At 36.0% G+C, this 71,710-nt stretch overlaps 1 long non-coding RNA gene across 5 annotated transcripts; it reads right to left on the bottom strand.

The window, feature by feature from the left end:
* Positions 1-8,708: 8,708 nt before the first annotated feature.
* On the bottom strand, positions 8,709-48,840 carry LOC116782885. Of its 5 annotated transcripts, none has more exons than XR_004355395.1 (8): positions 48,602-48,643; positions 44,485-44,624; positions 19,232-19,296; positions 17,036-17,155; positions 12,739-12,894; positions 10,104-10,282; positions 9,374-9,455; positions 8,709-8,818 (listed from the first exon to the last, which is right to left on the bottom strand). It is a non-coding gene; the product is annotated as an uncharacterized LOC116782885 (long non-coding RNA). The 5 variants fall into 5 exon arrangements; XR_004355394.1 differs by having other exon boundaries at positions 19,171-19,296; XR_004355396.1 differs by lacking the exon at positions 44,485-44,624 and having other exon boundaries at positions 48,602-48,840.
* Positions 48,841-71,710: the final 22,870 nt, after the last annotated feature.

Genomic DNA, 71,710 nt, shown 5'->3' on the forward strand with positions numbered 1-71,710 from the left:
CAGATCTCCTACAAGGAGGAAATGTTTCTCATACCAAGGTCAATAATATTGATATTTCAAGCCTACTGAGCAGGTATATTGTCAGTTACTGTGAATCAGCTTCTGTTCTCAGTACACCCCTGTTCCCTCTTAAGGATTGTTCTTGTGACAGAAAGCAGTGGTATGGCTTGCCATATTAAAAGTTTGTGAAATCACAAATTAGACTAATTTGCTATCATGTTTTACCTATTATGGTACTATCAACCAAGAAAAGCATTGCTAATTTCATGATGCCAAGGCTTACAAGTAATGCTAACCAATCATGGCTTCTGTATGTTTTTAATCCAAGGACAGATCATATTTGATAAACAAAAAATTGGGGAATGGAACATTAATTAGCTCAACACTGATATATTGAACATTAATTCTAACTGCATGATTCAACTGGGTAGCTTACTGATGCGTTGTCTAGAAAGTGTAATTATATTAGAAGGAAAGAACTGAATGAGAGCTACTTTAACTAAATATCATCCATACCTTCAAATCTCCTAAAACATACATAAATCCAACATAGCACCATTAAGTTAATGAGCAAGAGTCTGAACAATAACCGAAAGGAAGCAAGTAGAGATGTGAATCCAGATGACAACCAGAAATGTCAGCTAAATCCTTATGTTTTGCATAGAAGTATGTAACTTGTGTGTCCTACCCCAGATTCACAGTATCTAACATCAGGTATATAACACAGCATTTAAAATACAAATTACCTATTCACCCACTATGTACTGATGTAAATTCTGAAGGATAAAGAAGGAAGCTGGGTTTTCTCTTTTGTATGTGTTTTGTTTCTCTGCTGTCACTTTCCTCTTCTTTCTTTTAATTTGGGTTAATAACACTCCAACTCAGCTAATGAGAGTATTCTCTGACAAACTGCTGAGAACTGCTGAGAGGAGAAGCAGCTAAAAACAATGTTTTACACAGCTTGATCCTTCTACAAGTTTGCTCGGTCTTTGCTAGGCTGATAGGAGAGAGACTGTGTGTATGTGTGTGTGTGTGTGTGTGTGCATGTGTGCATCTGTGGGTCTATGTACTTCTCTAATAAAAAGTTAAATGGTCATCACCACCATGAAGTACTACAGTTTAGGTTTCGTGCACCTTTTCTTTCTTTATCATCTTTTCTTGTTTTTTTTTTCTTTCTGGTCTGCAATTAACAATAACAATGATGGCTCGAAGTTGTCTTGCCTGCCTTCTTTTTCCCTTTTTTTCAAAATAGTATTTTTGGGCATTTAATATATTTTAAAATAAAAAGAGGCAATGTATCATACTTTATATCTAAAGATTATGTAGAGTATATAGTTGAAGGAAAAAAGCTATACTGTTAATATTTAAGCCATATTTAACATTCAGTGTTGTTACCTTATGCTTTCTTTCTCTTCTTTTTTATAGTTCTAATAGCAGTTTTTGAAGTCATCATCATCATCATGGCTAGGATTCACAACAAAGATTTGGGAAGGGCTCTACCCACGTTTGTTACAAGCGCGCTGGTGGCTAAAAAGGCCAATACGAGACAGGCACGTCTGGTTGCAAAAGGCACAGCAGAAAGGCTCCTTAGGTGGTATATTCTGCAAGGTATGAATCTTTCTGCATTGTCTTTTCTCCTTGATAGTGATCCTGCGTGCTTTCTCAAAAGCATCCAGCACGCATAGTATGTCTCCAGATCTCCCGACTGGAGGCAGAGTAGACCAGTTGTGTTGATCAATATGGCCAGGCTGAGATGTTGTTTCAGGGGAGTCCTTGTGTCTTCTCTTCGGGGCTCCTCTCTTGCGGCAGCCAGTGGCAAGTTCACCATAAAGCAAGATCTTAGGGAGGCGGTGGTCCTTCATCTTTGAGACGAGCCCTGCCCAGCGCAGCTGTGTTCTCAGTAACATGGCCTCAATACTTGTGACTGCTGCTTGTTCTAGAACAGATGTATTGGTCACATAATCTGATCAGTGGATGTTTAGGATTGTATGGAGGCAGCGTTGTTGGAAGCGTCTAGGAGACGCAGGTGGTGGCGGGTAGATGACCCATATTCAGATCCATATAGAGAGTAGACAGCACTGTGGCTCCGTAAACACTGATCTTTGCACTTTTCTTCAGGTGTTTATTTCGCCAAACTCTTTATGAAACTTTCCAAAGGCACTGTATGCCTTTGCTAACCTGTTGTCTATCTCCCGTCAATCTTACCATCCAAGGAGATGAGGCTACCTAGGTAAATAAACTGCTGGACTGATTTGAGCTCTGATTTACCAATGGTGTATGGGCATGATGGAAGATTTGCCTGAGATGCTGGTTGATAGAAACCAGGTGAAGCAGTAGCACATAGCTATGTCAAAACCATGAATATATACAAAGGTAATTTTGTTGCAGTAACATAACATGACATAAGTACACGTTGAGGTTCTGTTTTTCAGATACTCTATTAATCTGGTACAAAGCTGTTGTGTTTGTCTGGTTGGTTTTTTTGTGTGTTTTTTTTTTTTTTTTAATGTAGATAATCAGGGTATGACAAATGAACTTTACGCTTTTGTAGATAGAAAGATTCTCTGAAGTTTCTTCCTCAACCCACCATCTGTAAAAGAAGATAGTGCTGTTATTTACCTTGCATAAAAGTAGTTACATTGTTATCTGGTGTTCTTAACTGCAAAGTACAGAAAAATGTCTATAAGCAAACATAGTTTCTAAATATATTTTATTGAAAAAAGCAAAGTCAAATACAGGTATACGCTTAGTCTGGTCAATAATCCAGTCTGTTTTTTCTTCTGTATTATGCTTGTAAGGATTAACTTTTACAAAACTGCATATATTTTTAAAGCACTGTCAGTAAACTGCAAAAGAAATAGTCAATATATACAATGCTACTAAGTGTTGCTGTTGCCAAAAATCGTTACATAATATCAGGACTTTATATTTCAAGATCTCTTCAGTAACTGATACTGAGGAGATGAAGGATTACTGGGCTTTTGTTTCATTATCATTTGCTGTTGGAAAAATTTGATCTTAGTAAATTTTTTCTAGTAATAATACCACAGAATTGCTCTAGCACAATCTCACTTTTTGTATTTTAAAGCTAAATATTTACCTGTTTGAATTAGCTTTTTTTTTGTTTGTTTTATTTGGTTCTTTTATTTTAGTTTTGTTTGTCTGTTTGCCTTTCTTCTTTCTTCAATTTATCTTTGAATGAGGAGCTACTACTCCTTGAATTGCGTATCTTACATCAAGAAATTACTCCACTCTCTAGCAAGCTTTTTTCATCTACTAACTCAATGCGATGGCCTTTCTGTACTGAGAGACTGCAGGGAAAATTACATTTAAACATCCCAACACACTGTATGTTATTTTCCAACTTTTCTGAACTGTTAAATTACAAAACTATCCTATCCCCACCATAATATTAAAAATTTGGATTCCATACACATTAGTAAAAATAAAAAAATCTATGTCCTAGAAACTTAAAAATGTTACCTTTGTTTTGTTTTGTTTTGTTTTCTTCCCTGAAAGATTCTATAAAGGTAGGACCAGTGAAACTGCAACGGAAATAGAAAATAAGTCTGATACCCATGTTGTCTCTTCCTCTTTGCTTTCTTCATTTTTCACCATTTCAATATCAATTTAGATATGTAACAAGGCCCTGATGACAGGGAGAGTCTGAAATTATGCCCATCCTTTAAAAGCAGGTAGAATGACCGGGACTTGTAGGCTGATCAGTTTTATCTCAGTTCCTGGATATATAATAAACATGCGCCTGGAATCTATTTCAAGTTCATAAAGAGGATAGTCAGAATATCAGTTCATTGTCCAAGGCAAATCATCCTTGAATGTATGATTGGCCATCATCAGTGCAATGACTGGCTATGTGAACAAGGGGATGGTGGGTGTTTCTTGATATCAGAATGTTTCTGACCCTTTATCCCGCAGTATGAAAAATGAATAGGTGGATGGAGATAAATTTTAAATTACTTGGACATCTGGGCTGAAAACAGGTTGAAAAATGGCTGGACTCCCCAGCCATCGGTGATAGGCTCCACATTGTACACTATCTTCATCAGTGACCTGGATGATGACAAAGAGTATACCTTCAGCTGACTCAGAAATAGCATTATATCAGAGAGAATGGCTGACAAAATAAATGGCAGACCTTGTCAGTTGTCAAGAGTGCGTTGTAAGCTTCTTGAGAAAACTCACTAGTTTCAGTAAGGAGAAACACAGCCTTGATACAGTTTAAGGAACTAGTACCTGAATGGGACCTGGAGGCACAGTGGACAACAAGCTGAGTATAAGCCAACAGATCACTCGTTGCAAATAGGATGAACTGCTTACAGTGCAAGTACATTCTATGGTGCTTCAATAGGAATATGGCTAGCAGACAGGTGGAAGGCTCTTCTGCTCAGGAGGGCTGAAAGATGAGGCCTGAAAAACTGGAGAGTCCAGCAGAGAGATATCAAAATGATCAGACCCAAACCATAAGGTTCAGGATGAGAAACTGAGCACACTAGACTTTTTTGTTCAGGGGAAGAGGAGGCTGAGAGATCTCTTAGCATCAGAGTCAATTGCTTGAAAGTTAGTTCCAAAGATGGTAGAACTAAGCTTTTTTTCAGTACTGCCAGGTTATATAACAGTGGAAAATGACCACAAATCAGATACTGGGAGAAACTGATATTAGAAAAATTTGGTTTTAGGACCATACTCTAAGACTCAAAGGAAAAATAAAAAAAAAAATAATTTCTGAGTATCACTCTTTGACATAAACACCTATATTTTCCGTATAGAAACTTAAGGGAGTGCATGGACTTTGCCATTCTTAATCTTGATGGGAGAGCTTCCAAGTACCCTTTTCTTTTCAGAAAGGAGGTCTGATTCTCCAGGCCTGTCATTTGTGCCTGTGCAAAGTTGATACGTTTCTATAATAGCAAAAGCATTCCTTTTACATTTAGTCTGGATAGACAGATATAATGATACAATCGGTCAAGGCAGTTGTGGCTCAGGGCTTTAAAAAGAACTCAGTACTCAATGTACCATGCAAGACTCAGTCAACCATGGATAGAGCACGTAATATATCTCTGGTTTAGGTTGAATTCAAGGTCTGTATTTATAAACCAGCAGTTGTTTTCATTGTAACTACCTTCAAATTCCAAAATATTTAGTCAAAACTAACATAAAAAACTACAAAGGGCTAGGTTCTTACAGTCAAAGAGATATTGAAGTGAAGAAGAGGTGATGTGTGGTGCCTGCATGTCCCATTTACTCTGCATTAAAGACTGTAGTATTTAGTGACCTTAATAGCAATAAAATCCTTGACTTAGGTATGGTTAATATTTCACTATGTGATTTTAAGTGGTAGCCTCCGTAATCTTCTGCATTTTAAGAAACATCTGCACAAATTGCTATGTTTCTATGGATCATAAGTTTATGTGTTCCTTTGCTAAAGACTCTCTGAGGCATGATTCCACTAGTAGGTGGTATACTTGAACAAGAAACTTGAATGTCACATTTGAACACAAGATAAGGTCAAACTTAAATTATACTTTTTTAGTACTTTTTTTCTCTACCTTTGTAGACTGTGTATATCATAGCTGGGATCACTGGAGCCCCTGTTAGAATCCAGTAAAATGGGAGCATTTTTATTTTCTTTTTTTTCTTCTGGTTAAAAAGAGCACACAATGTGGCAGTAAATCTGCAGTATATGAGAAAACTGTGGTTTAAACATGCCTCAAAATGGCTTTTTTGTAGTCTCTTTGCTAACTCATGCTTTCTTCTTTCCAAGACCCCCCACAACCAGTGTTATCCCATGCAGGAATGTCCTGGGAAGATGTCCTAAGGTGTTCTCATTGGACTTTGTTAACCCCTTCCTGCGATTGGGTGTTCCTGTAAGCCCCTTGAGAGTAACCTAAGTGGTTACTCTGTGAGTCCTCTAAGCCTATAAATGTAACCCCCCCAACAATAACACTCTCTTGCCTCCTCTCCATGCCGGTGTGCTGCCTCTGTGCCTGCCATGGGGGTCACATGGGTGGAGAGAGGGGAGAGCACCTCTCCCCTCCAGGCTCAGGACCTGAAGAAACCCCTGGTACTGGAGTCCCCCCCCCATCCACTTAAGCCATCAGAAATGGTTCCTCAGATGGAAATGGAACTAGAACTGGGCCGCCCCACACCATGGGGGGGGGAGGGGGGAAGGAATCCAGACACAACTCCTTGTTAAGGAAAGGATTTTATCCAGAGTTACTAATGAGAACATGTGAATTTCTTGCAAGCAAACCCGCAAGAGTCAACAGGAGCAGGAATCATCACTATCAGGGTTGAAAAAAACTGTCAATCATCTGATTAATGGCATCTTATGTGCATGAAATATTTCTACTTGTAGCAAGATCTGGTCTCTGTAAGTAGCAAAGCTGTGTCTAAACTGAGCTTGTCAATCACAGAGCCTGAGTCTCTCAACTGTCCAGCCACACTATTTATTTCATTTTTGTAATCTGTAATACAATACTACAAAACAGAAATGAGAGAGTATTAATATGTGCTTAGGTGTTAATTTTAAAAAGAGTTAGGGTGAGTGAGCCAAGAGGAATGAGATCCTGGGATTCTTTGAGAGTTCTTAGGAGTCCTCAGCCTCCTTTGACACCAGAATTTACTGGAGAATGTGATCCACAACCTTCTTCACAGGGCTATGATTGATACCTTCTTCTAACACTGATTTCTGTTGCCGTGGGATTTAGGTGCTGAAAAAATCTCCAGAGCAGTTAATTAGGGGTGAGATAAGAAAGGGTTTATTTGCCAAGGCTAAGATGTTACAAGACGCGTGCCCCCGTGCCCGAGAGGTTACATTTATAATACCATCCATCCAATCCCAGATGTGTCCACCCTGTGGCCTTTACTCTGGACCGCCCTGGGGTCCCCCCCTGAAATGGGTCTGGGATGCATTTCGGGGACCACCTACTTCATCACCTTCACCATCATCAGAGCACAAAGGGTAATAGTTACCTAATTCTTGAATTCATTTTGTTTGTTCAGGCCCTGATATGCTGTTCTGCCAACAATCTAGGCCTTGCCTTGACAAAAGACTAAACATTCTGCTAGATTCAGGGGTAGGACTGATATAGGGAGCATAGAATGGGGTAAGAGGGTTAAGGAATGTGTAAACTAAGGGTGCTAGAGGGAAAGGGAAAGGGACAAGGGACAAGGGATGCTGCTTTTAGAGTCTATCTATAAAATTTACAAGTCTTACCAATATCAGAAAAATAAAAAACCATTAGGGGCTTAAGGCATCATTTCACAGCTCAATGGCAGCCCAAAGACCCCACCTTCAGTGTGGGAAGATTTTCCTTGTTCAGATATATTACTTTAGGGAGACTCTTACACACATGAAAAGCTGTCATAAATTTTCCCTCTTTTACTGCTTCTCATAAGGATTCTTGTCTCACATAAAGCAGATTATGTGACAACAGGAAAGCAGCTGTCACTTGCTCCCAGATGATGCTGAGCTCTCTACCACCTGATCTCCTGTGAGCTTGGACCTATATCTTACCTTTTTGCCGTAACATTGCATGCTGAAAATGCCCAGACGTGTTGTGTTTGCCCATCTTACTCAACTTACTTCACTCTTACTTAGCTGATGAGCATTCAGGTCCGGGAGGAATGTGAAAAACTACATCTTACGGAGACAAGTATTATAATTGAACTTATTATTTTGATTTAGCTTTTTCTCCCATCTGCATTATTTCATATTCATATAGGATATGACCAGATAATAAAAATGTCACATTGTACCAGGGTCCTATACAGTATCAGAATATTACAAATAGTAACCCTCACAGTGAACCTGCAGCTTAATTCAGTCTTTAGTTTCTGGAGGGTCAAGTGCGAAAGTAGCAGGGAAATGCTGTAAGAAACGGTATTTTCTCACAAAGTAGAACTTCCACAGACTAGTACTTAAAAAACGGAGTATTCAGTCTGAAAGACTGTGAGGTTTCACTAGTGTTGTTTAGGAATAAGACAAATAAGCTGTTTTATAATATTTACCTAAGTAATATTCCCCTAATAATACAAAGTACTTATTTTGGGCCAGATTCTATAATGAACTTCAATTTTTTTTCATGCTATTGTAATACAATTTGCATTTGCTAAACCAGACCAATATTTGTCCCATTCTAGGAAGTGACAGACAGAGGAAAATGCCATCCTTTCACTTTTCTAGTACAGGCAACTATGGTGCATGATGAATGCTTACTTCCCTGTATCAATCAATCCTTGCAAACCAATTTGTTTACATTCTGAAGTGAGCTGCATTTACAAGGAGGGATCAGTTCTAAGAGGATTATGTCAAAACAAGATGTAGTCTAGTAACAAACAACTTTGGAGGAGCAGCTCAGGATAACAAGTAACTGAGCAGTCTACTGTATCACTGGTTTTTGAGTACCACCCTCTTTCTCTCTCATTTCTACTTAACAATTTGATAAAATTAATTGTAGTAGCCTACACTTTAAACAATTGTATATGAAATTCTTTGCTGAAGAGATTTTTTTTCACAACACAAGAGTTTACAGATTTTAAGCACTTTTACTTTTTGGCAGTAAATATATTTGCATTTACGATTATTGTGCAAATTTTTCAAACACATTAAACAACTAAACCTATGCAAGGAGACCATATGATATTTTATAATAAGAAATTACACTATTCAAATAAAGTATAACTACTATATTCATGACAGAATAACAGATTATGTCCACTTATTAAGCCTACCATCATTTCCATCGTGCAGTCAGTGGGAATGTTTCTACTGACTGCTAAAGAAATTGGATCAGTCCTGTAATGAATAAAGAACACAGATATCTGAGAAAACATGATTACATGTTTTCTGACATATTTTATAGTTTCATTTCTTTTAAAAATAAATTTTAAACCAGCAAACATTATAAAAGAAAAAACTATGGCTTAGCCAGTGGTCTGTATGTAGAACCAAAAACCTGGATTCATAAAAGGTTTTACCATATGTAAATTTTGAAGATCTGGTTTTATGTGATCCACTCTGATATTCGGTATGCAGCACTCATGTCAGACATTTAAAAGAATATTTTATTTTTGGGAGGTATAAAATTGCCTGTAGAAAGCTCATTACATAACCATAACCTAAATTTTGTTAGGAAATTCACCTTTATATTTTATCTTAATTATAGTAATTATAAAATATAATGATTTCTCATGAAAGCCCTTTATTTTCTTATTGTTTAGCCTATTCTACTTCTATATTTAAGTTTCCTCTCTAGATCTACCAGTTAATGTTTTTTTCTGAATATTGATCTGAACTTCTGAATTGTTAGTCTCACATATTTTGACAATAGTTTTGAAAAGCCTTTCTTACCTTTCCGATTAGAATTTTTATCTTCATATACTTGATAATGCACTCCTCGGTTGTTTATTTGTAAAGCTTAATAAGACACCATCTAAGATAAAAATGAGACTAATAAATACAATTAAGCCAAGAAAAACTACTTTTCAAAATTTAGCCAAGATCTATATTAAAGTAATATAGTAGTAGTTCAAAGCAATACTAAATTTTATAAGCTAACAATATAAAAATATCTGGTCTTCTAATTTGCATTATAAAAATATCAGGATGCAATGATTAACGATTAAATTCAGCTGATGAACTGTAAAGATTTGCACCTGAGATAGACAACACAGAATCATTTGAAGAAACAGGTATCTTTAGAACACCCAAATACAAAGTAAAATGCCTCAAATTTCAGATAAGTGCTTAATTCTGTGCCTCAAATTTCACATAAGTGCTTAATTATATGCACATTGTGTATATAATCTAATCACCTGCTAATACATAAACATTTGCATGATCGATATCTAAAATCAAAATGAAATTATTAGCACATAATTATCTGATTATATATGTTACAGAAAACAAAGAACAAGATGGTTGCTTATGAATGCAAAAAAACCCTTCAAATTTTAGTTTATTTTTCTGTAATGATTGTGGTATTAATGTCTTAGCTTTTTAACTCTCTTATTAATCATGGAACATAATAATTCTCTATACATCTCTGCCCAGTGGAATATTTTTTTGTGGGGGCTGACACCTCCTATGACAGCCCTGGAGGGTAATATACATGTTCCTGTCCAGCTGTTCTGGCTCCCTGGAAAACTGATAAGTAGAAGGATGACTGCAGATGATGATGCATGCTAAGACCTTCCTCTACTGATGGGCTTGCTGCTTCAACTGTCCACTTGGCAAGTTTTTTAAACTACCATCAATTAACTGAAAACAAGTAAGGGTTGAGTTATTTAGAAAAAAGGAAAACACAGTGTCACTCCTTTGAGAGCAATCAACTGATGTGTGCTCCCTTTTTCATATCACCACCATTTTTCACAGCAGCCTGTGCACGGTATAGCCAGTTTCTCTAAGGACCAGCTTAGAAATGTCATAAAACTTGGGATTTATTTCTAGTTAAATTAAGAAAATGCAACTGAAAGTCATTTTTGTGTATCAGTGACTTATTTCACCATGTTTATAATTAAGATATCAACTCTTCACAAAAAAAAAAAAAATCCCTCTAAAGGTTTCATCAGAGTAATATTCCATTCCAGAGAGAAATCAGCAATTAGATTCTCAGAAATAAGATGAGAATTCATGTTAATTAGCATTAAACAAAAATTAGGCCTGACTTTAAGGAGAAATCCGTCAACTCTGAGGCAGAAGTGCACTATAATATCAGCAGAAATGGCAACTTCAGCCAGACACTATCTCTGCCCTTAAGTATTATGGCCTATGTACCCCTGTAAGGACGCTGCTATCACCACCAGAGATCACCAGACATTTGTGCTGCATCTCCAGTGATTTTTGCAAGACACCATGAAAATAAAGACAATACCATCATTTGTCAGAAAGCCCAGGACTAAATTAAGTGTTTTTTCTATATGAGGGATGTTATGAGGACATTATGATACAGGAAAGTAGTTCATGAAGTTTCATCTAGTGAGCTGAATTGTGGACAATTTCAAAATTCGAGGCATAAAGTTCAAGGTAACTTTCAGTACTTTGAAAGTAAAAGAAACTACCTCAGTGAACTCAGATTGTACACACTTGGGAAAAGAATCCAGAAAATTTAGCAGCATATTAGCATCCTGGCTTATTAAGCATTTTTCATTTTGCTAGTCCACGAATGATTGAGATTCAATGAATTCAGTCAGTGTCTGAATCATCAGTTTAACCACCAAAAGCTGATGAAGATCTTGATCTTGATGAGAGAACCGATGTATCAATTCTTAGTTTCTCTGGAAACAGAAGCTCTAAAAGTGACCTCCTTTAGCAGTGAGGTAGTTGGCTGTGCTGTCACTAAACCAGTCACAGATATGACAACATATTTTATTGATGCAAAGGAGGAGAAATTAATGAGTCAAATACATCTGTGTTAAAAACCCTGTGCTGCCTTAATAGTTAACAGAATAAATGAGATGGTATATTTCCAGGACATGATTAATCTTGCCTAAATGTAGATGTTTAAAATATTTCAGATTAATTTTGCTTGATAAGTGTCCATTTCTCCCTTCTTAATCTGGAATAAAATTACGAAGACTAATTTGTGTACAGCACTGGTGCCTAAGGATACGTAATTGATCTCTAATATGATGAATAATTTATTTAATAATTTTTTTATAAAAATCTTACAATTTCAAATTGTTTTGTTTCTGTCCCCTTAAAATAACAATAGAGCACATTAATCACACTCATTGTTTTTTTGTTTACTTGACTTGGAACGTGATCATGTAGCATTTCAACAAAATAATGAATCCAGAACAGATTTAAAACGGGCATTCCTGCTAAACATTTACAGAAGGTTTGATTATTTTGTTGTGTTTAAACCTATTTTCTGCCTTAAACGCCTCAACAAAAATTTTAATTAAAAATTCATTAATAGTCTCAAAAAACATTCTTATAAATCCATACTTGATTTTATTGGACTAAAGTCTATTTACTGTAACAAATTTCATGCTATTCAACTCCCACGGTATAGTTGCCTATGTGTAGTTACACATGTTCCTGTATCCTGGACTTAGATTATATGAGGTTCCATTTTCATTTAGAGCTGGATGACATCAAAATATCTCCAGCATAAGAGCTCCAACATTGAACTTCAGTTTTGCCCTACATCATAAAAAGCTATGTCTTTTGTTTCCACATTCCCAATTGAGAAATTTGAGCATCGACAGATCTCAATGCATTTTAACATATTAATTTTAAATGGTCTTGTTTAGTACTAAAGGGTACTGGAAAACGTCTAGAGTTTCTTGCAGAAGTTTGGTTAATATTCTTTGAATTAATATCACATATCAGGCATTTGCATTCTAGATATTTCTAAGCTTAGTATATGGTCTCTTTAAAATCAGTGGTAAGAAATAAATACTTCAGCTGACAGCATTACATGCATTTAAACTTCTACTTAAGATGATATGAATCATACCTTAGACTTTCCTGTTTATCTCCACTGACTGTAGAAGGAATATATGTAAATATATGTAAATGGTGTGACAGAGATGTTTACACTGTTGACATTTGCATTCAACCAGGTAGACCAGAATCACTTTGTCTCTCTGGACTTGACGAGATTCTGTTCTGCACTTTTTTTCATGGTATGCCATACTTCTATGAGAATGCACTCAGGTTATTCAGAGGGAAAGGAGATCAAGGAATCTTAGGACGTATAGTAAACATACCTTATCACTAGAAATTTAGAAAGCTTCCTTCGTGATACTTTTTTCACTCCTTTCCAGTGAACAGTAATTTCAAATGAAGGATGAAAAGGATCATCCCAAGGACACAACTCTGATTAATCTCCCAGGAACCAGTTGGGTGAAAAGTTTTTCCCAGTCCTGTGTAAAAAACTGCAAGTTTTAATCCACAGCATTAAAAATACTATGGTAAAGCACTGTAATTGGGAGACAGCAGCTGTAAACTTTCCTGCTCCAGAAAGTTTGATCAGTCAGTTGTCACTTTCTGTTCTTTGCAAACAACTGGAATTCTTTCTCCTAAGGCTTATATACTCATAGAACTGATCTTAAACCCTGAATAAATTAAAAAGTACTGTAAATGCAATACTAAATATCACAGTTTTAATGTATTAATTTTTATGTAGATTCCCTGGAGATACTCTACACACAATTAAGGAATTATGCAGAGAACCTTTTGCTTCCATCTTTTATATCCCCAGGCCTATTTTTCTGTACATGGTGAAATTTCTTTTAATATTTTTATTACACACAAGCATAACACACATTATATTGCAGAAACATTTTACTTTAAACTCAGATGAATGAATAACAAACATCTCCCTCATGGTGTTTCTAGATCTCCCAGCAAATCAGGGGAGGATAGAGTTCAAGCGTGACTGCCAGTACATCTAATTCTTACCACGCAGATGAGCATTCTGATGCTATAATGTCTGTGTGATCATTTGCAAATTATCTTTGTAAGTTTAAAAGTTCCAAATACCAACTTTAAATCATTAGCTTAAAGCAGGCAAGTCGACCAATAAATAAACAAACAAATCCTAGGGCATATCTTCTTCTTTGAAGTACATAATTTATCCGTACATAATGTCATGCTGGTTTTAGACATAAAACTATAATCTTCAATAGCACATTACTAAGAAGTTAAACCATCCCTCTCTCAAGAAGTCAAACTAAGGTCTGTGGCACTGTAAGACTTCAGCTAGAAAATTCTAACATTAATTTTTCATGTGATTTTTTTTAAACAATAATTTGGTGTAATCTAATTGGTGTGTTTTGAAAATCTGCTAAATGAGTTTTCATATTTTTGTTATCTGTAGTTCTGATGCAGCAGAGTAACTGAGGATATCTAAGTTAGAAGAAACATAGCTTTCCGTCTCCAAAACAGTTTGCAAAGTTCATTGCTCCAGAGAGAGAAGTGAGGACCCTCGCTGCATGATATTCTATTTGACAGGAGGTCAAGGGATTCTTTGAAGAGACTGTCACAAAGCTGAGTTAACCTTCCAGATAAGCTGCAGAACACTGGTTTGAAGATTTCACCAAAACTGAGGAATTTTGCAAAGCATTTTGCTTTGAGAAAATTAAGTTCTTTGGTTTGGGTTTTTTTTTTCCTGGTGCTGTAAACATCATAATGAAACTTCTAAACAATCCTAAGATGATTAGGTGGTATTTTAAGACAGTCTGGGCACACCAGTAGTATGAAAACTTTCCCCTGATCTAACTAATTTACTAGCACAGTTCCCATTCCCCGTTAGGCATGTAGAAAACACCTCTAGCTAATTATACTTCTCCTTTATACATGTATTTGGTAAATAACCAGTGAACACATAGATGCAACTAGAGACTCATGATTAGGTGAATAGATTCCAAACAGTTAATTGTTAAACTCCTGTTAAATATACAGCACAGGTGAAGAGATGGAAGTAACACAGAAAACTTGGTTTATAAAAAGAATAATAAATTTTTTATCAGTATTTTGTAAATTGTCATCTGGATATGGATTCTTTTTTTCTTTGGGTAACCCTGAATGTTGAAAACAAGGGTGCTATAACTGAGAACTTACATATGATCTTCACTGAAAGTATAATGTGGCCTCCTTTATTTATTTTTTTTCTGGCTAAGTCCAGACACTTTTATTCATTCAATTTTATATTAGAATACACTGGAAGGGGCTCGTTTAGTTTTTTGTTCGTTTTTGCTTTTGTTTTCCCTGTAAAGTTCTCCTGTTTAAGAGGACTTGTACCATAAGCATTTTTAGTCATGAGCATACCTAAGGTGTATTCGGTTATAACTGACTTACATTTTGCTTTGGATCTCTTAACATTTTCATTCAAATCTCAATGTAGAATATTAAAATCAAAGTGGTCTGGGAAAATTGTACACAGAGAGGAAATAGCTTCTTTTGTGTAGAAAACAAATAGTGTACTAACTTTCACTATAATATGTTCCATGTTTTTTTATACATATACTTTGGTACATATGTTTATTTTTTAAAAAATGCAATCTACCACCTTGAAAGAAAGTTTTACTGTAACTACTGCATCAAGTGATTTTTCACATATATATAGCAATTATTTTAGAGTTTTGGGTTTTTTCTCTGATGACAAGAACATTTATTTGATATCTTAGTGTTTCAGTGAACTCAAAGATACAGAACCTTTAAAAATAAATTTTGCAAAATCTGTCTTTGCATGCAATGTATTTTAAACTCATGCAATATTTAGAGTTTTTTTTGCTTTGAGTTTCTTTATTTTTCCCTTTCTATGCAGGCACATATAACTTCATTATTTTCTACAGCAATTTCTTCATTTCTCCCTGTACATTAAGACATTTCACAGTAGTTATATGAAATTATACTACAACCAAACTAACTTTACAGGTCTTTGGAATAATTTGATTTGTTTGGGTTTTTTTCCTTTCTTGAGAGATTTGCATTTAACCCAACAGCTTATGACACATGACAAAATGAAGCCTTGAAGACCTTCTGAGATGTGAAAAAATTGTTTGTAATTCTGTGGGTATATCGTTGAGTCATGTGCATCCATCAGTGCACCATAATGCTTGTAATTCCATAATAGAACATATCATGTACTTTGGGTTCACTTGCTCTTTCATGGAGCTAAGTGCTGCACCCTTTGGTTTTTTATCTATTATTTTGCATCCTTCCTTTTTCTTTCCCTTTCCATTTTTCTTTCCTCTTCTCTTATTTGAAATCCTGACCTATGTAAATTTTTTAATTCCTCCAGAGACTACTATTAAATATTTTCCTACATCATAAAGTATCATGAACAGTTCTCTGCAAAGTAATTTTCTTGAATTTTACCATTTCAAACACCCTTGAAAAGGCTTCAGTGTTCCCCATTTTTATGGCATTTAAGTTATGAATGAGGTGTTAGTACTCTCCATCCCCAAAGGAAGGCTCCAGGTTTTGTCTTTAACTCTGACACTCTATTTGAGTGACTACACTGTTTGCTCTCTTTCTTTATGCTTTATGCTTTCTTCTTGCAGTATGAGAATATGACGCAGATTTTATCTAAAAATTGCTCATTGCCCTTCAGTGGTCACACAGTCACATACATGTGAGCATTATAAGTAGACTTCAAGCCTACACAGTTATTTCCTTGTTTTCTTTGCCAAACAATGCTGCATATTAATATAATTACCTTCATCCTGGCCTACCTTAATAACTGTTATTGTTCAACAATGTTAAATGTCATGACCATTTACATCTTTCTTGAATTTAATAAATGAAAATCTGTTCTATCATGCTGTCTTGTGTTTGAGCTTTTAACGATTTTACTTTTTTATTTTTGCAAGCTTTTACCACTAATGTAGAGCTGTAACCATGGACAATTCTAGACTCCAAATGATTACAGATTTTATATTTACTATAAATGTCATGCTTTGTACATTACTATTTCCTAATGGGTGGATAACAGCTCCATCCATTCATGCTGAAATGTCAGAGAGAATCACATTATTCAGAATTTTGTTTCCTTTATTTTAGGGGAGGGAGAACAATCCCATTTTTTATTTAATTAAAGAGAAGCTCTACCACCACTGACAAGAGACTGGCAGTTTTGTTGCATCCTTTAGAAGTTATAATACCCAAATAAGCATGACCATGGGGGTTTTGTTTTCATGATGTACATTAAGGAAAAAAAAAAAAAACCTCAAAAGAAGGAGGAGAGATAGAACAAGATATATGGCAATGACCATTAGGGTAAATTGTCTGATAAGACAAGATGCAAAACTACACAGAACATACCTGTTTTTATTGCAAAAATTCTCCTTGTCTTCATATGATAGATAAAATAGATATCTTACTGGTGAAAATCCCCATATTAAAAAAAAAAATCCCATTTGTTCTGTAACTAGCATAGAAAATGCAGTGGTTTTACTATGCTACAAATACAAATTGGTTGAAAATGCATTTTTAATTTTAAAATTTTATAAAAAAAATGAATCATATGAAGGAAAATTTTTTAGAGAACAACTACTTTACCTGTGACTGATTCAACACAGGGGATAAAAGATATGAAGGGTCTGAGCCTGCCTCAACTCTTTTGAGCTCCTGGGTCCAATTCTACTGGTGCTTCAGAACTTTGGTAGGGTTTTTATATCACTAGAGAAAGAGTATAGAAAGACTGTACTATGAACTTTCTTACCCTTGAGATATGTCTTTTCACAGTGAAGAGATAAAACTGTACTGCCTGGGAATGATATATATATGTCAGAAGAGAATTCACTGAAGACAGGAAATCCTCTGCCAGCAATTTTCAACTGGGTTATTGTTCATTTGTAGCAGCTGAGTGGCACAATGGGATCATAGCTGTATTTCAGATTCTGGCACAATAGTTCCCTGAGGTGTTTCCCTTACTGAAATAGCTGAACTGCTATACATTTTATATATTTCATGATCCATTATAGCCCTAGAAAACAAAACAAAATTATACAAAATGATATTTTGTCTATAGACATTATTTATATTTCCTTTACATATAAATTGTTTTTACAAAATTTTCTGATACTTCTTTGCTGCATTTTTTATGCAAACTATGCTTTCTATAAATAGCTCTTTGAATTCATACTATCTAGCTATAAATGTTCAAGTTTTTGAAGTCACAGTCCTAATTTATAAATAAGAGACATGCTCTGGCATTATACCAATTATATTTCTGGAAAGATTAGATTCCTACTACCTCCGTCCTCCCAGGTTTAAGGCCTAATGGATATTTATGCTAGTGATCAACAAGATTGTAATGCTGTTCTTTCCTATTTTGAATATAGATTTACAGTGCTGGTTTGTCATTTCAACACACCGGCATGTGTCGTAGAAATTGTCTACAGTGCACATTTCTCTTGGATTATTAATATTGACCCTCACAAACTAACATAGAGGAAAAAAAAAGGAAAACCAAACAATGTTCAAAAAACCAAAAAGTTATATGAAAGAACCTTTCATTTTTATTTCTTCCTAAGGCTGGTTGCTACAGTCCTGCAATGTATATCTCAGAAAAGTACATCTAGCTGTCTAGTTTACAGATTAACAGGCTTGACCAAAAGCTTTCTGACATTTAATTAAAACTAAAACCAAACCAAATCAGAAATAATCAACCAATCAACCAAACCAAAAAACTCCACATTTTTTTTCCATTCATTACAGTGGTATGAACATGATTAAAACGTTGTAAGATTACCTGGATATAATATATTCCTATTTTTAAGACTATCTGAATATATTCATATTCCTTGAGGTACACATAAAACAGCTGCAAAGATGTGAAAACTTGTTTTGCAGCAACGTAAAGCACCTTATGAAATACTTTGGCTATTAAAAACTGCAGCAATCATGATATTACTTTTACTTATTCCTGTTCACAGATTTCTGTTTACATTTCTAACAGCTATCTTCCTTAAAGTAGAGATTTGGGTTTAGTTGTGATTTATGGCAGCATAAGGGAAAAAACTGCCAGAAGTGATTTTAGTCCATTAAAAGAAGCTTTATAAAATGATGAAATCACAAATTACAGATACCTTCTGCCAAGTATAACTTTTTTCTTGTAATTAAATCCTAACATACAGTTGTCCTTCTGTTATTTACTAAAAAGTCTAACTTTTATTTGTTCACTTTGCAGAATAGTTTTACTAATTACTATTTAAAGCTGTTAGGAGATATGAAATTAAGGCAATAAGTATCTTATGAGTAACATGCCATTCTAAAAAAGAAAACAGAAAGAGAAGAACTTTTTTAGAATGTAGTTCTAATCTGCTGTAAGTTGCCAACCTCCTTCTGAGTCTTGCTAAGCACCCTCAGCTGCACCTGAAGTCAATGGGAGCTGTAAGTGCTTGTGACCTTTTTAGCATCCTAGCCCTGAGCACCTGGTACTTTTATGCATCGTATTTGTCTAGGGCTTAAAAAAAGCATCTGGAAGCTGTTTAGAAGAAAGGCATTGGGAATTTAATCCCCTGAGGTACCTTTCTGTGTGTATCCTGCTTGCCACCAGCTGATTCTGTGATGCTTCTATTTAAAGCCAAAGGGAAATTGATAACAAGTTCAGAGGCAAATGACTCCACTAGCAGGATTTTCCCATGAGGCAGGTAAGACAGTTAATGTTAGAGATGTGAGAGAGGTCTCACCTTACTGCTCAAGAGCTACCCAGAGCAGTTCACTGAGAACTACTCTTGCTCATCCTTTCACCTTGAGAGATGACTGTTGGGAAGGTTCACTTCCAGTGTGGTGACAACCACTAGGAGAAGGCTCTCCTGTCATATGGTAAACATAGACCCAGTGACTTATTGGGGAACAGAAGAAAAATTAGGAAAAGCCTAGAGGCTGTTTGCTAATAGTAAAATAATTCATGTGGTCTGCAGCTTACTTTCTCTCACTTTTCTGAGGACAGGGAAATAACTATACCAGAGCATCCTACACTACTTTATCAACAGAAGCTTATTTAAAACTATTCCTCTACAAGAAAAAAAATTGTATTTCCAAGCACAGACTTACCTGTTAGTCTGAGGAAAATGTATTAACCCTACTGCCTTCAGGGAGACCTTAGATGAAACTAAACTAAGTAGCAAATTCTGCCACACAAAATTTCTGGAGCTGTCAGTTTGCTTACCAGTGTCACCTGGCTATAGCTCTTTAGTCGAAGTCACTATCCATTTTTTCAGAACTTTGTTCTAAGGTTTACTTGTATTTACCAACACAGGAATAGAAAACAAGTCCAATCATTAGGAGAGAGAATAAAAAAGAATAGACTAATCATGGAGAATTCTCATTTTGTATTTTCCATTTTCAATTCTTAAAATTGCCTTAAAAAGCAATACCTTCTCTTATTAATGTTAATCAGAAAAGTACTTGTTTCAATAGAACACAGTGAGAAATTTTCCAGGTAGTTTTCTTAAGAGAAATCCGTGTTTTCACTGTTTCTTTTATTGATGGAGAAGAAAAATCAGAAAGCTGTTATCTTACTAAAACAGGTGATTTCAACTAAAAAGGTCTGATGCATTTTTGAAGGACTAGAACCCAATAAAAATTCCTTTCCTGTGTCTCTGGCTTATGGACATGATCTGGGAAAATGAGAAGTGAAATGATATTGCATCTGAGATACCTCACTGGGAAGAAATCTATTCTTTCATCTGGAAAAATTGCACTGTCACTGGAGAAATCAGTTCTCCATTTTTGCTTGTCATGAGGCCCAACGAGAACAAAAACCCAGGTAAGAATTATGACGTTCGTGACGATAAATTGTGCCTCACAAGAAAAAAAATGAGCTACAGATTTTTTTCTCTATGACTTTTCTATAAACAGACAGTTTTATATAATGTTAACAAGTATTTCCTTGTGATTACTGAGAAATAGTTCCTTCTTTAGATATTGGATAGATGCAGTTTTTATGTGATATTTGTAATTGTTATGAAAATTATAAATTTGTTTTACTGCTCTATTCAACTCTTATACATCCACCAAGTTTCATAATTTTATCTAGATCTTGTAATATTCTCAGTTTCAGAAAACTGAAAGGTGTGGCGAAATTTAACTTTTTCTAATTTTCTTTTGAATAACTTAATTACTGCTTGACATAATGTAGTAGTTTTGAAATTTTGTGAATCTTCACTGAGCCTTCCTGTTCTCTGCATAGATATTTTGATGAGCTTTTACTATCCTTTTCACTCGTATGCAATGTGTTTTGTTCTTTTGAATTTATTGTGAGATTGGAAAATGATACTCATTTTGTTGGTGACATCAGTGGTATTAAGTCATGTTGCAGTTGTGTTAAGTCGGGAATTTTACTAATTCTTCTTATCATTATTTTATATCATGTTTAGGGAAGCAAGCAAACAACGAAGTACGTGAAAAGGTAAATTACCATGAGATCACAGAGGTTGTACCTCAAAGAGGTAAAAAGTCTGTGCTGACTCTGAAATTTACTAAACTTATATCACTAGAGTAGTTAATTAGGATGAGTTCCAAAACAGTAGAAGTATTTTCTCAAACAACAATAACGGAACAGTGGATGTGACTTAGAAAATGTTACACTGACAGGGACTAAATTGGTGTTGATTTTCATGGGAAAATAAATTCATTATTGTACTTTTTAATTTTTTTTTTCCTTAGCTTCTAATACCAGTGGTTAAAAGAGTTTTATCAAACATAATATCCTTGCTCTATGTTGGCACAGAGTTGGCCTTAAAGTATTCCACTGATTGGATGTAAATATTAGGAAGAAAAAACTACTATTACTAACAATCACTCTTGGTTCAAAATCCAGGCCAGAAGCTTGAAAAAGTTTTCTAACAGTCAAATTAGAAATTGGAGTTTTAAATAGTATTTCTTAAGGACTACAGAGAACAAAACAGTATTAAAGCTAATATGACTGCCTCCCATAATAATTAAAACCACAAGTCCAAAAGTCGCAATATTTTTCTAGTACTATTTTTTGATTCCTAGAGCTCTAGCACAGGTAGTATTCATGGATAAAATCATTCAACAAGCAATTATTTAAAAGCAGGATATACTGTCTTTCAAATATTAATGATATAATTCATAATGTCATAAATTTAATTGTAATATAAAAAAATTTAGGAATTATAGCAGTAAAATCCCCCATTCAGTGAGTCACAATAGAAAGTATTTGTTTATTGTATTTAATTTCTTTCATAGTTCTTTTGCTTTAACATTATATTAAGTTTTTAATTAATTCTAAAGTTGATTAATTCAAGTCCCAGTACACAATAAGTGTTCCTTAAATTTTATAGCAGATTTTAATTGTTGGTGCTTTGTTCTGCAGGAACTTTTAGGTACCTGAACTTATATACTTGAAAGCAATGACGGTTAATCATAATAGTATTCCTGTTCTTGCCTTTAAGTAGCTCTTGATTAATTTAGAATACTCTGTGACACTGGGGTATAATGAATGAAAATGACATTCCAAAAGCACAGCACCATACAAGCTCATAAGGCTTTCATAAATAGCATAAGCAACTATTGCAGACTTATTTAATTAATGGGCTGTGTCTGCCTGGAATGACTAGCCTTTCACATTTTCTTTCTGTTAATTTTCTAATATGACATAAGAGATGAAAATGTATTACACATCTTATTACGACTGTTTTGCCTTTAGGGATAAAAAGAAATTGAATGCATTTCGATCAAACTTATCAAGTAGAAATGAAAGACACTTGTGCGTGGCAAGGAAACTCTATTCCAAAACTAAGCAACCATTACAATTTCATGTATTTACTGTGTTTCTTGTCTTTAAGAGCAATCAGTAGTAGCAAAAAAATTCTCCTTCATTCATTTTAAGTCAGCAAAAGACAGTATTCTAGTGGCTTAATCCATAACTTGCTGAGCAGATAATCTAGTTTAATTATTTGCTGTGCTATGGATTCTGTTATCTGGTGTAAATTGACTAGACATTTAAGAGTAAATGCCTAACAATGCAGATTTTAGCTGTTGATAACTGCTTTGGGAATAAGATGCATGACAATTATCTAGTCTGTTCAGTGACACAGTTTCCCCAAGTTTTGGACATAAAAGGATGTTGCTCAGCTCAACCCCTTTCCCAGCCTTGCTGTGTGGGAATGCACTCCGCAAAGTCTGTGTAATCCCCCACAGGCAATAAAAGCCTGCTCTGCCTTCACTCAGAGATAACTAGAAGTGCTGCTAATTTTTGTATGCATAGTGTTTAGAGTCCACGACAAGGCAGGATTTGCTAGCATCAGCTAAGTACTGCAGCAATTACTCTTAAGTAGTTGCTGGAGAGATTGGTGCATATGGCTATCTTATGTCTGCCCTCAAAAAGCATCCCATCAAATGTATGAGCCACAGTACCTCACAGTTTCACAGCCCAAAAGTTTTTTTTTTTTCTTTATCAGTCAATACACATACTGGTGTGTATATATATAAGTCTGTGTCTATATGTGTGACAAAATTCCAAAGCTTAAAACCCACCTGCAAACTTTACTGAAGTGCGCTGTTGACATAAATTCAAATCCCTTCTTTCTTAGGATTAAAGTTGTTCACTGAAATACAGTACTATTGTTATAAATTCATTCATTCAGCAGCAACTTATAATTATTACCCGGCACATTCTCAGGCAAAGTATTTCCAGAATTTCTATCTCTTTTGCTAGCAAGGGAATTATCTTCTAATCTGAAATTTATGTTCATTGCAGAGGAAAGTAGACTGGGAAAAGGACAACTCTATGTGACAGCGATTAGATTGGCAATTTCTTTTGACATCAGTGTTGTGCCATCTACACAGCTGTCTGTGATCACTGATATATAGAATAAAGTACTTATGACTGTTCTACAGTGCTTAATTGGTTTGTTTCACCAGCTGGTTTATATCTGTCCTATTATGCTTTGGAGTATCACACATTCTTTCAGCCTTTTTGTTTGCTATTACAAGCAGGCTACTGCATTTGTAAAATCCAGCAATTTAATAACTCAGTATGAATCAGACTATGACTCTATAGTATCTTTTCAAAAGCTTTTGTAACACTTTCACTATTTTCTCCGGGGAGGTGGATGCTTTGGATTGTAATAATAGGATCAGAAATGATGAGCACCTCAGTTTAAACCTGTATAAGTAGACATTTGAGATCAGAATGAGTTTAATTTGATTTTTTTAATAGGTGCTTACATGAGAATAAGATTAATCTTTCTCAGGAAATACTTATCTCCTAAGAAAAAGATGTTTAATCAGCTTGTAAATGAGTAAATTATTACACTTATGCATCAACTTCACCTGGTATGTCTCAATTGAAACTGAATTACAAATTTCTTGTACTCCTGTTCCCCAGATTGAACTTTATCAAACATTAGTATGGTACCAGAGGTGTAGCAACCTTTCAAAAACTGATTTGATGTGCATCACCATCTACCTAGATGTAATATTTTCTTCTAAAAACATCTCACTGAAGGGAATATTCTTGGTTAGAATAAGTAAATAAGAATCAAAAATTTTCCTCTTTTCTGTGTAATCATCAAGGCTTCCCTTGCCCTGACTGCTCAACTATTCCACCAGATACCAGACATATTGACTAATTCTTAATCTTCAGTCTTATGTTCATATTTAGTATTTGCTTAAGATTGTAAATCTCTCAAAGGCTTTTCTGTTTTTTCTCCCCTTCCCTCTTTCCTGATAGGTGTAGTTTTCTCCTACAACCCTGCAATAAACTTTTGGAAATTACTCAGAATAGATATATTTTGGTAATAACCTTAACAATTTTTTGTGTAATTTTATTTTTTCATGAAAAAACATAAAGTAGATACTGAAAAAGGATTTAAAATCAAGTAGCTTAATTACATATATCCATTCTATAAATACCTTTGATAGACAAATTGCATCAAGACTTAGAGTTGCTTTGTATTAGTATAGTTTTTTTGATGTTAGATGGTTTTGAATATTAGAAATATTATGTTTCTAAAAAGTAAGAACATTGATTTTTTTCAAAGCTAGTGTATCTTATGATAATTGAAATCAATAAAAATAAATTCACTTTAATGAATTTTTGATGAAATTAAATTCTTTGACATCTTTCATTGCTTCAGTATTGCAATTCTGGATTCTTGTGACAGAAGTGAAACTTGATCTATGATACATCTTATTGAGTTCAAAGTACTCTCCATGACTTCTTATTTAACAAAATAAATACTGGTATAATTTTGTTAACATGAGGTTAATTCAAAAATTGATGGTCTAGGGGAGCAAAACCAATGAAACTTACGCTTTCCTAAAAATTAGTTTTAGATATATACTTGATATTGTTTATTGGTTATCACTCTTAACCAATTCTGCTCAAAATTTTCATTTACACTTTCTTACAAACAAACATTAATCTGACCTTTAAGTTTCTGAAGATACTTTATTTGCCTGTATGTATTTCCAATAACATATAAAAAATACTTTTTTCCTAACAGTATAGAATCTAAGGTTTCTATTTGATAGACATTTAGGCAAATTAAAATTAAACAGATTATGTGGGCTATTTTATTTTGCTCTTGATTAGTTGGTTGGGTTTTCTTCCTTTTTTTTTTTTTTTTATTTTAAAATCACTAAAGATTTGCTTCCTCATGAAGAGAAATATATCTGGAAATTATTTTCTAAAGGCACTTTCCATTACCTGGTAAGTTTAATAGCCAGATTTCCTTGTATTGTATGATAATAGGTCGTGTCTAATAACAATTTTGATAGATATATGCCCAAGGAACCAAGTTAGTACGAACTGATCTACCATCTTTTAATGTCTCAACTTTTTGAAATATCCCAAGAAAATGATCTCATGCCCTTCAAAGGCTTAGTTTCCAGGAGGAGGCGTGTGCTTTTTTATCAGATTGAAATGCTAGAGTTTGAACTGTTTTATTTTTAAAACTGAATTGAATTAGCAGAATAATGTACTTGTGCAATACCTAACAAATTTCCTTAAGTTTAAAACCAAGACAAATACATACCTATGCAGAAAAAAAATTATTATGTGATATATTCTGAAAATAACCTCTATATGGTACCTAAAGTGGTCCTACAAGAAGGCTGCAGTGGGACTTTTTACAAGGATATGTAATAATAGGACAAGGGAGAGCATTTACAAACTGAAAGAGGGCAGATTTAGCTACAAGGAAGAAATTCTTTACGATAAGGAAGTTGAGGCACTGGAACTGGTTTCCCAGACAAGTTGTGGATGCCCCATCCCTGGAAGTGTTCAAGGCCAGGTGGGACGGGGTTTTGAGCAATCTGCTCTACTGGGCGGAATCCCTGTCCATGGTAAGGAGATTGGATCTAGATGATCTTTATAGCCCCTTTCAACCTTATCTTATTTTAATTTATAGAATTATAGAATGGGTTAAATCAATATTTTTTACTCTTTACTTTCACAGAACCACTCAAAGAAACTTATGTCACTGGTTAAAACAGCTGAGGTGATGGGGGAGTGTGTGCAGAGGGACAAGTGGAAGGAATAGAAGATAAAACATGAAAACCTCAGTAACCAGTTAGTGGAGATCTCTGAATTTATAGCAAGAGTCCTGAGCCTAATTTCCTCCACTGGTGAAGAATCTCAAAATACAGGCTTTAGTCAATGTCATTCTGAAGGACAGCACCTCATAACCATTCTAGAAATTAAGTTCCAAAATGTGATCAAACTGTATTTTCCTTGTCAACTCCAACTCATTCAAATGACTATTCACTTTTCAGGTCATATTGCTATTTACATAATTGGCTGAAGCTAATATATACTAGTCAGAAATATTTTGATACCCTGCATTTTCTTCCTTTATGACTCACGGTTCATGCCTTGATATTTATCACAGATTCAGCTGCACACTCCAACTGTTGAGTCTGTGCCTATTTTACTGATTAAACTGAATATTTTAGTAACAGAATTTACATATACACTGATTGCCCCGTGCACTTGCATTTTTTTTATGAGGGGGAAAAATGTAAGGAGTGTTACTTTCATGTCTTTCTGTAATGTATACTCTGTCTCCCTGATTTGCATGTGGTTAAAGCTTGTTCAAATTATTTACAGACTTTCTCATTTTTAAGGATTCAGATACAGTGTATACCATTCCAAAATTCAGATCCTTCAGGAAAGTGCAGAAATTAAAATAGTTCTCTTAAATGTAAACAGTTAAATTCCTACTATGACGAAAGAAAAGTCGTGTTTGAAAACCTGTCCAAGCAAACACAACATATACAGAGCCAGAAATCATATACTCTGTAATTTGAGAAGACTAAAGACAATACTGTGGATGTAATAGCAATGTGGTTTTGGTTATGTAAAGCAAACATCACATTCCTCAGTTGTAAATCTATACTTTGATGTTCATTCCTGATTTCACAGTGAAGACTATGAGAGCATGTCACTGTTTGGAATGCAAAACTATTTTTTATTTTTTTTGTAACTTTGAATTAATTTCTGTTTTCACTTATACTCTTTATGTTTTCCTGTGTGTCTGTGAACACGCACGTAGTTTTGATCTTATTTATGCCATCATAGCATAAATACTCAAATTAGGATTTTTTTCTTGCTTGGCTGTATTTATACCCACATAGTAATGCAAATGAGCCATGAAAGATAGTCCTGCATCCTTGTCTGGATATACTCAGTGTGCTGAGTAGTCCTAGGGCACAAGGTAGAGTAATTTTTGGGGATGTAAGAGTTGGAATCCCTTAGAGTTGAGAATTCTCCCAAACTGCAAATTTTTTGCTGGGATATGACATGTTATCACTCCCACAGGAAGTCTCTGGTCCTGTTTTTTATTTCACGGAGGAGGTATAACCTCAGTGGACTCATAGATGAAATTGTCAAACCTAAAACAAAAATGGTCTTAAGTGTAAGTGCTTACATGTTACATTTAGCCAAGATGGCAGTATTACCGGGCATTTTTTTAGCATGACTTCAGTAATTCGGTAAAAGTGCGTTTGGTCTATAATAAAACTATTCCCTATGTTTTATCTATCTTAGTTTAAAATAAAGAAACCAAATAGAAGACATGGGAGTAATCTTTCTCATTCAGTCCCAGTCTTTGGGGACAAGTTTTCATGCAAGCTTTTCCTGCCCGGAACAGAGCATTCACTTCAATGTCAGCATTCTCTAGCTTGAAAACACTTGGAATATATGGACTGCACGTGTGACTGCAGAACTGCTTTACAACTCCTCCTTCTATATGGATTCCAGGTATCATGTGTAGACAAAAATGTTAACATTCAAGCACTGAAATGAAGTTGATAATTTTCTTAGCAGGTATGGAGAAATAAGCTTTCAAATCTTCTCTTTTTTATGAATGTGATCAGAAGACAATACATTAGGATCAATATATTAAAAATCAGTCAAACGGAATGCATCAGGACTACAGCATTAGTCTGATGCAGGAAGTTAAGAACTAGAAATGCCAATAAGCAAGCTAATATTAGCAGTGATGTATTTAAAACCTCAGCAGCTACCCTTTGTTGGAATATCAAAGTGCACAGTAAGCAAACAGTGAAAAGTATGACATGGATTGAAAACTATCGGAATGGTTCTGCAAAGGTCAACAGCAGCAGCACAAAATCTATTTGGAGGCCAGTGCTAGTGGTTAACTCCAGAGTGAATCACTAATACTGAGTCCAGTCCTGTTTAACCTGTTTATTAGTGATCTGGATTAAGAGGTAGAAAGTTTGCAGACCAAACTGAGTGAAGTAGCTGATACACCAAGGGGTTATACTTCCATCCACAGGGATCCGAGCAGGCTGGAGGAGTGGGCTGATAGGAATCTTACAATGTTCAACAAGCAGAAGCTCAAAGTCCTGCATGTGGGGAGGAATAGTTTCATGCACTAAAACATGATGAAGGCCATCTAGCTGGAAGCTTGGCAGAAAATGACCTGAAAGTCCCAGTGGATAATGAACCAGCAACATGCCCCTTTTGCAAAAGAGGCCTAGTGGTGTCCTCAGCTATATTAAGCAAAGTATTGCTGTCAGGTTGAGGGAGATGATCTTCCTCTGTACTTAGCACTGCTGAGGCTACACCTGGGGTTCTGGGCTCCTCTGAGGGATATGGACATACTGAAGAGAGCCCAATAAAGGGCCATGAAGCCGATAAAGGCAATGGAGCATCTTCTGTATGAGGAAAGGCTGAGAGAGCTGCTATTTTCCAGCATGAAGAAAAGAAGGTATTATGAATGTACATAAATACTTGAAGGGAGGGTGCAAAGAAGCTGGAACCAGATTCTTTCAGTAGTTCCCAGTGACAGAACCAGAGGCAATGGGAACAAATGGAAACACAGAAGTATTTTTTTTTAATGGTTTATTCATTATTTATTTAGTTAATTTATTTATTTTGTTTGTTTATTTTATTTTTACTGGAGGGTGACCAAGCACTGCAATAGGTTTTCCAGGGTTGTAGTGGAGGCCCAATACTTGGAGATAGTCTCTAGATGTTTGGGGGTTTTTTTTATCCTGGACAACTTGTTCTTAGTGGCCCTGTTTGAGCAAGGGGGCTGGACCAGATGACCTGTAGAGGTTCCTTGCTAACTTCAACCATTCTGGGATACTGTCAAATTCACTCACTAATAAAATCGCATTCCAATTTTTACTATTGACATGAATGGCTAAACTGACAGCAAGCTAGATTAACAAAAAGAAATGACATGTACTTTGGATAGACATTCATGATAACTCATTACTTTATAATCATTTAACTTCATATTTAGGTGAAGGGTACTAGCAAAATTACATTATTATTGAAGTTTAATTTCTTAAGAAATAAAGATTATCTTTTTTTACAAAGAGGAGGGATTAAACAGTAAAGGAGGAAGAAGAATTTACCTTTGGTAGCCTTGTGAATTCATTATGACTATGGTATTTTTATGGGTTTTAAAACATAACAGTTGTCATACTACAGGTTGGTCCTCAAAAGACCCTAAAGGAAATCACTTATGCTGAAGTAATTTCTAAAGTGTTTGATCATACTAACTTCTAAGTCATACAGCAGTACATCTCAAGACTATACCCACCTTATCTTTTCATGCTGAAGGTCCTAATTCAGAGATTAAGTTTTCTATCAGTAGGAAAAATCACAGGAGGAGAAGGTAGTTTAGGGAAGACAAGATACACAGAGAAAGCACTTTTTTGGGAGTTCCCACTCCACCAGGAGTTTGAAGATATTGAAACACCAACCTAGATTTGAAAGCCTCAAAGATCTTGCAAAGTCCTGCTTTCCACATATAGTGGCAGATATTCAATCAACAGGGCTTTCAGTTGTTATTTGAACATGCTGTGCACATAATACTGTGACAAATCAGTGAGATATAGGTAGTGCAGAGGGTATTAAGAGGTTCTGCATTATTTTCATTAAGAACTAAGTAGATCTCATTTTTCTATATCTGATTTTTAAATTATATTTTATTGTTATTTTTCATGGCTAAGGGTATAATTCCATGCCTCAAAAAAAGGACTGACATTATGCAAATGAACCTGTCTGTATTGGCACAAAAGAACTACAAAAATATTAACGGTGGATTGGAGTTGCTTTAACAGTACAATGAAAGATGAATGACTATATATCAAGTTTTAATGAATACCTGACTGAGGAAGCATACAAAAACAGTGTGAACAGAATTTAGAACAAAGAATTGTCTCAATAGGATATTAGTGATAAAAACTTGGCTGCTCAGAAATGAGACAGAGATGAAGACTCAAACTCATCAGAAGACAGTATTGCCAATGTGGACATCAAATCTTTTGTTTTTCAATTCCAACCCATCAAACTTAACGTTCCAGTTGAGTAATAAAACCAGACTTGTTTTGAAAAGCTGTCCTATGTCTTATCATAAATCTAATGCTTATATAGGTCCCAAAGTAGCAAAGTTTGTAATAAAATTTTAAGTACTTTTAGAATTGCTATTGCAACCATAATGAGAAACACTGATGTACAGAAGAAAGCTCACTCTCTGAACAATGGAGATGGGTTTATTTCCATTGTGCAGACATAGTATTAAGTTTAATTAACTTGAGGCAGAGTTTTACCCCAAAAATATTGAATTGTCTGCTTAGCAGTGTGGCGATCATAGTCATTTTAGTCAGAACATTGGCTATCTTTATGCTTTCAGGAAAATTATTCAGTTGTGTTCTTGGTCCAACTAATGTGAAATTACCTATGCTCCAGATTTTAAATTACTCAAGCTCATCCAGTTAAGGCTGATATTTGCCAGTTGGAAATAGGTGATGGATTATACCAAGTTTTGGGCCAAGACCAGAATGTTTTGGAAAGTGTTAAATGACACATGACCTTTTTACCTAAGTAACTATTCTAATATTTTAACCACATAAATGAACAGTTCCAGTGACAATCTCAATGTGAACAAACCATATTACTTTAAACTAATTAATGTAGAGGTAGACCCTGCATAAGTACATATATGAAATGGCAGAGGTCAGACATAATGAAGTATGTCAATCTACTCTGCTCTGATGCGGCCTCACCTTGAGTACTGTGTGCAGTTTCAGGCACCACAAAACAAAAAAGACTTTAAGCTATTAGCATCCAAAGGAGGACCACAAGGATGATGAGGGGTCTGGAGGGGAATCTGTACGAGGAGTGGGTGAAGTCACTTGGCTTGTTCAGCCTGGAGAAGAGGAGGCTGAAGGAGACCTTATTGTGGTCTTCAACATCTTCCCAAGGAGAAGCGAAGAGCCGGGTATTGATCTCTTCACTCTTATGACCAGTGACAGGATTTGAGGAAATGGTATGAAACTGAATCAGGGGAGATTCAGGTTAGGTATCAGGAAATAGGGGTAGTTGGGCACTGGAACGGGCTCACATCTGAGTTCAGGAAGTATTTGGACAATACTCTCAGGCACATGGTGTGACTCCTGGGGATGGTCCTGTTTAGGGCTGAGTTAGACTCAATGATCCTTGGGGGTCCCTTCCAGCTCAGCATATACTGATTCTATGAATCACCTGAAAGGAAATTCATGTAATAGATTCACTCTAGATGACCTTCTCAGACTCAGTCTAGAATAAAAGACAGAGAGCTGAGTAGCTGTTCAACTCATAATACAAGTTAATATTTTAGCTTTAGCTACAAAGGAAAACCCTTCATAGAATATTTAATGCACCACCATGGATTTACACACTCAGACATGGAGTTAAATAAGTTCTAAGCTTGTGTGAAGTAGATTTGAGCTTGCTACTTCCAGTAGAGACAGACTTGATAAGAGAGGATAGAATCTGCATCAGTCTTGTAAAGATCATACTGTTCATTAAGCACAATGATTCTGCTGTAGGCTTCAGCTTCCGTTTCCACCAGACACTGATGAGATTACTTAGATACTATTCCAAAGCAGGGATTGTATTTTTTTCTAGCAGAGAAGAAATTAAGTATCAATTTAGAGTTATATTCTGTAATTATTATAAACAAACTGAAAATGTTCATCTACTTTGAGAATGTACTGTTCAACAGTAAAAGACTGGGTCTTACAGATGGCATGCTATGGTTATGGTATAGATACTGAGACATCAGTTCTGAATGAAGGAGAGGGGAATCTGTGTGGTAAATATTATGTTTATAAAATTTCTGAATTAAAAAAAACCCACAATAATAACAAAGAGAAGAATTCTGCTTGAGAAATCACAGGGCTTTTGCTCTCCATATCTTTTGAACTTCTCCACAATACCCAAGATGTTATTTATGTTGTCTGTATTGTGTTTAATTTCATAGGAAGCAGTGTGATGGACTTTACTCGAAAGTTTTCTTGAAGATCCATAAAAGTAAACCAAAAATCTGGTTTATCCTTCAGCAAGGACTTAAGCTAAAATGCATCATGAAAGACAGTGCTAACGTTTCATGTAATATCGCCTCAGCATCTTTCTTTCCTGCTACGTTCCTTGCACCTGTTTCTCCTCTGCATTCATAAATCTGCTGCTCCAGCATAGTATTGTTTATCCTTTAAAAATCTGTTGAGATTGCTGGTTTGGCAAGCTGAGGAAATAATAGAATAATAGAATATAATAATATAATAATAATAACCTGTACCTCAGGTTGATTTTTTTATGTGAGAGCAGAGTAGGATAGAAATGCACTTTTTTTTTTTCCTCAGATTCCTCATTCATAGATAAGTTGCAGTTGAAACTGTCTTCATCCTCAGAATTAACCATTAGTGTCCCCTGAAGAATATCCAGTCCTCAAGGACTGAAGGACCCTTGGGTCCTAAAGGCCCTTTGTCCTGAAGTCCCCATAGGGGGAAACTCTGGAGGCACAAAGCTTCCTAAAGACCTGAAGAGAGGGCAGGGTGATTCTGTAATCTGAGCAGTGCAGTGTAGTGCTTGATCAGCCTTTCACGCTGGGACAAGCTGGAAGCAAGTGCTTCAGGGTCTCAGATCTGCAAAAGCCAGATTTGTTAAAACCTCATTTGCTGAATCTGTCTTTTCTATCATAAGATTAATTGTTTCAACTAAACAGAGAGAAACAGTGCACAGTGCATCATGAACCACGTTACAGCTTGTTTGAAAGTTAATATGTGCAGATTTTAAACTAAACAGAATAGTTATGTTGATAATTCCTTTATATATTTCCAGTGACAGTAAAATGAAGAAACAGAGACTATCTTTTTTACACTGAAAATCAGAGTGAAAGCATTTAATTCCTACTTTGCACCCCTGTGAGATATAGTACAAAGTATAGAATAGCACAAACTTGTCTCAAGTCCATATATCCTCTTACTTTCATCTCTCTATCCTCTCTGCTATAATGAGCATGGTATATTGTTATCGAGTTATTTTGCTCCTGTGAACAAAAACAGCATTCCCTTTGCCCCACCTCTTTTGTTGACTACAGAGCAGTTAAAGATCGCTAGTGAAACCTAGGTAGGGATTCAGTTTCAGATTAAGCTGTCTAAATGTCAGTGGCTGCATATTAGTCACATAGACCCTGAATCTTGGCCACATTGTAGTCAAAATACAATACAGCAAAGGAGCCTATGGAATAACTATGGTGACAAGGACAAGGTGTATGACTCAGCAACTTAAATATACTGCAGTGGGTTAAGGTGTCCAAGATATCTGTATGGTGTTGGCAGGCACAACACAAGATGCAGGGAGAACTTGCATACTTTTGGAGTGTCAGCTGGATGTCAGGCAGGATCAGAGAACAACTTCAACAGCACCAGATGACAGTGTTCACACAGCTGAATTGAGCCCCACTGAATACGATACCAAATGAGAAAAACTGTTCTCACATAGGCATCATTGTGTGAGAACCCTACTTGTCAGTGTCTTGATCTAAGCCTTGGTAGGCTGTGTGATAAAACTTCATCTCCACAATCACAGAGGAGCATAGACAGACAATGGCAGATGGAGAAACCCAAATAATTGGTTCCTATATCAACCAACAATCAGCTCTTAAAGTTCCATCTCCACAGGACCTGAAAAGCACAAGTGTACCCTGACAGGTAGGAAGACAAATTAAGAACTCAGAGGAAAGGACATCATCAAAGGAAGAAACAAAGGCAGGGAAAGGGATGAATTTAGCTGATTTAGGGAGAAACAACTATAGAAGAACAGAGGGTATAAAAAGTTCTAGTCACATGTAAATAACTGCTGATCTGTGCGCTTTTTTGGCCATATTCTGTGACTGATCAACACAGTCCATCCTAATCTTCTTACTAAATTCCTAACGTTTTTCCTGTGTAAGGGACACACACACACTGTGTGTGTGCACAAATGTATGGGGATCTAAGTGCAAGCAACTGGAGTCAGACCATGCGTTGGAGAGCTCACGTCTTTGGTACAAGCAACAAAAAGGAGTGTAGATCTGGGTACCAGCAGCTGGGCTGGAACTCTTGGCTAATGGGACCTTATACCTGAGTGACAAAGACTGGAGTGACCAAAGTGAAATCAAGTGCCAGCCACCAGAGTTGGACATGAAGTCAGAGGCCCGTGTATCCACGGTGCCAGCACAAGGAGAGGGTGTGGGTGAGGGATTGTCTGTTATCATTAGCAAAAATAATCCAAAGTGTCCTATAAGCAGATGTTGTGCTCTGGGAGCCAAGAGGTCTAAAAGCAGGACCATGGGCTGTTTCCTTCAGGGGACCAGGGAAGTTCCAGAGAGTTCTGGATGCATGTGTGTGCATAAACATGTATTCTTACCAGTGGACATCTATCCATCTCAGTGAGAAGGGAGTAGAATGACCCCATTGGTGCTGTTTGTTCTTGTGAGTGCTCTGAATGTCTGCCTGTGATCTGTGTGGCTGGCCATGTATATATCTATATTTATGGTGTATATGCACTCTCTGTGCTGCATCTCCATGCCTCCAGATTCATCCAGTAGCAAGGCTGAAGATGTAGACCCTGTAGACACAGGCACAGTCTCACCTCTTCTAGTATGTCAGATCCCATAGCATGTAGGTTAGATTCTCATTATTTAAACTGTGAGGGTTTTTTTTTATTTTGTGGTGGGGTTTTTCGGGGTACTTTTTGTTTGGGTTTTTTTGACTGTTTGTTTTGTTTTGTTTTGTTTTCCCACTAGGCTTGTAGTCTGTCTCACAGGCATGTACATTAGTAGGTTGTAGGCAGCTGGATGAATGTAGAGCAAGAGCACCACTATCTCTCCCAAAAAAAGTATAAGTAAGTATCCCCCACTCACAGGAAGAGGGATGTGCATTCACATGCCCTGTGGACCGTGTGTGTGTACACAAAACTGTAGATATATGTGGGAATTAGAATGCTTTGGTATTAGTTATAAAAAAGTGCTTAGAAATGTATAGGAGTATACTGACATTTCTTAAGTGCCCAGTACCTAGTTTATGGCTGACATTGATCTTGAATGTATGGTTTACTGTTCAATAGTTGAGTGTCATTAATAAATCAATAAACTATTTTAATACCTGATTTGATTTAAACCATGTGCAACAAACAGTTTTCCCCTGTGACACATTCCAGCAAGCTCTTTATGGATCACCAAAACTCTTGACCAAGTCAGAACAGTGCCACAAACAGCTACTATTAAGACCAGGTCACATTGGCAAATTTTTCATGAAAGAACTTCAGGTTATCCCAAAGTAATATCAGCAGCTTGCAGAAATTAAATTATTGCAATAGGAACACAGAAGTTTCTTTTGCAACCGTCTGGAAAGCAATCTTCCACAAAACAACTCTACCACAAATACAGATGGCACCCTATGGCAGGTCTAAAAAGTCCACCTCAGTTTCTATCTGACTCTTAAATCAGTAGTGAGAGACCTTATTGCAGCCTTTCAGTATTAAAGGGGCCTATAAGAAAGATGGAGACAGACTTCTTAACAGGGTCTGTTACCATAGGATAAGGGGTAATTGTTTTAAACTGAAATAGAGTAGATTTAGACTAGATATAAGGAAGAAATATTTTATGATGAGAGTGATGAAACACTGAAACAGGTTGCCCAGAGAAGTGGTGAATGCGCTATCCCTGGAAACTTTCAAGGTCAGGTGGGACGGGGCTCTGAGCAAACCTGATTGAGTTGAGGATGTCCCTGTTTACTGCAAGGAAGTTAGACTAGATGGCCTTTGAAAGTCCCTTCCAACCCAAACCATTCTACGATTTTGTGATTCTATGATACAGTATTCCCTCCCTTCCCTCCCTTCCCCTCACCCTCCTCTTCCCTCCCCTGACTTCCCCTAGTTTTCAGTGCTATATTTATTATTTCAACAGAACTATTAGTATAAATTCTTGCATAAGGCTCTCTCCCTTTTGTCCAAAATACTGTGAAGTAGTTTAAAAATCTGGCTTTAACTCAAATACAAAACGGGATTTGACTCCTACAAAGGATAAGAACTACAAAGGATGAACTATTTGACTTTTGAGTGAAGGTATTTAGCAACATATTATAGTATGTTGAAAAGAAGAATCAGAAAGCTAAAAGGTCTACTTCAAAAAACAATTACTTTCCTTACTATTTTAAAGTCAAAGGTAATACGATTTCTATGTATTAAAGTGTTTTCTTTTTAGTGAATGTATTCTTTTCTTAAAGAATTTTAAAAATTAGAAGATGAAAACAAACTTTTTTTTTTAATTAAAGTGACAGATTTTCACAAAAGAGTACACACCTCACAAAATGTATTCAAACAAAAGATGTTACATTGGAAAAAAATAATGGTAGCTCTCCCCATCTCTTTCAACAACACTTGAACATTATGTTTCCTCTTAGAAATGTCCATCTATAATTTTGTAGGGGCCATCTCTCATAATATGATGTGCCTTGCAAATAAGAATGACCCTCTGCACAAAAAGCTCACATTATGTATTGATGCCACATTAGGAGGCCCTATTGCAAACTGTCAGGAAAACTAATAAAATAGCTAATACAGTACACTTTCAGAAATATTGTCTTTGAGTACAAATGTTAAGGAATCTTCAGCTCAGTAAGGAAAGGAATTAGCCTTTTTTTTAAATCCTTTTCTGTTGCTAAAATAAGAAATTCAAGGAAGTAATAGTCTTATTAATGTAGATTAGAGGAGAAAAAAATATTTATGCTGGAGTAAACTACAACAGAGTTCTTTGCATTTAAAGTTAAATTCAACAAATTTAACTAGTTAAAAGTTCTATAACTTAAACAAATATTTTAAACTGTCAACAACTTTAATAACATTACAGAATAGCAAAAAGTCCCATACTTGTCATGCACTAAGTAACTTCATTTCTCACTGAAGGTAGAGGAGGTAATGACACATAAAATTTACAAATTCCACTTCTAATACAAAGGTAGCAGCATGAACCCCTAAAAAAGATTATTTTTATGCCTATAATCACAGAAATTTCATACAAGTTCTACATAATTTTGTTTTACAGTTTGAATGAGTGTTTGTATATCTTAATTTTAATTTGCTCATTTGGATCTAATTCTAGTTAAAAACCTGCTTTCTTTAATTCTGGATTAAAGCTTAACTCTGCAATAATCATTCTAAGTCAGTCAACAACATTAATTCTTGGACCAGATTCACTGATACTCCACAGCAAATTTGTAACGGTTCAGTGCAAAAAGTCATAAAGCTGATTCATTAAGTTCCTAAGGATTCCCTATAGAGCTACTGTAATGGTGTATGTTTTGGGTTTATGCCCAGAGAAGGTTCCCTCATAAAATGGGGTTAGTCAAAGATCTCTTGCTGCCAGAATAAGCCTAAAGGCTGTGAGTAAAAGCATAAATAGAAATAACCTTAAGGTAGGTGACATTATATTTATGGCTGGACTGAACTACAGCCAAATCTCACTTCTGAGAAAATGAGATAGACATCCAGTTACCCCTCAGGCTCAACAAAACAAGCTTAACAGATCTTGTCACGTAAGTACATATGATCATTTCAGTATTCTTTTAAATTATGTGGGAACTTAACAGAACTGAAATGGGCAAAACCTACTTGCCACAATGAATCCAAGGCCTAATTTTTAAAATCTTAGTAAGACATCCAAAATGCTTATAACTCTTAAAAGTGTAATAGCTGCTGCTGATATTTATCCTCAAAAATAAAAGATGAGTAAATTCATTCATTCATGTCTTAAAGAACAATATTAATATTTTCTTTGAAATGTAAATATAAGTGTAAAAAATATTATCACTTCTTCTGGCTTCACTGATTTAGATTTTCACTTAGTAGATTTCAAAGAGCTTTTTGCTTGCTCCCATTTCCTTCTATGTCCATCAATATTTCCATTAGCAGATTTGAGAATATTAGTCTGGTGGACTTTATTTTCTTTTATTCCAGTTCTTTAATTTTTGTAATGTTACTTTTTGTCTGAAATGTCCCAGTTCATACTGTCCAAAGTTTATTGAACTTTGACTATATTTTTAACATTTTCTTTTCCAGTTTAGGAATCATTCAACTACTGCTCCTAACATTTTATATATATACAAATAGACATTTACACAAGAATATAAACAGAGACATAAATATATACTTGTTTCTACAGATTTGAATTAAATTCTACTTTTCGTACATATGAGATGGAAGACTCACTCTATCTTCATTTCTGTGACATACCTAAGCTAAAACTTTAAATTCCATCTGTAATAATGGAGAAAGATAAACACTTCCACAAAATTACTGTTTAATTTAAGTTAAAATGTCAAGAAATAATAAATACGAGCAAAAAATCAGGTTCTACAAGGTTTTTCAGGTTTTTTTGATAAGTAGCCTCCCCTGCAAATTTATGCTTGTGATTAATTTCCCCAATTTACGAGGAATCTATTTATATGTGATAAGAATCTTCCCTTCTGAACTGGAACACTTTCTCTTGCTTCCTTAATAGAGCAGTTCATGCAAGCTCCTTCCTCTCAGTTGAGAGACTGTAAATTTCTTGTAACTGAATATTTTATTGTTTTGAAGTGTTATTTGCAATTGGTGACTGATGTTTCTTTTTATGTGTTTTTTTTTAATTTGTTTTTTTCTTCCAGATGTTAAACTGCGTTTTGATTCAGCTCTCACTGGCCTGTACTTTGAATGAAAAGTTCTAATTACTGTGAATTTTAAAAACCCTTCTAATGTGTCAGTTTCAAAGCCATGAAGCACAGAAAAAGTGTTATCATCTTGTTTCTTGTTCTTGTTCTTTTCTTTTTCAAAAGGGAAATTGTTTAGAAGAGGGAAAACTAGACTGTTCAAAGTAGCTTCAGATGGTGGCATAGTTGATATCAACATCCATGTGCAGGGAAGAGATATATTGCCAAGTCAGATGTTTTGTTCTAAGAATACTGATAAAATCTGCTGAAAATGTTGCAATATTATTGATAGTACTCTGGGGAACTGGAAAGTTCCACCAACTATGTAAACTGCTATAGGCACACAGAGATCATGCTACTAGATCAAACCATTGAATCAACAGCCCAACGGTAACAGATGGTAGGAAACCTGAAGCGGACTAAAGTCAAGTGACCAAACAGATAAATTTCAAAAATAAATTTATCCTTTAATACTGGATAGTTTATAGCTGTAACTTGTCCGCATTAACACAGCCAGTCTTGTTATTTCACCTGTTTAGCAAGAGATGAAGGTTGTCTGCTTGAGACAAAAATGCCCTGCCCCAGAGCAGCAAGGGGCTCTGGGTTCAGCCTCTTGCAGGACTACGAATAGGTAATTTTCCAGAATTATGGCATGAGATGGAAAGAAAGGAAACGATTTTCCTTTGGGATTAAATAATGATATATATTTTCCTCTGAAAAGGCACGTTGAATTATCCTGGATAAACTAGTATTCTGACCAACTTAGTCTACATATTCTTTTACTGTTTAGAAATATGGAACAAGATTGGATCTGCAGTGGCATAATTTTTCACATTGCTGTGACTACTTTGTGCTGTACCTTGTTATTATCATGTGCTTCATTAAGTTACATTAGTCATCTGTTTCTGAGCCAGTCTGTTCGGTTCTACTAAATAATTTCTCAATTTCTCCCTATAGAAATTGAATCAAAAAAATATGTTTTCATTACCTTGGAAAGAAATTTGATGTTTAATCAGAAATAGCTAACCTTGAATTTGGTAAGACTCTTTGATTATACAGAGGACAAACCTCTCCTTTGGTTCAAAAGTAAACTGGTCTCTACCTGACAGTGATGAAGACAGTGTCTTTCCCTCTTTATCCTCTCATAGTAGTGAGATACTATTATTAACGGTGAGATACTACTATTAACTGTTAGTTACAAGCGGTTTTACTCTGAAATAGATGGGAGTCAGAGGTCCCTTCTGCTTTTGGTAATGTTGTTTCATAATTATTCAACTGAGTATTTTGCAATTGCTGAGGAATACCTTTAGTGCCAGTAGCTCGGTGTGCAGGCCCAGTGTGAGCTGCAGGTTGAGCTCTGGGTGTCAGGAGCCTGAGACAAGAGGCCAGGAGCTGGCACCGACTCTTTGCAGAACAAAGAGACTTGTGGCACCAGCCAGGTGACTGAACACCCAAAGACACAGCAGGAGCCGAGGACTCAGCTAGAAGAAAACGGATTTTCATGCACACAGACTGTGAGGGTATAAAAGCACAGAAAGGCCCTTGTTCAAGGCCCCTCCTCAGAGGCATCAGCTCAAGCTGTTTCTGTGTCGCTGTGCCATGAATAAATTGCTTTACGGAACAAGACATCTGAGACTCTGTCATGGGAAACCTGGGGTGAAGCTGGTGAGGAAACCTGGTCTGGCTGTGTGAGTGTGGGGAGTGTAGGGAGTCAAGTGGGGCACCTGTTGGCTCACTGGAGCCGCCTGCTGCAAAGGGGCCTCGGTCTCAGCAGTAAAGGTCTCTGGTGGTGGGAGTGTGACTGCCAGAGTGGCTCCTGTATGGTCAAAGAAGTTTCCTTAACACAGCGTCATCTCAAATTACAGTGAACTTTTATGACCCACATCATTTGTGATCTACACACTTTCTTTGCTGGGAAATTTGTCAAGGAGAAAAGGATCTCCAACCTAAGACAATTAATCTGATAGAGTCAGTCTGTTCCTATCCTGTATAGGCGTCCTCAGACTCTCCTCATTGTTACTAAATATGTGAGCTGGTTTAGGATTATTCTTATTTTCGAATCATGCATAAATCTTAAGCCAATCTGCAGATCCTCTGCTCTCTGAGGTATAGTGCTTCCTGCTAGTCCTTCTGGTGTTTTTCATTCACATGGTCGTGGACTCACTACCATATTTCCCAGGGAACATTTATAGACTGATAGGCACCCTCTCAACAATTGTAATGATTTTTAGGGAAATTAAACTTTGAGTTGATCTTGCTTTATGGCACCATTTCAGCTTTCTTTGTTTTAATCAATCTTCCAAGAAAGGAGGTCACTGTTTTTAATTCGCAAAATAGCACTTTAGATACTCACCTCCGGTAGTTCAAAGAAAAGAAACAGGTATTTTGAAGACAGAGTCACTTTGACTAAAGGAACAATCCAAGTCTGCTGAATGTACCTCACTGGTAATTTCAGCAACTGGAAGCCTAGGCTGTCTTACAAATGTGAAACTAGCTAACATTTGTCATGCTATGTTTCGTTCTAGTTTAATTTGTTGTATTTCAGCATTACACATCACCGCAGATGATTTTGAGCTATAAAGTAATGTGCAATGATTTGAAATTATTTGGGAAGGGATTTTATAGTAAAAACTTGTTTCTTTCTGTCACACAATGTTACACAATATGAAAATGTGAAGTACATTAATGCTGAAAAACCAATATAGTATTTTCTGCAGCTCAGGCATTCAGTTAGAGCAGAGCCTTAGGCCACCTTCAAGGAATATTTGCCTCAGGCATTTCTCATGTTATTGTCTGCTGTTTGACAATGAGCGGTTCAATGCCTGAATGCCATGAAAAATTGTAAGTATTGTAATTACTTAAATTCTTTATATCCTTTCTTTTGCATTTGAAAAGCATTACTGAATTTATTCAACTGAAAGGAAAAGACTAGAGCAGATATTAACAAAACCAAAATATAAAGCCTGGTTTTTCACCTAAACTGTTTCTTGAACTAAACTCTCGACCAGTATTAGTGTTGAAAGCGTTAAAAATTTGTCTGCTTTAAAAATCATAGGAAGATATAATTAATGTTAAAACTGTTCCTTAACAGTGTTCAAACACACATGAAAATTTCCTGACATCTTTTCATCCTAAGAAAATGTTAATTAGAAAACATATATTTATATATATAAAGCTACTATAAAACAAGTTAGATCTAAATTTATATGACCTGTATATTTTGAATTAGATTTGAAAGTTCATTGCTACAAAATCAGTATTGCATATGATTTATGTGATATAGACTATTTTGATCTATTATTTTAAAAAGGAAAAGTAAAAGATTTTAAATTTGAAAAAGGAAGAATATCCTTTACATTTCCAGTCAACCTGAATGTAAATGGCTTGCTTTGCTGGATGCTATGATATGGTAAAGCTCCCTACTTTTCTATAGCTTTTCTAAATTAAGCCTAATTTCAAATACTGTGTACCATTTTGAATATAACTACAAAATTGTGGAATGAAGGTTTGAAAAAAATATATTAAAGGACAAGAGGGTTGATTTGCATATTGTGCTGTCAAAGGAACTCAAAATCTAAACGATTGTAAAGAAAACATTAATGTAAATGTATTTAACTAAAAGATTCATGTGTTAGGATAGTAAAAGAATATGTATTTTATTTAGGATTATTTAGCATCTTGGGTTTTAGGAAAATAAGAAAACAAAGAGGTGTTTGTTTGTTTCTAAATTGAGAGATAGTGAAAACATTAGCTAAGACAGAAAAATACAAACACACAGATTAGAAAGAATTGCTTATTACACTAGGGAGAAAAAGTCCTCAATGATATTGCATCTTTATTTGAAGCACTGGTATTCAATTTAAAGAGAAAATTTGGAGAAGATAAAGACTAAAAGAAAATAAGAGATGATGGTTTGGTGGAAACTTGACTATCTGCAGTCAGGCCTGCACCACATACCCAGTAATGTTCCTTATAAAACTAGCAATGAAAAATTCTTTAACATACACCATTGTGTTACCATTGTGCTACCAGATAAAATTCTCAGGTAAAAATACTGCCGTGGATCCTATGACTGTTACAAAGAGAATAATAGTGATAAATCAAAAGGAACCAAGAAATAAATTGCAAAATGGTCATGAATTTGTGCAGAGACATAATTGAGGGTAGGCAGGAAGGAGACATGAGTAGCCCAACATTTATAATTAATAACCTTATAGTAAATAAGGTTACTGATTAATACTTTTTCCATGATTCCATGAAAGTCTAATGTCAATTTTTGCTCTGATATGATATGAATATCATATCAGATGGAGAAGAGGCTCAGTTATTACATGGACACTGAATATATAGCGGAAGAAGAGAAACTTTCAGAAATGAAAGACACTTAGTATGACAAGATACATTTCTGGAAATATAGATATTGAAAAAAGAGACGGTGAAGAAATCTTTTATGACTGGTTCATGTCTTTGGAGATGGTAGAGACTCTGAAAGAAAACTGCAGCATGTATTTGGAGGATCTCTATACAGACTGTTCAAAATTCCAAGAGTGGGAATTAGGGAACAAACATGCAATATTATTAGGAAGATGAAATGAATGAATGATTAGATTATTACCCTACAAATGGCTAGGTATCTCTAGAAGTCTTGTAGGTGCTTTTAAAAATCCAATACCTCATACCTAATCAGTATTTCAAACATTAATCAGAGGGAGGACCTGTCACTGATTCGCTTTACGCAAAAAGGCTCATTACACAGGATGATTGTAATATCAGAACTACCACTGAGATGTACCAGACTAAAATCTGAAGTGTCTTGTCTGCTAGAGCAAGAAATCAAAGCCTGTGATTTCATGAAACTATATTATTAACTTTTTGTTCTAATTGCAAGTGGTTTTGTACTAGAAATATAAACATAATGGGGAAATATTTTGTTAGAAGTAGATTTCATAAAAATGTACTCCCTCTCACACAATTTAAACATTTTAAATAACATTAACATGTATTTTAAGATATTAAGTGTTTTCTATGAGGTCCACTTATTCTTTTGAAAAATTGGTAAAGGTGTATCTAGCCATTCTTGGCACAAGACCCACAGAAAACTCTGGTGGTTTTATTTTATATTTTATGTGTATTTTTTTCAGTGTCCTATACAATACAATATATAAGGATTCCTAGAAATACATAGGATTCCTCTCTCCTTGTCAAATACCACAACAGTAAATGAACAGCTAATTTTCTTCTTATCTTCTTTCAGCCCAACTTCAACTCTCTTTCACAATTATGTCTCATCTAAATTAAAACATAAGAGTTTAAATAAAAAGTTCTTTTCACTATAATCAGAATGCTCATGTATAGGGTGTGACTGGCATGGGATGGAATTAACTTTCTCCACAGCAATGCTTATAGTGCTGTGCTTTGTAGCCAGAATGGTATTGATATCACACATCTCTTTCGGTTATTCCTGTGCAGTGCTCATATAGTAACAAGATTGTCTCTCCTACCACTCCTCACTCCGGCTCCAAAGGCTCGTGGGCTGGTTGTGAGCAAGACCTTGGCAGGAGACTTATCCAGGATTGCTGATCCAAACTGATTAAAAGATTATTCCATGTCATACAATGGATGTTGTTTTCAGCAACAAAAGCTAAGAGAAAGGAGGAGGAGGGAGGTATTTGTTATTAAGGTGTTCATATTCAGAAGTAACTGATACAAGTGCTGAGGCCCTATTTCCCAGGAAGTGACTGGACATCACCTGGTCTTGGGAAGTAGAGAATAATTTTTTTTGTTTTTCTTTGCTTCCATGAGTGACCTTTGCTCTTCTTCACTAAACTGACTTTATTTTGATGCACAAGATTTTCGTTTTATTTTCTTCCCCGTCCTGCTCAGGAGGAGAGCCCTATAGTGGCTTCTTGGGCACCTAGTAACCATTCAAGGTCAGCCCATCACAGTCCTTGACCAAGATGGAGCAGTTGAAAATTTGAGACAAGGACAGTAATTGGGAGAGGTAACAGGCAAAACATGAATTGAACACTCCCAGAGAGCAGAATAGTTGTAGGGACTTTTTTTTTCTTTGTGATTATGATGAACAGACAAAGGGTGAAATGTGTGTAACTTGTCCATCTTTGTTGTTGTGATGATGTTATTTTGACTTCGGTGTAGGAAATTATTTTTACTAATCTTACATAATTTCCATGTCAAGGTTTTTGCTAGTGCAGACGTTATAAGAGGGGCTTTTGTGAGAAGACATCAGAAGCTTCCCCCACGTCAGATAACAAATTCCCTCTGGCTCCAAGACAGCCTTACTGCTGGCAAAAGATGAGCCCATCAATAATGTTGGTAATGCCTCTGTGATAACATATCTAGAAAGGGTAAAAAACAGGAGAAAGCAGTGGGAAAATTTGAGAGAAATGATCCTGCAGACACCAAGGTCAGGGAAGAAGAATAGAGAAGAGGTGCTACAGGAGCTGGAGCAGATATTGCCCTGCAGCCCATGGAGCAGACTATGACAAGGCAGGGTGTTCAGCTGTCATCCATGGAGGTCTGTGGTGGAGCAGATATCCCCTTCCAGCCCATGGAAGACCACATGCTGGAGCAGGTGCACGTGCCCAAAGGACACTATGACCCCATGGAAAAAACAAAGCAGGTGTCATTACAGGACTTGGGAACCCTTTGGGGATCCAATGTGTTCCTGAAGGACTCTACCACATTGAAAGTACCCATGCTAGAGCAGTTCATGAAGAACTGCAGCCCGTGGGAGGGACTCATGGTGCAGGAGTTCGTGGAAGACTGTCTCCCATGGGTTGGGATGTCACACTGGAGCAGGAAAAGAGTGTGAAGAGGAAGAAGGAGCAAAAAAAATGTGTGATGAACTGACCATGACCCCCATTCCCAGTTCCCCCTACACTGCTCAGGGAAGAGGGAGGAGGTAAATGAGTCAGGAGTGAAGTTGATACCGGGAAGAAGTGGGAAGGAGGGAATTTGGCTTTAGTTTTGTTCTTATTTTTCACTATCTAAAATAAAATCGTGCTAATGCTGTCTTAACTATTTTACCCCATATTTGCTTTATTTTTACATATATATTCTTGGATGAGCTATCATTAGACAAATGATGACTGTGCATATGCAAATACTGACAGCTCACGTTGTAAAGAAGAGTGAAGGTATAAGAATACATGAGAAACATACCTCACAGTTTGTGATTTCATATGCTGAACTGAATCTTCATCTGCTTTAAATCAGCTCATAAAAGGCTATGTGAAAATCTTTGAACTTCTCTGACTTAATACTCACATACACCTGTCTTAATCACACCAATGGTTCATGACAAACTGAAAGGCCAAACTGCATGACAAGTAAATCTATTTTTCACACTTATTTTGACATGCTAGCAATTATATTCTTATAACTTTAATAGATAGCCAAGAATTTTAAAAAAGAAAACCCAACATGTCCTCAGCTTTCTACAGAAAAAAGTAACAAGAATACATATATATTACAATAATGCATTTGAGCAGTTTTTTAAGAGGTAGACTATACAATTACTGTACTGTAAGAGTAAAAATGATGTGAAGGAATTAGAAACAACTCTCATGGTCATAGGGGACATTATTCACACGGAAATATTTTCAAGGCTATAACTACTGTGCAGAAACAGAGTCTAAATATTCAATTTGAACTGCTATTCTATCACTTCTGTCAAAAGACTAGGTATATTAGCCTGATGGCATACATTTTATGTAGCATCATTTCAAACGCTGCAACTGATCTAAAACATTTGGAAGTGGATATGAAAGTTCTTAAGCGATTGAGAACACACCAATTCTGGTAGATGTAGAGTTGTTTGCTGTTTATCATAGCACTGAGTGAATGTCACATAGAATTAACAGCGCTTACAATTTATGTTATCTGCAATGCAATATTTCTTCATTGTAGCCTGTAATTTTGTTGTGGTGGCTAATGCTGTTTTTCTTTTTGTTCAATAGTTGGGTAAGGCTCTATCAGTAAAAGAATATGGTAGCCTTGAAATGGAAAAAACCAGCAAACCTCCAAGTAAACAAATGAATAAAAAAAAATCTCAGGATAAGGTACTGGCTTTATGTTGGTTTATTCCCTCATTGACTTAATTTTCAATGGACTCACGGCACTTCAGACTGGAGAAGCATTACAATTGCTGCAGTCAAGTATAATGTCACATCCATATCAGTAGAATGACATAGATTTACAAAGGTAAGGATTCACTTTTGATCATATTTCTGTTGCTACAAGCTTAAAACAGCCATAGCTTAATACAAGCTCCTGCATTCCTTAGAAATACTTAAAGTCTCCTCATCATGGACTGCTCCTATCTGCTTTTTGTCAATCTATGAGAACGAAGAATCTCTGATAACGTGTTTCATCACCATGCAAAATGAAATTTGCTATTTCTGTTTCCCAATGTGAACCTAAGAGCTGTCAAACTGTATTCCTATCCTTGCTTCTTTTATCTATTTATTTGCACTGGGACAGACCAAAACAGTTACAGAGAGCATAGGAGGGAAAAGCTAGGAGAGAAGGAATCACAAATGGAGTTAATATTTGAAAAATTAATTATCTTTTCTTAAGAGATGTGCAAACTGAATTAAAAACCAAAGATATATATTTCATCATTAAAATTTTACTTTTAGAATTAAAATCAGAATTCACATTTTCCTTCCTGCTCCTGACCATTTTCCTGTTCAGCTTCTGAACAGGAGTCATAAAATCATGGAATATTCTGACTTGAAAGGGACCCACCAGGTACATTAAGTCCAGTTGCTGACCCTGCACAGGACACTCCAAGAATCACACTAAGTGTCTGTGTCTGAGAGCATTGTCCAAATGCTGCTGTGACCAATTCCCTGGGGAGCCTGTTCCAGTGTCCAAACACACTCTGGCTGTAAAACCTTTTCCTGATATCCAACCTAAACCTCCTCCAACTCAGCTTCATGCTATTTCCTTGAGACCTGTCACTTGTTATGAGGCTGCAGAGATCAGTATCTTCCCCTCTGCTTCCCTTCAAGAGGATGTTGAAGACCACCATGAGGTCTCCTCTCAGTCTCCTCTTCTCCAGACTGAACAAACCAAGTGACCTCAGCTGCTCCTCATACAGCTTCCCCTCCAGACCCTTCACCATCCTCATGGCCCTCCTTTGAATGGTCTCTAATAGCTTAATGTCTTTTCTATATTGTGGTACCCAAAACTGCACACAATACTTGAAGTGAGGCCGCACCAGAGCAGAGCGGAGTGGGACAATCACCTCCTTTGACCGGCTGACAACGCTGTGCTTAATGCACCCCATTATCTAGGCTTTTGAAAGCAGAGAGGAAACTAAGGTAGGAAAAAATACAACTGATGTAAAAGACCTTTGCCTCTTCCCCCTGCTTTCTCTACAGACCGATTCAGAAGTGGAGTAGGGAAGGAGGCAGAGAGCAGTCATATTTGAATTTTTACCTGTGAAGAGAGATGTTACAGATTGTACAAAAGGTAAGAGAAGTAGCAAAAAAGGGGATATCTAAAATAGAACTTAGATGAAAATACATCATAAATGTGCTTCAATATATCTTGCTTTCTCTGCTTCTATGAAAATAAATATCTCAGACTTACCATGGAATCTTCCCCCTCCTGCCCTGCACTTCTGACATGTACAGGCTACCATTAACAACAGAGTATTAAAAGAAAAGCTGTGAGAAGTGTTGGTGAAAAAAAAAAAAGAGTTGTTGAGGGAGGCATAGGAAGCAATGACACTACAATGTGAAACAGGAGCTGGTAGTGATTCCAGGCTGAAAGAATTCACTGTCACCACTAACTGATTCAATCTCCATCTTCCTTCTGACTTTCAAGATGCAGCAGCCTTAAGAAACTACAGGAATTTGTAAGGACTGCGTTTGTGAAGTCATAGTGTGAGGTGAAGACTGGTGGAGTTGGAACAGGGACTTGGAAAGGAAAGGAATGATACGGAGGGAATAAGTTCTAGGCATCAAAACAACATGCTCTGTCACTACTTAGAATATGGCATTGTATTCAGATGGGAAAGAAACAAGGAAAACTATAGAGACAAAGCGTAACAGTTTCTAGACAGGCTATGACTAAGTTCCTGTCTTTGTAACAATAATTTTAAACCCTTACTAATATGTCATAATAATTTCTTTTTTAGGATACTTTGATTTCAAAATTAAAAAGTATCATTTCTCCCCCCCCCAAAAAAAAAAAAAGATACTTTAATAGGAAACTAAGAATGAATATGTTCCAAACATGTATACTTGAAAAAGAGTTATTGCAGGAATCATTGAAGGTACTGGTTGCTCAAGCTACTAGTTGCCCCATTGTGTCCTCCACGGCTAAAATAAGACTTCACTTGCAGTTGCAGGCCCATGAGTTTCAGAGTTAACAATGAGCTTAGGAGAGAGGGGAGAGGAAGATGTGGGAATATGGACAGTCAAATCATAATTCTGCCCTATCATGAATCCTAGCAATGCTATTCTGTAATGAACAATAAATACCACACCTGAATCCAGACTGGATGCAGATTTTTTTGCCTGTCAGGAAATAAAAAGGTGCTGAGCCAAAACACAGTCTAGAGAAACAGAAAACCTTTTTCTAGGTGGACAAACTGTGTGTCCAGAATACTCAAATTAAAGATAAGTTTTACATTTAAAATAAGTAGTCTGTGACTACAATGAAAGTCTAGGAAAGTTACAAAAGAATTTGAAAACAGTGACTTGTGCCAAATGTGTTTAAGGATAAATGAGTATTTTATAATTTTTTTAAGTGGAACATTTCAATGTCAGTATGTTCCCTTTTGAAATGGAATAGAACATTTTGATGGCTCAATTTAAAATTATTTTCTTCTCTGAAATGTACTTCACTTTATACAAAAGAGCAGAATTAAACGTAATTGATCATCTTTTACCTAAATGAAATCTTTTTTATTGACAATAATTATTTTACATACACTGTGAAAATCCAATAAAATTTGAGGGTTTTTTATAATATACAAAGAAAAAAAATTGAACCCACAGAGTTTTATAAAAACGGGAAAGCTGTTTTCTGTTTGTTTCAAATTTATAAAAAATACTGTCATAATAACCCAGAGCAACTCTTTACAGCTCTTACTCTCTACAACATTCAAGAAACACCATGGAGCCTAGTTAGTTCTTCAAGCCTTTGATCACAGAGTAAGTAACACCAGTTTCCAAGAGCTACCCAGAAAAATAAAAACACTAAAACAAAAACACATCCTCAGGGAGCAAGTGTGCTGGCACAAAATTTATCCTGGGGCAATCAACTGCATAAATGTAGCTAAACATGTACCATCTGTGAAGGAGTTTGTCCAGTGGAATCAGCAGCATTTCTCTTACAAAACACACAATTGCTTCAGGATGTGATTGTAGGCAGGTAAATTCAGGATAAATGAAGCAGTTGCCAGCCTGCTATCTTGAAATGTCTGAAATGGTGACTACATTTTGTGTGGGAGGGTTTACTACAGAAACCATAACACAAAGAAGCTTCTCGATGCTTATTCCAGTGTTCAAGTGACTTGTTTACTCCCGAACAGATGGTCGTGCAACCACAGTGCACATCAGCTGACACCTTTATTGCCCTAATAAGTAACAGGAAGAATCACCAACTGGTTTCTATCTTGTTAACACAGTGGGATGTGCAGGCTACAGTAAACGCTGCTAAGTGTCAAAGATATCAAACTAGATGGATCCACCAGGATTGCAGCAAACTAATCTTTCTGGTTGTGTTGTCAGCGCCCTGGACTCCTTTGCATCGGTACTGGATAAAAAAGGACTGTGTTTATCTCCTTACAGGTCTACTGATCTGCAGAATTTTTTATATTTACATCTCTTAAAAGTAGCCTTGATTTTATTTTTCCTGATTTTTCTTTGCTTTTACGGGGTTATATAGTATAAATGGCTGAACTGGGGACCACAAAAGTTGTGGGAAAGAGTACTCACTGCTTGACTAGGATCTGTTCTTCGAATTACACCAAAATCAAGGATGGTTAGGTTTGTGGCATAGGTATGCATGTAGCTCTTTTGGGAGATGGCAGACCCTGGGGAGAGGGGTATGATAGTATTTTGTCACAGTGTGGGAGCCCACCATGGGGTCCCAGGGTGTAGCCAGATGGGGACATGGAGAAAGGTGCACCCTCAGAGCCATGAGCAGGCTGAGGGATCTGCACCTGCTGCAGATACCCCAGTCCTCCTGGTTTGCAGAAGAAGGAAGGTTGAGGTTCATTTTAGAGCCCTTTACACTCTGCCATCAATGAGGATTTTCTGTATGAGATAATCAGGCTTCTATATTATTAAAACATTTACTAGACTAGCAGTGGATTCATAACTCCATCTATAAGGTGTGTTCTTTGGATCCAGAACAAGATTTGGGACATCATGTTTGACTTTCGGGAATGTATCAAATGTTACACTGTTTAGAAACAGCCTATAGCTGCTGAAATACCTGTGTGGGCATGTTTAGTCCCCATTTTCACTTATTTAACTTAACAAAATAACTTCTATTGGTTTGCACTACCTGTTTCTGCAAAGGTAGCCCTTGTCCAGCAGCAATGGCTGAAGCACAGCAGCCTCCCAAAACTAATAAAATGTATTTGGCTTATTACATGATCTTATCCTCTTAAATGTACAAAGGTAAAAGGTTTTAGTAGAAGAAAATGAAAGCAAATTTCTCCATTTAGTCTCTACAAAAGATGTGACCAGGACTACATATACACTGTTTGCATCGTGATTGCCTTCTCTCTAAAGGTATCCAGCAATCTATGTGACCCTTTTCACATACTGCTTTTCTAGCATTTTTCCTTGTAGAAATGAGGCAGCAAATATAAAACAGTATGTAATTTCTGGCAATGTCTATGTCTGAAACTGTCTAAATATCTATTTGTATGATTATTTAATGTAATTGTTTTAAGTCCACTTAAAGGTAATTGAGTCAGACTAATGCCATATGCTGTAGTTTTCCGCTCAGCTAAAAAGCAGGTACAGCACAGCCTGTGGTGGTGTTTGCTTTCTACTGTCACCTTGCCAGTATCTCATCTCTGAAGGTGCATTATTGAAGATATCTTTTCTCTGACACTGTCAAAATACAGGGGTTTTTTTTCCTTTTTACTGTTATTAAAGCAGCAATAAAAACATAAGGAAAACAAATTATGGCAACTGTGAAAGTAAGATTTCCCTCACAGGTGAAATCTGCCTCAGAGGAATTCCAAGCACTGAAACCATGTTAAAATTACTGTGTGCATCAAGGGGGAATATTTAGTTCTTTTAAGAATAAAACTCTATTCCAGAAGCAGAGATTTATAGGCATGTCCAATTTTACGTGTTATATATCTTATAAATGAGGAACATCAGCATTGTCACCAGCAGTGACAAGGCAGTAGATAAAAAGTTCTTCTAAAAAGATAAGTATTTATTGAATCCGTTAAAACATGAACTGCAAACAAAAGTACTGTTGTGATGTCTAACAGTGTTCCAACCCATCATTAGGCAGCATGATGTTTGGTATAAATTCTCACTGGGCTGAACAAAGATAACAGACATGTCATAGAACTCTTCTGCTTTTATTGTGCAGTCACCTTAATTCTGGCAATAAGTGTACTATTTAGTCTCAAATGTGGTAGCTAAAAAGCCCTCAATTTTTACAGTACACTTCAATAAGCTCTCAACTCCAACAAGAAACTTCTCAAAGGTGCTGGTGGCTCACAAGCCACAACACACTTCCATGAGCTCCGCAGTCCCATAACCAACTTCAGTACAGAGTACGGGGTAGAATATGATAGCCATGTTTGCCCAGGCAAAGCAAGGGAGGAGAGAAATAAGGTGGAAAAAAGAGAAGGAGAACAAAGAAGATCACCAGTCCTTAGATCCCACGTTGGTCCTGTTGTTGGGATGATCCAGAGCTGGGGTAGTAGGTTCCTTCCAATTCACCATATTCAGTGATTCTGTGATAGGGAGACAAAGTAAGGAAAGAGAGGAAAAAGACTGAGGGAGCCCAATCTGCTTCCTTCTACAGTTAATCTGGTGCACACCTCTTAGATAAACTAGATTTTTCACACTGTGTTGTTCACAAAAGCACAGCTAACCCTTTGAGCCCTCCTCCAGGAAGGAAGTCAAGGTGGTGGGAGAGAAGGAGATGGACACAGGACTGAGCATGAGTCTCAAGATGGAGCAGGAAGATGGCTTAGAGCAGAGCTGCCCCACCTCCATGGGACCCTCTCCTTTAATCATACCTTTCTTGTCACAACTATCAGAATGTGTTAGACAAAACATACTCATGCCTGGTCCTCCACAAACATGCTTCACTTTATGCACCAGCTTAGGGATGCTGATCTCATGCTGACATTTTCCTGAACTTAGATGGCACTGTTTGAGGGAAGTGACTCTAGGAAGCTTCTTACTCAAAAGATAGAGCATTCTAAAATTTAATAACAGCAGTGATATTTTCCGTCTAATTAATATTGCTGAAATAAATCAGAAATGGTATTGGCAGATTTCAGTTTCAATATATAGTACTATATCCTCATGACTGATCCTTAAAAAGCAAAATTTTGTACTTCTATTCATCTATTTGTTTTTACTGAAGCACATCCCACATTTACAAGTTGCAAACCTCAATGTTTTTATTCCTTCTGCTGTTAGTATAGACACACTTCTGGGGCTTGCTGACATCAGTACTTGATTTTCCATAAAACCACACAGGGTCTTTAATTTTGCAATATTACTCAAATGAGAGAATCTCTTCCAGAAGCCCCATTAAACCTATATGCATTGATATCCTTCTGCATGTATTTCTATATAGGCATACCTTCAGAATGTGCCTTGTTTTCTTTTCATTAATACAATTTATTGGAAGGATGTCAATTTTAGACAAAGACGATACACTGATGTATGTATACAAAGTATATTTTTGTAATTAGTCCTGTCAGAGTAACTTGCCCACTGTTATGAAATATGCTGTCTTTGCAGAATACTTGCACAGGACTGGCAGATTGGACACAGTTTCTATAGGAGATGTGTCTTATGGAGGGTGAATTTTAGGGCATCTCAGATGAGCCTGGAAGCTCTGTTTAGATGACTGCATAAGGTCCCTAGGTGGCTCATAAACAACATTGCTGTCTAGGACTCGCTGATCATATTATCTGGAATTCCATTTCACAAATTATTTTCTAAACACCAGTAAGTCACTAAAAGTCAACAGAAATATATCCAAGTGTCAAGTAATATTCAAGCCTCTAAAGATTTTCACAAGATTGGAAGATACTGTGTGGGCACTACGAGTTGTCTGAACAAGAGAGAGAACAAGCATAATAAAGACCAGTCTCTTCTTTCTACCAGTTGGCAGTTTGATAAATCTCTAATTTGGAGCTGGTGTTAGAAGTCAGGTGAAACATTTGAGGTGGGAAAGGTAATGCATCATATAAATAAAACTAAAACTCTCAGCATCTGACAAAAAAATGCATGCAGTGCAACACTTTCCAGTCACAACTTTCAGTTGTAGATTCTGTTAGTAGAGAAATGTCTAAAGACTTTTAGCCTTTCACCTTGCCACAGAAAATAAAAATGGCTTAATTAATGATAGAAAACACTGGTATCTGAAATCATAACTTTCTCTCAAGAAAGCAGTATTTTTAATGCAAAAGAAAGGCAGAGAGCAGCTGTAGGGTTGTTTAGCATTCCAAACTGACTTGCCCACTTCAAAATGTCTGTTCTAAGTGAATATTTAGTAGCGCAGCTGGCATTGTTACTGATTGAAGAACTCCACTTATCACATTGAGCATCTTACTTTCCTGGAATAATATCTCTCAGCTTCCTCCTCAATTTATCCCCCATTCAAGCTCAAATTTCTTCTTTTTTTTTTTTTTTTTTCCTTTTTTTTTCTCTTTTTGCTTTTTTCTTTTGTTTTCCTTCCCTCCCTTGCCCCCCCACCTCCCATTGTCTTCCCCCCTCTAATTTTCTTCTCCCTCTACTTTAACTTCTCCCTCTCTGACTTCTCCCTCTTCTCTTTCCTCTTCCTTTCATTTGATTTTTAACAGCTCTGAATATTTACTTTCCAAATAACAAAAAGAAAAAAAAAATGGAAAACAGACTTAATTAAATTATAACCATTAATGTATAGAAAACTTTTTAATAAGAGAAACCATGTGCAATGTGCAATGTTTTAGGGACTCAAATGTAATTATTTCTCTGCAAACAGAACCTCATTGTTACAACAAAATCTGAAGCAGTAGCTACTGTAGACAGAGACTTCACCAAAATGTGATAGTTTTTATGCATTTGAAAGTAAGGTATTTTGCTTAGCCTTGAGGTAATAATGGTGATGGAAACAGGTAGATAGGTTATATAAATCTAGAAGAGGCAGCAGAGTCTGGATTCTTAGAATATTAAATAACTTTCTCCAAAAGGTTACTTTCCAGTAGGCATAAGGGAAAAATATTTGTCAAATCTGTATCAGAATAGGGCTTTTTCATGCTTAGTTAGTAGTGCATCATACCCTACTTGTTCTGCTGTGTTTACATTCTTAACTGTTTCAGAATGCTGCTCTCCCTTTATCACAAATCATATTGGAAATATTATTTGTATTTACATTGAGTCGTAAAAATAAGCAGCTAAATAAAACCATCAGAGACAGCCCTATCAGCAGATACGTGTTCTGTATAGGTAAAATATGCATGCAGTACAGCAACCTGCAATTTAATCTTTTAATTTCAGATGGAAGTTATCTCAATTCAGAGTTTTTATAGATGACTATTTCCTGTTAACTTCAGTGTGAAAATAATAAAAGTACCAAAATGCAGCATGTTGCTAAGCTCTAAATGTTGCTTAAGTTTCACAGACAAGTTAAAGAAAAAGTTTTTGTTAAGTATTTGGCAACTCAAACAAAATACATCCTTTTTTGCATGATAATATACTGCTTGAGTACAGTGCATTTTACTTCAATATTATTATTTCATAAATTGTAATAATATACTAAACAGGTGAATATAGAAAATGTTACAGTTTTAATATTAAATGTATCCAAAAATCATTTACAAAATTTATTTAAGATATTGTAATTAAATTATAAACAGGTAAACATTACTACTGCGAATGAGAAGTAGTAAAAGCATTCTCTTCCCAAGAGAAAAAAGAAAAAACACGTCTAAGCCTTCACCTATATTTCAGATGTGACTGTTAAAAAAACCAGATTCTTCACAAGGGACTTGAGGTACTCGCTGTGGCCAGCTTCTGTATGGAATTTTGTTCTGTATAATAACATGGTTACAGGTACAATAGGCCTTTGATTTTAGAAGCGTTCCAAGGAGCTACCTTTCAAATACTCTTAATTATTATTAAAACCTTCTCAACCTTAATGTAGAAAAGATACATTTATTGACAATCTACCCATCCCCTCAGATAATTGTTTTCTTTTGTAAAGTGGAATCGTGGGATGTAAAAAACTAAAATCAATTGCTATTTTGATATAATTATTTTAAGTAGATCCTTCTTTTCCAAACCCTGCTGGTTGCTCTTTTAGTTTCTACAGGAACAATTTCATTTTAGTAGTAGATGTTTATTTAGTGCAAACACTGAACTTGAAGAGTGGTTAGAATCTACCGATTAATCATAAACGAAATACAAAGAAAAATCAATGTGTGCAGCCTTTATGGATACCTTTTCTGTTTATTTACTCTGTTGGGTGCTTAGTTTTGAAGGTGAGGAGGTGTGTCTTTTCTGGATCCATTTTATGAATCATCTTCATAGGAGAATTAATTTTAGTACTGTGGTGTGGAAAATAGGATTTCCTTTCAGACAAGAGAGAATTGATTAGAACTTTTCTCTAAACTACACAGTTATGTGTTTTTGATTACAGAATTCTAATCTAAAATCCGTTAGTTACGTGAGTAGATCTGTGCTTTAATTGACATAACAATACCGAATGCTGTACTTTCTCAGAGGCAGAAGATTCTGTCGACAAAAGTGTATTTTGCTTCAGGGTAAGACTGGAACACAAACAATTTAAACTGCTTATTTTCTTGTATTGCTGTTTTCTTTTCTTCTGTTTTGTTTTTCATTTTGACCAGGTTTATCTGTGCACTTACTGTAGTGACATTGAAAAAACAACAGTGTAACAAAAGAATTATTTTTTTTTTTGTACATATGTAAGAAGAATTTCCATTGCACTTTGCAAAGTTATATAGGAGTTTGAAACTAGAAAGCAGAATAATAAAATACAGGAATCAAAGTTTTCAGTAGCTAATGAACACTCTTCTCAGTAATTTCAGCACCGGGGCAGTACTCCTGCCACCCATAGACCCCTTGGGGAGAAAATATCACTACTTGTTCTCTTGGGTGCTCAGCATTCACAGGCTGTGACTTACCCTGGGAATGGTAGTTGTCTCATATAAACAGCCCAGACGTGATCCTGGCTCAGGATGCTCAGCAAAGACAATTCTGAGGATGTTCAGTAAACAGAAATGGTTGTGGTGCAGGGAGGTACTGGGGTGGGAGGGTGGTTCCAGAGGACACTGTGACATTGAAGAGGCCTAGGAGAACCACTGTGCCTAGGAGAACCACTACTTTGTCCGTGAGCTCAGGCAGCGCAGCAACAGGGAAGTGCTGAGAGCTTCTGGAGCAGGTTTTAGTGTGTATGGTAGATGACAAAGCTTCCTTGGGGACACAAATTCAGGCTAACTTGAAGTATGCTGCAGCACACCTGCCCACAGCAGCAGTGTGCAGCATGGGGAGGGAGGGAATATAACTCTCAACCCACCAGTGCACACCAGTGACACTGAAATACCTGCTGCTCCAGCAACTGGAAGTCTTGACTGTTTAATCCCTTGTGGGGTCAAAAATGAAGTCTTAGCAGCATTTCTTTCTCTCAGAACATTTCCTTCACTCCAGAGTAAGACAGCCGGGAGGAGCTGTGTACGTAGACGGAATGGTATAAATTCAGCCCACATTCTTCTTGGGGCCAGGGTGTAATTCTGACCGGCTCATCCATCTTGTTTTATTTGTTTTGTTTTCTTCTCCAGCTTCTCTGTGATGACAGTTCAATTCCACCAGGAATATCAAGGGACACACAGTGTCATTGCAGCAACATGACTCACAGAAGCCCAACTATATTTTGGCTTGCTGCCTGTCCTCACCTAGTGTTTGAGAATCTCTCAGCCACATATCTCCCCGGCATATCTTTGTCCTGCTACACACCATTAGTCCCAGCTCTGAACAAGTAGAGAACCCAAGGAGGATGGCTGGGATACAAGAGCCCTCCAGCCCTGTGTTACTTATGGGCGGCAGGGTCTGGAGATACATAAGTGAGAATTCATGCTCCTGCATGTTGGCATGGATGAGGAGGACCCTGTGAGACCCGGGCTGAGGGCAGGCCAACAGGCAGAGTAACAGTGTTAGGGTAGTGTGCAGGCTTTGCTGACAGGGTCCTTGTGGAGGGCTCTGCAGTGTGGGGTTTGAAAGGAGGAAAAAAAGGCCAAGAAAGAGATATCCTTTCCTGGAAAATGCCCAGAGATGCTGTTGATATTCCATCCCTGGAAGTGTTCAGGGCCAGGTTGGATGGGCTTTGAGCAACCTAGTCTGGTTGAAATGTCCCTGCCCATGGTAGAGGGGTTGGAACTGTATGATCTTTAAGGTCCCTTTCAACTCAAACCACAATTCTATGATTCTAAGTGGTAATAAACTAGCCTGTACTGAAATTCTGCCTCCTGTGGGTAGATTGCTGTAGGTATTGATGATAACTCAAATAGATCTACATAAGTTTATATCTGAGGTCAGGTACTACTAAAATATAGTAATAAGCAACCTGGTTGCATTCAGATCCTGTGACTAGTGGTTCCCCACTGACTAGAACATTCTAAAATTGTGAGCTACAGACCTTCAATATATAGCAAAATTCACTGTTATGCTGTGACTTACTTTTCCAGACTAATTTCTTTCATGATAGAATTTATCTTTAGGAAAAAAAAATCCATGAGCAAATGGAAGTTTTCTGATAAAATGAGAGGTTAAAAATAATTTGTCCTATGTCACAGTGAAAACTGGAGGAAACTATAAAACTCAAGAGATTTTATAATTTTAAATATGAATGTATGTTTTAAAGATACAGTTGCTATGTATCTGTAGAAGAAAGCAATAAGTCACAGTTTTACTCATTTAAAAGACATGTAAAATTTTTTAAAAGGAAGAAAATATAAGTTTGTTGTTCTCTACTAATTGTCAGGACAAAAGTCAGTTTCTACTAATTACTGGAATCTGATAAGACTTTTTTAGGCCTAGTTCGGCAATAGGTGACTGTAAAAGAGAGCCAACTAAGATAAGTGGGCTGTAAATGGAAAAGATAGGCACCTCCAGAAGGCAATTACAACATGCTATAACTGACCTCTAAATTTGATCAGATGACTCATTCCTATAGGTGATCGCTTTGATCATAAATAAAAGCATGGATGAAACTAAATCCCTAAATCCCTAAATCCCTAACGGGTTTAGGGATTTAGGTACCTAACTATGAGACATTTCAATTCAGAAAAAATAACCATGTCTTTAGACTGATATGTGAAGTTTAAACCGTTAGAAAAGAAAAATACGTATAATCTTAAATCAGACAGTTAGCTATTAAAATGCTTTTGTTTATATGGCACTTGAAGTAGGTTGATTTTTAAGAAATTTTTACCTGCTTACTTTCTACTCAAAATTTAAAGTATGTCATCTAATTCTCCTACTGAGGAAAAAAAAATCTTATTCTGAGCAAAAAATAATTATAGACTTCACACATATACAGAAATTCAGACATTAAGATATATATCTTGATTTCCAATCCTGTTTGGTTCTTTAGAGCTCAATAGCCAGTGGAGGAATGATTTTTCTTTGCACAAAAAAATTCCAATCTTTAGATCTTCCTTGTACAGATGAGCACTATAAACAATCAGTAGAGACTATTCTCTGATCAAAATACTAAATTGGCACAGAGATACCATAGTTCTTGCATTTCTCTCCACATACTCTTAAACCTTAGAGATAATGGAAAAATATTGAAGAAAAATTATTTTAAAATATCATATTTTTAGATACCAGATTGATCTCTTCAGCTGCATGAGCAGAATAACATTAATAAGATCTTTTAGTTTTAAGTTAAATTAGGAATCTGCAACCTCTGTGATTCTGATCAGATACCTAGATTTGGAAACCATAATACCTACATATCATTCATCTTTGTCACCAGCCTTTACCTTCCTGTAATTGTGAACTAAATAGAATTAATCAGAAAAATCAGAAAGAAAATTCATACTGGGCCAACATTAGTATGCTGTGTTTTATTCTGTTTATTGAAATACTGTCATCTTCTTTATGGTATTCTTCTGACATTTGTGAATCAGTGCTTACCACTAATACAAGCAAAACTACTAAAATACAATGTCTTTGATTTCAAAGCATTCATATGTAAAACTTCTCATTGTCCAGATGTTAATCAGTTTTTAACCTTATTGGTATTTTACTCTATTCCAAATCAAGATTATCCATTCCATTTAAACATTTATCTAGATCTTTGTTTCCTTAGCATTCTGTTCACTCGAGTGCTTGTTGCTGGGTGAGGGGTGTGTTGTTTAGTTTGGTTTTATTTGCTTCCATTTCATGCTTTTTACTTTGTCGGTTTTATTTTAGGTGAAGAAAAAGCAAAAATAATAGAAGGATAATGTTTTTCAATAATGTCTGTAGCCTCTTGCTAGAACACTACAAAAGCCATTATTGAAACAATTCTGATTTCATTGTATTTTAACATATGTTTTTCCTTATTTTTTTTTTTTATGTTGCTGAGAATACTGGTATGAATGTTTCTTTCTGGTTATTTCTCAGACTTTATTTTTTTTTCTTTTAAGTTAATTGGCTACTAAAAGTTATTATTAACCTTTCTATTGTTAAGGTTCAATTCCTGACGCACAACCAAGTTCTCTCATTAAAGCAACCAAGTGGACAGGAATCAGTGTCCTAATTTTGGCTGTGATAGAGTTAATTTTCTTTTTAGTAACTGGTACAGTGTTGTGTTTTGGATTTAGGATGAGAATAATGTTGGTAACACACTGATGTTTCAGTTGTTGCTGAACAGTGGTCGAGGACTCATCAGCTTTTCATAGCACCCTGACAGTGAGGAATATGGGAAGCATGAGAAGTTGGGAGGACAGCTCACCCAAACCGACCAAAGGGATATGCCATACCATATGCTTAGCATATCAACTGTGAAAAAAGTTAGCTGGGCATTGGTCTGTTGGTGCTGATCGATTGCATTGTGCATCACTTGTTCTGTATGTTCTAATTCTATTACTATTGTTATTAGTAGTAATACTAGTGTTATTAGTGTTATTAGTATTATTTTTTCCCTTCTTTTTATGTCCTATTAAACTGCTTTTATGTCAACCCATGTTTTTTACTTTTTTTTTGTCATTCTTTCCCCTATTCCACTGTGAGTGGGGGATGAGGGAGCGCCTGTGTGCTTTGTTGCCTGCTTGGTTAAACCACAACAATCAAAGGAGGGTTAAGCAATGGGGAAAGGTAGCTAGGAAATGAGTTGAAGCCTCACAGCTCTACTGTCTGGCATTTCAGGTATTCTCTCAGATGCATGACAGAATTGAATTTGTGTGTCTGTACTTCTTCTTTGCACTGTGTTTGAAGGAAACCTTGCAGGACTATGAGGAGGAATTCTCATAAAAGCAATATTAATATATAGAGTTTCAGATGAACAGACCTAATTTCAGAGGTTATATTCTCTTCTCCTGAACAATTTATTAGACAGTATTAATGTCCTGATGATCGAACAGTGTTCTTTTTTGCTGGTTCCTTCTGTAGCATTATGGCACTAGAAGTATTAATTTCTTCATTCCAGGTGCAGCCACAGAACCAAAAGGAAAAAAGACAAACAAACAAAACAAACAAAAAAATGCAACAAAAACCCAAAACCAAACACATAAAAGCTCTCGAGTGTTAGATCTATCAGAAGAGCTATCTAGGATCACAACTTCTGCAGGTGACCCTATTAGGTCTATGTATACAGGAAGAGTTAAATGACTTACTGGGTGCCTTTATCTCATTTCTAGCACTGGACACCTCAACTTCTGACCCTTTTCTTTTGAAACTGAATGCATCATCTCTGCTCTAACTGTAATTGATCCTCTCAGTGGGTAATTAGTTTTGCACTCACTCACAAATACATTGGAATTACATTGAGGAGATACACTGGGAAACTCCTGCTTGAAAAACTTAATTTCCTTTATGGAAAGGTTACCCACTTAATTGATCAAGGGAAGCTAGTTGATCTAATTTGTTTGGGATTTCAGTAAAGCTTTTGATTCTGTCTCTCACAGTATCCTTCTGGACAAAATGTCCAGCATAAAACTGGATAAACACATCATGTTATGCATGAGCAATTGGCTCCTAGGTCAGGCACAAAGGACTATATAGTAAATGAAGTTACATCAGGCTGGTGACCAGTCACTACTAGGGTCCTGCAGAGCTCCATTTTAGGACTAGTTCTCTTCAATGTCTTTAAATTACTTGAATGCAGTACTCGAAGGCATACTAAGTAAGTTTGCTGATGACACTAAATTGAAAGGAGCTGTAGACTCCTTCAAAGGCAGAGAGGCCCTGTGGAGAGATCTTGAAAAATCAGAGGGCTGGGCAATCACCAACAGTATGAAGTTTAACAAGAGCAAGTGCTGGATTCTGCACCTGTGAAGGAGCAACCCTGGATGTATGTACACACTGGAGAACAAGAGATTTGGGGGTCCCAGTTGATGGCAAGTTTAATATGAATTAATAGTATGCCCGGGCAGCAAAAAGACCAAATATGTCCTTACAAGGGGAAGAAGAGGCACAGGCACTGAACTATTCTCTCTGGTGACCAGTGATAGGACCTGAGGGAATGGCATGAAGCTGTGTAAGGAGAAGTTTAGGCTGGATACTAGGAAAAGGTTCTTCACCCAGAGGGTGGTTGGGCACTGGAACAGGCGCCCTGGGGAAGTGGCCACAGCACCAAGCCTGAAGGAGTTCAAGAAGCATTTGGACAATGCTCTAAGGTTCATGGTGTTATTCTTGGGGCTGCGGGTGGTGAACTGCATGGGCAGGAGTTGGACTCTATCATCCCTGTGGGTCTCTTTCAACTCAGGATATTCTATGATTCTATGATACATCCCTGGGACATCTCAGGGATTTTAAAGGTCTTTTCCAACCTAAAGAATTCTATGATTCTATGATAATGGTTACTAGAACTCTGGCCTCATCCATGTCAGTGTGCTCATATTGATATAGGAGAGAACTTGTTACTCCAGAGAGAAATGTATTTTAAGTTAAGTACATGTTGATATACTGGGTCTCAGTTGGTTCACAAGCCCTATAAATACTTTAGCAGAGTACTTTTGGATGTTTAGTGCAGATGCTGACAGAAAAAAATTCTATTTCTCATATTAATAAACATCTCCCAACAAGGGAGTTGTCCTACATCCTGGAAAATAAAATCAGAAACTAATGTGTTACCCAATAGCTGTCAGCAGTTTATGTACATCATTTTCTAGTGCATTTTGAGTCATAAACTAAGAAAGTACCTATCCAGAATTTCTATGTGGCAAATCAGGAACTCTCTATGATATTTCTATATTAGGTTTATACCAGAAAGAATCTTTTTGCATCCAAGAGCAACAGAATGTATAAATATTCTAATTAGAGATCTAAGTTTAGGATAGCTATCTTAACAGTACAGATGCGTGACTGAATCATTTTAAACTCTAAGTGTTCATTGCTGTTAAATCTATACACTCATTCCTACTTTCATAACCAATCAAGTTGACATTTCATGTTTGAGACATGCAGATTTCAAGTCTATCTGCTGACTCCTTTGAAAGTGTAATATTTGTTTGTGTGATGGAATATTTCAGTGGGATAAAAGATGTTTGTGCTGTATGCCACGTTATCAGAACTTAAATGAATGATCACTTAACATAGTAGGAATGCAGAGTTAAAATGCAAAGGGGTTTTTTTTAATATCTGCATATAGTATTGAAATAAATAACAAAAATAAAAAGCTTGAAATAGAGCTTTTTAGATAAGAAAGCACTTCAGATATAATAAAACTGGAGACTTTCATTGACACCATAACAGTTTTTCTTCATTCCCACTGAGCTAACATACAATATCATAATACCTAGTTAAAGAGTTTGATAAACCTTGTGTGTCAGACACAGTTTTGGATCTTAAAGTTTCTACGTAATCTATACTTCCAGGACATTGCTGTTTTTGCTACTTTATGTTTTAACTGAGAGAACAGAGGAGATCCTGACTATTAGTAGAGTTGTTTCATCTCAAAATTGCAGTACTAGGCATTTTTCAAGTCTAAAGTGATGTTGTTAAAAGTTTTATGTCTTGTATATGAAAATAAAAATCTTAGCATGTCTGACTTACCGAAAAAATATGATGAAAAATTTTATTGATTCCTGCATAATATAAAACACATTGGTGTTTTTATTATAGATTTTATTCTGAAACTTAATAGAAAGGATTATTCCCTTAACTTGGTAACAGTTCACTGAGATGACTGTCCACCAAAAAGCAGATACAATATTAAAAGTGTTGATTTTCTTGCTATTAAATTTCAATTTCAAGTGGATGATTCTGAGTTTAAGGCTATAAATTGCATGTTCTTTCACAAGAGAATATTCATGTACAGTAGGCACAAAAAAATATAAATATTGTAAACCAAAATGCTTTTCTTGTGAAGGTGTTACAGTTTTAATAAATAATATATGTGCTAATAAATAAAAGGTAAATAAAACGTAAATTATTCTATATTAGAAAACTAAAAACCAAAACCCCTCCAAAACCTGTGCTTTGAGTTTTGATAAATTGTAACTTTTGATAAGGTTATATTGTATTTTTTTATATTATATTGAATGTAGATAAGACCTTTCTTCTTCTTTGCTTCATTCACCTATTGTTAAAACCAGAAAGATAATGTGACTAGTGTGTTTTTTTCAAACATCCTGTGTATGCATCAAATAGAAAGTTTCAAATAAACTACCAGGAAATTCCATGTATTTAACCTGATTTATATCCAGATGCCTCAGGCACAAAATTGTATTTGGCACTAGATGAAACAAAAGATGTTGACATGGTAAAATACGTCTGAACAGCTGTATGATCAGCCTGCAGCAATGTAATATTGTGATGCCATCTTTATCCAAAACAGTGGGCTCATTAGTCTACACCTTTAGTCTCATGTAAGGCTGCTGCATGTCCCTGTACACATACCTAAAGATGAGCATAAAGTTTTCTGGTAGAGTCGATGATGTTAACATCGACTTGGAACCTTAACATATACTTGAAACCTTAAGGAAAAAAACACAAACCGAATTTTTCTATTTATTTGTGAAAGCATATTAGAAAACATAAAAATATCCCTAACTGAACTCTTCAGTGAGAAAGAGGAAATCACCAATATCATGTTCGTCCCAGAAAAAAAACCCCTGTCATTAAAATCACACTTCTGGTTAAGAACTGACAATACTGGCAGCTGGGTGTGACCCCTCAATCTTAGAACTTATAGGAGTAATGTAAAGGAGAGCATAACAACAAGGGGAAATTCCAAAAGGAAGGGGAATTTACTAGGAAGTATGTGCAGAACAGATCTAATTGTATTATTAGTATTTTCCAAAATTATTTTTTCTCTTTTTTTTCTTCACAAAAATAAAATCTGAATTAACAGTAATTTCTTAATTTGACTGATATGATTTTAATCACTTGTAAACTGTTAGTTTATCTTTTTTGTTTATTTTTTATCCATGAGAAATTTTCAGTGTATGAAATACCCATCATGTATTACATGGTCTGGGACATGTTCTACCTACCTGGTTTATCATACCCTGTATTACATAGGTAAATTAAATCAACCGAGATACATAATCACTGATCTCATACATGATATGAACACAGGAATATACACGATACATATGGTACTATATTCTATGCATTCTGCACTCAAAATGTAACAAAAATCCCATTCCACAATATCCCTGACCTTTTACAGCAAACACAATCTTTCCAAGTGACTCATTCTATATACTGTCTGTTTTCAATTATACTCCTCCTATACCTCTTAAATTCAAAGGAAAGTTCCTCCCCACAACATTCTCTTTTATGCACAACTCAATCCTTAGACTTCTATAGTCTAAAAATGAACACAAAGTATCAGAATAGTTAAGCAAATTAATTCCTACAATGGATTTAGTCATCCTGTATTATCTATAGCAATCATCTTTGTCTCATCTTCCCCTTTCACTAATGCCACCTAAGAACACTCTCATGCCACCCATTTCCACAAACAGCTGTTGTAGCTTGTGAAATATCCTGACAGAAAATGTGCCAGATGGCAATCATAGCAGGTAGCAGAACTGCCAAACAATGTACAAAAAGAAATAATTTTGAACTTTTCTTTTACAGAGGGTTCTGTTAAATATGGAAATTAAATAGCAAAAGGATAACACAAAATGATAATATCATTCTAGATAAGAGTTGACTCTAGGACAAATTCCGAACAGTATATGTGCTAAACCGCACACCTCCACATGTACACACATACACCCACATCCCCACGCATTGACACTTATGAAAGTTACTGACATGTATTCATATATCATCTAAGTTGTACTCACTTTTTTTTTGTATATGCAAATGTAGGTAATATAAAAAGATACACTTTTAAAAATTTTGAGGAGTCTTTTAAGCATGTTTTAAATCATCTGCGATTGTTTTTTCCATTCTAAGTCTCTGTCTTATGGATATACAGCCTTTTAAGTCGTCAGTCTCCTGACTTTTATTAATGAATTTTCATTTGAATTTTAATGAATTTTCAAAAAGGAGCATACTAATTTAGTCTCAGAGGTTGCTAGTGGTTATAGTCGTTCTGACTTTTAGAGCAGGGTATCTGGACTTTAACAGAGAGACTCAGTACTGATTTTATCAAGCTATATAGTGATGAAAATAAAGAAGACCTCATAGACCTATTCTTGGTGATGCTGATGCTAACACATAAAAGCAATTCCTTTCAAAACTAACAAATTGCTAGACCATAGACATAACTTTTCTGTATCAAGGGCTATGGATCACTTAGCTATATGGTGTGATTTTCATTAATGACAAGTACAGTTATCCCTTGTGGATAAATGAAGATGGAAAGTGCAGAATACAAAATAGATTTGTCATAGTTTGAAAATTTGAAAGCAATAATCTTAGATAAATTTGAAAAATATTGGTCTGGGCTGATTCTCTTTAACTAGCACCTGTGTGCAGCTTTATAAGGGAAACCTCTTCTGCTTTCACTGCTTCACATGATTTCAGAGCAAACACATGCACAAAGATTGTTTTGCTTGCGGGAGTTGTCTTCCTTCTTGTTTGGAGATTATCCTGTTATGCGTGCATAGGTAGAAGAGGTCATGGGTAGAGGAAGCCTTGTATTTGCTGGTAGATATATGGGTGTTTAAGTTGATTCCTAAACACCCCACAAACCAGTCTTCTACAGATGGTTCCTGCTGCAGTAGTAGATGAATCAATTAAAACAGTTGTGTTGTCCAAACTAGTATGACATTAGACACATATTTCTGCTTCACATGGCCCATGAAAATTCACTAGCAAATCAAAAGATCCTTGGGTAGTCAAGGATCCACCCGAAACAGGTAGACACAGGGAAGAAATAGGGATCCTTGGAGACAGGTTGGAAGACCAGGCAGCATACACAGCTCTGAAAATCCCACAGTGATTCTGCAACAGCTATTCCCATAGTGACAGTCCAGAATTTGTGATCTTATCCTTTTATTAGATGTTGTTCTTCTAGACAGTGCATAACCTTTGGCCTTGGACCTCTGAACCATGTTCGGCATGATGCTGAAGGATTCTTTTCCTGTTTTTTCTAGGCCACACAAGTTCCTTACATTATTGCCTGAGTTTTTCTTTTGTGATGAAAGAAACTTTTTTTGTTTGTTTGCTTAAAGCAGTCTTTTCCCAGATTTCCAGTTTGTACCTCTGTCTTGAACAGTTACTGATGATCACAGACTTGTTTATAGCTCTGAAACCTCTTTTTTCAGCTTGCATCCAGGGGGTTCCATGTGCGAAGCCTGTTACAAACAGTAAGTCCAGAGTGGTGTACTCAAGGCCTGATCAAACCAGGAGGGTTTGATCCACTTCTATCCCAGGGATCCAGTAGGGGTTGTGATTCCCTGAATTCTCCTTTTTGCTATTCTTGATAGTAGTAGTCACTTTTGCTTTCTTTCAGTTTTCGGGAACCCCTCCAATCACCATGACTATTTGAAGACGGCTGAGGCTGGTCACACACTGACACTGGCCAGCTCACCCAGCACCTGTGTGCCTCTCACCAGGTACTGCACATACTGCCCACTGAAAGGTTTCAGTGGTCTGTGGCCTCATCTCACCTTGTGTACCTTTGTTTTTCAGAGCAAAATAATTTTTCTTTCCTGAGTGATTCAGCAATGATTCAGTGTCCTGTCCATCCCTTTTCTGATCTCTCACATCAAAACTCACACCAAAAAAACCCTCTGTAATTAATTGAGAGTTTTAATTTCCTGCTTGCAATTCTGCCTTTGTTTCTGAAGCTTTCTCTTTAAATTCATCTTTGGAAGTCATTGAGCTCGTAAACACTGTTCTATTTTTTGTAGATGCCTTTATATATAATAATATTTTTTACATAGTTGTATGACTACTCCTTCCTCAGGAGCAAACTTTATGATGAAACAAAGACAACGTCCTAGGACCTGTCTAACTCAGAGAAACCCCTAGCACTTCACGGGTAGATAGATTGCAATGGATGGAGTAAATGTAGGTTTTCTATATCCTTCAGAGAGATGGCAGATCAACTTTTTATAACCTCCCCATTATGTGACTTTATTGCTGGGCATGGGTTAGTTTTTGCTGTCCTTCAATGATTGATAGCAAGGAAGAATCTTTAGCACAGAAAGTCTTACACATGACTTTAGTTTTTGGTGAGAGAATTTAGGTGAAGTTAAAGCTAAAATAGGTGAATTTGACACTGAGTTGAAAAAAAAAAGAAATTAAAAAGGAAAGATAAAAGTTAAGAAACAAGAAAATATTCACCCTTCGCTGCTTTGGAAAGGCCCTTCAAAATAAATGTGGGGAATTCTTGAGCAGATTCTCTTCCTCTGGGCAATTTTAAGAGCTAATATGAAACATATAAGATATGGAGATGGAAATTAAAAATCCACATGAAGCTTAGAGATCACTGTGGCATTTTCTTCGTTTTTCAAGATATCCTAATAACCTCTTTAAACCCCAAATAAATCAGAATTAAATACTAGAGTATTATTATGTTTTAATGTAAATTAGCAACATTCTCTTAACCATAATTCATCTTTACAGAGATTATTATCCTGAAATTGTTATATAAATTTCAGATATAATCATTGTTGTCTGGACACAGTTTAACCAACATTCTTTCATTTCTATCAAATTTACTTCTACTCTAGAAGGTTTTAAAATATATCAGTGACTGCTATTTTTGACTTTTTTTTTTCTGGTCCTTCCAACCATCTCCATGTGTTTTCTCTAATTATTCTTCCATTGGATTTAACTGCAAAAAGAACTCTTTACTTCTTAGTTTGATGAAGATCCTAAGTGCACTATATCTTACTATCTAAAAATAAAAATATTTTTGTTTATCTCCGAGATAGAAGAAGAAGCTTTCAATTAAAAAATACCAATCATCAATGAATGAATAATCTGAACATTTACTTTGTTTGTCATTTATATTTTTCAGAGATACTTAAATGCCACTGAAGTGTGTGGCTAAGAAAGGAATTTCTATGAAAATAGTCATCCACAAATAGCTAAATAGGTTATTCTGTATTGCTGTACAAATCAAACTCCCTTTTGTTGCCCAACTAATCGTGTTTGAGTACTGAAAGACTATTAACACAAAATACTATCAAAATTATTTCAATTTTTTCAATAACTCAAAAACCAATCTCTCATTTTTGTTTTCATTCTGCTTCTGGACTTTGCAAACTGAAACTCAGAAGATTTGTGGCACATTTATACTGACAGGGGAAACAGAGCAAGGAACTGAGGCTGACCATCATACTATTGCTAGTTAAGAATTATTATGTTCCCTTCCTCTATTTTGGCCAAACCCAAATAGGTTTGTCCAAGATGGGATATAGGAACTGTTATAGTGTTCATAATTTATAAATACCAAAGTGGTTGGGCTGCAAGAGAAAACAAAGCAAAAAAACACCAAAGAGAGTCTTCTCTCAGCCTCACAAAGGTTTTAAAGGCTTGCCTGTCTCCCTTTCTTTTGTTTAACACCATAAACACAGACTCAATGTCTTCTTCTCACTTCTCATTTCAGATGTATCCACAGTTAAAATGAAAATTCTGCTGAACTCAGCCAAAGTTTTCACTTTAAAGTTAAGGCAAGAAAAAAAAAAAAGAGCAGCCTTCCCCTTCAAAAAAACCCCAACAAAAACTCAAATCAACACTATACCACAAAGAAACTTCAAAAACTACTAAATCAAGATCTTTTAAAAATAACTTTTTTTTTTTTCATTTCTGTAAGATATATGTTTGAAGTTAGTGTTTTAATATTGTAGGGGGAGACCATTCAGTCCAATCTACTGCTCAAGTCAGGACCAACAAAGTAAGATCAGTCTTCATTCAAATTAAGAATAACTCCAAAGGTGGAGATTGCTGTCTGGTCCAGTTTTGGGCTTGGCTGAGCTCCTAAAAGAAGACTGACTGTTTGTTTATAATCATGCATCAGGTAGCTGAAGAAAGTCATTAGAACCCTCTTGATCTTCTCTAAGAAGATCAGTAATGTGTATGGGATTTGTGCTGTGTAGGAATTACTTCCAATTTAACTAAAACAGGTACAGGTTTTTAAATAAATGTTCAAGAATATTGGTTGAAATACATAAGGAAAATTCTGAAAAGTGTTCACACAAGCCCCAAGACCTCTTTTGCTCTCCTGACAGCTCTCTATGCAATTTAAATGTAATTTGAATAGTTTACACTGTCAGTATGATGGAAATAAGTCCCACTGTAAATGATAATATTTCATATTTTCATCTTAAATAGCGTACCTTAGGTGATTGAAGAAGCTAGTGGGCATTCTAAAATGAGGTCAATATTCCTTAGTTGGAAGGCCATGCAGAATTGTGAAGAACTACACCTTCTTAGTGAACATTTTTATTCTTTATGATGGCTAGCACTGTTCTAGCAAAAAAGAAGTAACTCCAGTTACTCCAATTTGAAGTGAATAAAACCACAGAAATATTTCTTGCTGGTTTAATGCATATTTTTGTAGTCTTTCCATCTTCCCAATATGTCATTTATTATTGCAATTAAAAAGACTGATTTTCTGCTTGAGAAATCCTACAGGTACAGATACTTAGAATGCTTGTAGCACTAGCAATGACAATGCTAGAAGAAGGAGATTTTTTGAAAATAAATCCTATTATGGAAGACTATACTTTTATAAACTGGATTTCTGAAAGTTCAAAAGTAGAGGTTTGCTTGCTTTTTTGCACATAAGAGACAAAGAAATTTTCATACTGAGTTTAAGTATTTGGCTACATATCACTCCAATTTATAATGTTTAAATGAGCATGACAGGGGAAAAAAAAGACCAAGAATCTATGTGCACAAT

Source organism: Chiroxiphia lanceolata, chromosome 2 (assembly GCF_009829145.1).
Source record: "Chiroxiphia lanceolata isolate bChiLan1 chromosome 2, bChiLan1.pri, whole genome shotgun sequence".
NCBI lineage: Eukaryota > Metazoa > Chordata > Aves > Passeriformes > Pipridae > Chiroxiphia > Chiroxiphia lanceolata.